Below are 56,508 nucleotides of genomic sequence, written 5' to 3'. Positions count from 1 at the left end.
GTTACCCCTTTCTCTTTAACATATACTTAGTTACCCCCTTTCCCTTTAACATATACTTAGTTACCCCTTTCTCTTTAACATATACTTAGTTACCCCCTTTCTCTTTAACATATACTTAATCACCCCCTTTCCCTTTAACATATACTTAGTTATCCCCCTTTCTCTTTAACATATACTTAGTTACCCCCTTGCCCTTCTTTAACATATACTTAGTTACCCCCCTTTCTCTTTAACATATACTTAGTTACCCCCTTTCTCTTTAACATATACTTAGTCACCACCCTTTCCCTTTAACATATACTTAGTTACCCCCTTTCTCTTTAACATATACTTAGTTACCCCCTTTCCCTTTAACATATACTTAGTTACCCCTTTCCCTTTAACATATACTTAGTTACCCCTTTCCCTTTAACATATACTTAATCACCCCCTTTCTCTTTAACATATACTTAGTTAACCCCCTTTCCCTTTAACATATACTAATCACCCCCTTTCTCTTCAACATATACTTAGTTACCCCTTTCCCATTAACATATACTTAGTTACCCCCTTTCTCTTTAACAGATACTTAATCACCCCCTTTCCCTTTAACATATACTTAATCACCCCCTTTCTCTTTAACATATACTTAGTTACCCCCTTTCCCTTTAACATATACTTAGTTACCCCCTTTCTCTTTAACATATACTTAGTTACTCCCTTTTCCCTTTAACATATACTTAGTCACCCCCTTTCCCTTTAACATATACTTAATCACCCCCTTTCTCTTTAACATATACTTAGTTACCCCCTTTACCTTTAACATATACTTAGTTACCCCCTTTACCTTTAACATATACTTAGTTACCCCCTTTCTCTTTAACATATACTTAGTTACCCCCTTTCTCTTTAACATATACTTAGTTACCTCCTTTCTCTTTAACATATACTTAGTTACCCCCTTTCCCTTTAACATATACTTAGTTACCCCCTTCTCTTTAACATATACTTAGTTACCCCCTTTCCCTTTAACATATACTTAGTTACCCCCTTTCCCTTTAACATATACTTAATCACCCCCTTTCCCTTTAACATACACTTAATTTCCCCCTTTCCCTTTAACATATACTTAATTACCCCCTTTCTCTTTAACATATACTTAGTTACCCCCTTTCTCTTTAACATATACTTAGTTACCCCCTTTCCCTTTAACATATACTTAATTACCCCCGTTCTCTTTAACATATACTTAGTTACTCCCTTTCCCTTTAACATATACTTAGTCACCCCCTTTCCCTTTAACATATTCTTAATCACCCCCTTTCTCTTTAACATATACTTAGTTACCCCCTTTCCCTTTAACATATACTTAGTTACCCCCTTTCCCTTTAACATATACTTAGTTACCCCCTTTCCCTTTAACATATACTTAATCACCCCCTTTCCCTTTAACATATACTTAGTTACCCCCTTTCCCTTTAACATATACTTAGTTACCCCCTTTCCCTTTAACATATACTTAGTTACCCCCTTTCCCTTTAACATATACTTAGTTACCCCCTTTCCCTTTAACATATACTTAATCACCCCCTTTCTCTTTAACATATACTTAGTTACCCCCTTTCTCTTTAACATATACTTAGTTACCCCCTTTCCCTTTAACATATACTTAGTTACCCCCTTTCTCTTTAACATATACTTAGTTACCCCCTTTCTCTTTAACATATACTTAATCACCCCCTTTCCCTTTAACATATACTTAGTTACCCCCTTTCTCTTTAACATATACTTAGTTACCCCCTTTCCCTTTAACATATACTTAGTTACCCCCTTTCCCTTTAACATATACTTAGTTACCCCCTTTCCCTTTAACATATACTTAATCACCCCCTTTCTCTTTAACATATACTTAGTTACCCCCTTTCCCTTTAACATATACTTAATCACCCCCTTTCTCTTCAACATATACTTAGTTAACCCCTTTCCCATTAACATATACTTAGTTACCCCCTTTCTCTTTAACATATACTTAATCACCCCCTTTCCCTTTAACATATACTTAATCACCCCCTTTCTCTTTAACATATACTTAGTTACCCCCTTTCCCTTTAACATATACTTAGTTACCCCCTTTCTCTTTAACATATACTTAGTTACTCCCTTTCCCTTTAACATATACTTAGTCACCCCCTTTCCCTTTAACATATACTTAATCACCCCCTTTCTCTTTAACATATACTTAGTTACCCCCTTTACCTTTAACATATACTTAGTTACCCCCTTTACCTTTAACATATACTTAGTCACCCCCTTTCCCTTTAACATATACTTAATCACCCCCTTTCTCTTTAACATATACTTAGTTACCCCCTTTACCTTTAACATATACTTAGTTACCCCCTTTACCTTTAACATATACTTAGTTACCCCCTTTCTCTTTAACATATACTTAGTTACCCCCTTTCTCTTTAACATATACTTAGTTACCTCCTTTCTCTTTAACATATACTTAGTTACCCCCTTTCCCTTTAACATATCCTTAGTTACCCCCTTTCCCTTTAACATATACTTAGTTACCCCCTTCTCTTTAACATATACTTAATCACCCCCTTTCCCTTTAACATACACTTAATTTCCCCCTTTCCCTTTAACATATACTTAATTACCCCCTTTCTCTTTAACATATACTTAGTTACCCCCTTTCTCTTTAACATATACTTAGTTACCCCCTTTCCCTTTAACATATACTTAATTACCCCCGTTCTCTTTAACATATACTTAATCACCCCCTTTCCCTTTAACATATACTTAGTTACCCCCTTTCCCTTTAACATATACTTAGTTAACCCCTTTCCCTTTAACATATACTTAGTTACCCCCTTTCCCTTTAACATATACTTAATTACCCCCGTTCTCTTTAACATATACTTAGTCACCCCCTTTCCCTTTAACATATACTTAGTTACCCCCTTTCCCTTTAACATATACTTAGTTACCCCTTTCCCTTTAACATATACTTAGTTACCCCCTTTCCCTTTAACATATACTTAGTTACCCCCTTTCTCTTTAACATATACTTAGTTACCCCCTTTCCCTTTAACATATACTTAGTTACCCCCTTTCTCTTTAACATATACTTAGTTACCCCCTTTCCCTTTAACATATACTTAATCACCCCTTTTCCTTTAACATATACTTAGTTACCCCCTTTACCTTTAACATATACTTAGTTACCCCCTTTCCCTTTAACATATACTTAGTTACCCCCTTTCCCTTTAACATATACTTAGTTACCCCCTTTCCCTTTAACATATACTTAGCTACCCCCTTTCCCTTTAACATATACTTAGTTACTCCCTTTCCCTTTAACATATACTTAGTTACCCCCTTTCCCTTTAACATATACTTAGTTACCCCCTTTCCCTTTAACATATACTTAATCACCCCCTTTCCCTTTAACATATACTTAGTTACCCACTTTCCCTTTAACATATACTTAGTTACCCCCTTTCCCTTTAACATATACTTAGTTAACCCCTTTCCCTTTAACACATACTTAGTTACCCCCTTTCCCTTTAACATATACTTAGTCACCCCCTTTCCCTTTAACATATACTTAGTTACCCCCTTTCCCTTTAACATATACTTAGTTACCCCTTTCCCTTTAACATATACTTAGTTACCCCCTTTCCCTTTAACATATACTTAGTTACCCCCTTTCTCTTTAACATATACTTAGTTACCCCCTTTCCCTTTAACATATACTTAGTTACCCCCTTTCTCTTTAACATATACTTAGTTACCCCCTTTCCCTTTAACATATACTTAATCACCCCTTTTCCTTTAACATCTACTTAGTTACCCCCTTTACCTTTAACATCTACTTAGTTACCCCCTTTCCCTTTAACATATACTTAGTTACCCCCTTTCCCTTTAACATATACTTAGTTACCCCCTTTCCCTTTAACATATACTTAGTTACCCCCTTTCCCTTTAACATATACTTAATTACCCCCTTTCCCTTTAACATATACTTAGTTACCCCCTTTCTCTTTAACATATACTTAGCTACCCCCTTTCCCTTTAACATATACTTAGTTACCCCCTTTCCCTTTAACATATACTTAGTTACCCCCTTTCCCTTTAACATATACTTAGTTACCCCCTTTCCCTTTAACATATACTTAGTTACCCCCTTTCTCTTTAACATATACTTAGTTACCCCCTTTCCCTTTAAGATATACTTAATCACCCCTTTTCCTTTAACATATACTTAGTTACCCCCTTTACCTTTAACATCTACTTAGTTACCCCCTTTCCCTTTAACATATACTTAGTTACTTGAACATGTACTTTGTTACTCTTTGGATATGAATTACACACAACATAGAAGATATACTATATTACTTTAATATTTAATGAGTAGGTGTGTCCAAACTTTTGACTGGTCCTGTATTTTCTGCATCAAAAACACAGGTGACCGACCGCCTGAAACATTCTAACCCAAAGTGAAGACATTTCAGGCTGAGGAGTGAGTTTCAATCACTCAATCCCCTTCTGTTATACACTGAATAGAGAATAGAGTGCCATCTGGTCAAAAGTAGTGCACTAATCTAGGGAATAGGGTGCCATCTGGTCAAAAGTAGTGCACTAATCTAGGGAATAGGGTGCCATCTGGTCAAAAGTAGTGCACTAATCTAGGGAATAGGGTGCCATCTGGTCAAAAGTAATGCACAATCTAGGGAATAGGGTGCCATTCTGGTCAAAAGTAATGCACCATCTAGGGAATAGGGTGCCATTCTGGTCAAAAGTAGTGCACTATCTAGGGAATAGGATGCCAGTTGGGACCGTAACCACAGTCTCTGACCTGCATCAGCATGTCTCTGATCTGGTGCTCGATGTCGACTGGCTGGTCTCCCACCGCTACCTTAGTCATCCCTGGTAGATCTATAAGAGTCAGGTTTAACACTGAGGAGGGAGGGATGGGAGGAGGGAGGGATGGGGAGGGAGGGGGAGAGAGGGGGAGGGAGGGGGAGAGAGGGAGGGAAGGAGGAGGGAGGGAGGGGGCAGAGGGAGGGGGAGGGAGAGAGAGGGAGATATTCAATTATTCAATTCAAATGGAAAATGTATTTGCTCATTGTACATCAATCTACAGAGAGGGAAGTTTACACTGTAACAGGGGTGTTCACAAAGGGCTGTTGATGGGCCTTGGGATGAGAGATATGTACCTAACCTGACCACGACTGTAGCAGAACATAGGATGTCATTGGAGATGTTGGTGGATAGAAAACCATGGGAAACTGGTAGGGAGTATCTGATAGACTCCTAGATATATCAGTGAACAATGGAAGCAATAGGAGATCAGGAACAGCAGAGTCAATGCAATAGCTATTCTCACGTCAGTCGCTGTAGGGACAGTAACATGGAACTAGACAATAGTAGCAGCATGGAACTAGACTATAGTAACAGTATGGAACTAGACTATAGTAACAACATGGAACTAGACTATAGTAACAGCATGGAACTAGACTATAGTAACAGTATGGAACTAGACTATAGTAACAACATGGAACTAGACTATAGTAACAGCATGGAACTAGACTATAGTAACAGTATGGAACTAGACTATAGTAACAGTATGGAACTAGACTATAGTAACAGCATGGAACTAGACTATAGTAACAACATGGAACTAGACTATAGTAACAACATGGAACTAGACTATAGTAACAGCATGGAACTAGACTATAGTAACAGCATGGAACTAGACTATAGTAACAGTATGGAACTAGACTATAGTAACAGTATGGAACTAGACTATAGTAACAGCATGGAACTAGACTATAGTAACAACATGGAACTAGACTATAGTAACAGTATGGAACTAGACTATAGTAACAGTATGGAACTAGACTATAGTAACAGCATGGAACTAGACTATAGTAACAGTATGGAACTAGACTATAGTAACAGCATGGAACTAGACTATAGTAACAGCATGGAACTAGACTATAGTAACAACATGGAACTAGACTATAGTAACAACATGGAACTAGACTATAGTAACAACATGGAACTAGACTATAGTAACAACATGGAACTAGACTATAGTAACAGTATGGAACTAGACTATAGTAACAGCATGGAACTAGACTATAGTAACAGTATGGAACTAGACTATAGTAACAGTATGGAACTAGACTATAGTAACAACATGGAACTAGACTATAGTAACAGTATGGAACTAGACTATAGTAACAGCATGGAACTAGACTATAGTAACAGCATGGAACTAGACTATAGTAACAACATGGAACTAGACTATAGTAACAGTATGGAACTAGACTATAGTAACAGTATGGAACTAGACTATAGTAACAACATGGAACTAGACTATAGTAACAACATGGAACTAGACTATAGTAACAGTATGGAACTAGACTATAGTAACAGTATGGAACTAGACTATAGTAACATGGAACTAGACTATAGTAACAACATGGAACTAGACTATAGTAACAGCATGGAACTAGACTATAGTAACAGCATGGAACTAGACTATAGTAACAGTATGGAACTAGACTATAGTAACAGTATGGAACTAGACTATAGTAACAGTATGGAACTAGACTATAGTAACAACATGGAACTAGACTATAGTAACAACATGGAACTAGACTATAGTAACAGTATGGAACTAGACTATAGTAACAGTATGGAACTAGACTATAGTAACAACATGGAACTAGACTATAGTAACAACATGGAACTAGACTATAGTAACAGCATGGAACTAGACTATAGTAACAGCATGGAACTAGACTATAGTAACAGCATGGAACTAGACTATAGTAACAGTATGGAACTAGACTATAGTAACAACATGGAACTAGACTATAGTAACAACATGGAACTAGACTATAGTAACAGCATGGAACTAGAAGGCATAGAGTCAGGCGAAGAGAGAGTGGGAATCGTCATGTCATCAAATTTAGTTTTTTTCTTTGCATATATAATTATGCATAGTTTAAGGCATTATTTATACTTGTTATGTTTTGTGTTTCTTTTGCTTTTCAAGTCTTGTGCAATCACTCTCTTAGGAACTAGTTGTCCATTAGTTTTTCACTCTGTTTATCAGAACCTAACAAAGCATAACTGCATTCAGGACTGTGTGCTTTGCATTTTCGTGTGTGCCTATGTTTGCATGCATCTGTGCTTGAACATATGTCTGTGAGTCTCTCTCTCTCGCTCTGTGTGTGTGTGTGTGTGTGTGTGTGTGTGTGTGTGTGTGTGTGTGTGTGTGTGTGTGTGTGTGTGTGTGTGTGTGTGTGTGTGTGTGTGTGTGTGTGTGTACCATTAGGGGAATATACTCGGAGGTTGATGGGAACAGCAGAGATTCCCTTATTGGACCCAGTGATGCGATCAGTCTCGGCCTCAATCTCCAAACGCACCTCATCAAAGTCCACAAACTTACGACCTTTACAATGAAGGAACTCAGCATACTCTGTAATTAAGGACAGAAGGATGGATGGAGAGAGAGGGAGAGACAGATGGATAGAGAGAGGGAGAGACAGAGGGACATAGAGACGAGGTTAGAGGGAGAGAGAAAACATCTGTAACTCACCACAAAAACGAAGCATGTCATGACTTGTTTGTGAGAGACTTCAGAAAGTATTCACACAACTTGACTTTTTCCACATTTTGTTGTGTTACAGCTGGAATTTAAAATGGATTAAATTCAGATTGTGTTACTGGCCTACACACAGTACACCATAATGTCAAATTTGAGTTATGTTTTTTGAATTTTTGACAAATTCATTAAAAATTTAAAGCTGAAATGTCTTGAGTCAATAAGTAATCAACCCCTGTGTTATGGCAAGTCTAAATAAGTTCAGGAGTAAAAATGTCATTAACATTTCACATAATACGTTGCATGGACTTACTCTGTGTGCAATAACAGTGTTTATCATGATTTTTGAATGGCTACCTCATCTCTGTACCCCACACATACAATTATCTGTAAGGTCCCTCAGTCGAGCAGTGAATTTCAAGCACAGATTTAACCACAAAGACCAGGGAGGTTTTCCAATGCCTCACAAAGAACGGCACCAATTGGTATATGGGTAAAAAAAAGCAAACATTGAATATCCCTTTGAGAAAGGTGAAGTTATTAATTACACTTTGGATAGTGTATCAATACACCCAGTCACCTCAAAGTCACATGCGTCCTTCCTAACTCAGTTGCTGGAGAGGAAGGAAACTGCTCAGGGTTTTTCACCATGAGGCCAATGGTGACTTTAAAACAGCTACAGAGTTTAATGGCTGTGATAGGAGAAAACTGAGGATGGATAGACAACATTGTAGTTACTCCACAATACTAACCTAAATGACAGAGTACAAAATACAAATATTCAAAATCATGCATCCTGTTTGCAATAAGGCACTAAAGTAAAACTGAAAAAATGTGGCAAAGAAATTCACTTTATGTCCTGAAATACAAAGTGTTATGTTTGGAGCAAATCTAACACAACACATCACTGAGTACCACTCATCATATGTTCAAGCATGGTGGTGGGTGCATCATGTTATGGGTATGCTTGTCATCGTCAAGGACTAGGGAGTTTTTTAGGATAAAAAGAAACGAAATAGAGCTGAGCACAGGCAAAATCCTAGAGGAAAACCTGGTTCAAACTGCTTTCCAACAGACACTGGGAGACAAATTCACCTTTCAGCAGGACAATAACCTAAAACACAAGGCCAAATATACAATGTACTTGCTTACCAAGACATCATTAAATGTTCCTGTCTGGCCTATTTACAGTTTTGACTTAAATCAACTTGAAACATCTATGGTAAGACTTGAAAGTGGTTGTCTAGCAATGATCAACAACCAACTTGACAGACCTTGATTATTACGGAAGCTATTTTGGTCAAGATGGGGGATTTTTAGACAGGGTCCATTCTAGAGTTCTAAGGGGATTTTTAGACAGGGTCCATTCTAGAGTTCTAAGGTGATTTTTAGACAGTGTCCATTCTAGAGTTCTAAGGTGATTTTTAGACAGGGTCCATTCTAGAGTTCTAAGGTGATTTTTAGACAGTGTCCATTCTAGAGTTCTAAGGTGATTTTTAGACAGTGTCCATTCTAGAGTTCTAAGGTGATTTTTAGACAGTGTCCATTCTAGAGTTCTAGGTGATTTTTAGACAGTGTCCATTCTAGAGTTCTAAGGTGATTTTTAGACAGCGTCCATTCTAGAGTTCTAAGGTGATTTTTGACAGTGTCCATTCTAGAGTTCTAAGGTGCATCCCTGTGTGTGTGTGTGTGTGTGTGTGTGTGTGTGTGTGTGTGTGTGTGTGTGTGTGTGTGTGTGTGTGTGTGTGTGTGTGTGCGTGAGTGTGCGTGCATCCCTGTGTGTGTGTGTGTGTGTGTGTGTGTGTGTGTGTGTGTGTGTGTGTGTGTGTGTGTGTGTGTGTGTGTGTGTGTGTGTGTGTGTGTGTGTGTGTGTGTGCATCCACCTGCTTGGTTGTTGACCAGTTGAAGGACGAGAGGTCTTCGGGTCACGATACCAGAGCCCCGGGGCAGAAAGTCCCTTGAAGAAAGACATATATAATTTAAAACACACACACACACAGTGAGACCACTCAGTGATTTCCATAACCTGTTCATTAGACTCTTAGAAAAAATAACCAAAAAGGGTTTTCCTACGGGGACAGCCGAAGAACCCTTTTGTTCTAAGAGTGTACACTGTTTTTAATGTAACATTGTGCTTTGGCACTATCATCAATACGTCATGCCAACAAAAGCTAATTGAAATTTAATTGAGAGAGAGGGAAAGAGAGAGAGATGGAAAAACAGTGAGAGAAAAGAGAGAGAGAGTGGGAGAGAGAGAGATACAGGGAGAGAACGAGAGGGGGAGATTGAGGGAGAGAGAGGAAGGGAAAGAGAGAGACTGAGAGAGATAGGTCATTTGACTCTCGATACGATGGAAATCAAATAATTTCCAGGTCAACGTCTTTGCATCAACCCAGGGCCCTGAAAGCATCTGTGTGTGTGCGTATGCGTGTGCGTGTGTGTGTGTTAAATCCAGGACAGTAAGGGGGAGGGGAATACGGACAGTCAAGTTTCTCCCAACCAACCACTATTGCACACACACACATAAAGTACATTAGGGCTGACCCCAATTAGTTGACTGGTCGATTGTTTGGTCGTCAGGCTGTTGGTTGACCAAGAGTGTTTGAGTCGAGCAGTAACAAATACATATATATTTGCGCCCATCTCAGGGCACTAATCCATTGCGGAAGGCTAGACTAAAAGCCTATGTATACTTGATCCGAAAATATGGTCAGAGGCTCCATATGGAGGGTGTGACGCAATTGCAGAGCCTCCAGAGGCAAGCAGAGGCCAAACGGCGCTCCCTACCGCTTCGCCATGCGCCTCCCAAATGTTGTGCCAATGCAGAGGGCTCTGTACAGCTCTACATTGACATGATTGGTTAGCTCACAGAGCATTGCACCTGTACGTAGCCCATCTGTAAATAGCCCATCCAAGTACCTCATCCCCATACTGTATTTATTTATTTATTTTGCTACTTTGCACCCCAGTATCTCTACTTGCACATTCATCTTCTGCACATCTATCACTCCAGTGTTTAATTTTTATATCGTAATTACCTCGCTATTTTATTGCCTTATCTTACCTCATTTGCACACACTGTATATATACTTTTTAGTCTTCTACTGTATTATTGACTGTATGTTTGTTTATTCCATGTGTAGGAGGCCGTAGGAGGGCAACAACCCAGCAGCAGGACCGCTACCTCCGCCTTTGTGCAAGGAGGAGCACTGCCAGAGCCCTGCAAAATGACCTCCAGCAGGCCACAAATGTGCATGTGTCTGCTCAAACGGTCAGAAACAGACTCCATGAGGGTGGTATGAGGGCCCGACGTCCACAGGTGGGGGTTGTGCTTACAGCCCGACACCGTGCAGGACGTTTGGCATTTGCAAGAGAACACCAAGATTGGCAAATTCGCCACTGGCGCCCTGTGCTCTTCACAGATGAAAGCAGGTTCACACGCACATGTGACAGACGTGACAGAGTCTGGAGACGCCGTGGAGAACGTTCTGCTGCCTGCAACATCCTCCAGCATGACCGGTTTGGCGGTGGGTCAGTCATGGTGTGGGGTGGCATTTCTTTGGGGGGCCGCACAGCCCTCCATGTGCTCGCCAGAGGTAGCCTGACTGCCATTAGGTACCGAGATGAGATCTTCAGACCCCTTGTGAGACCATATGCTGGTGCGGTTGGCCCTGGGTTCTTTCTAATGCAAGACAATGCTAGACCTCATGTGGCTGGAGTGTGTCAGCAGTTCCTGCAAGAGGAAGGCATTGATGCTATGGACTGGCCCGCCCGTTCCCCAGACCTGAATCCAATTGAGCACATCTGGGACAACATGTCTCGCTCCATCCACCATCCGTTGCACCACAGACTGTCCAGGAGTTGGCGGATGCTTTAGTCCAGGTCTGGGAGGAGATCCCTCAGGAGACCATCCGCCACCTCATCAGGAGCATGCCCAGGCGTTGTAGGGAGGTCATACAGGCACGTGGAGGCCACACACACTACTGAGCCTCATTTGGACTTGTTTTAAGGACATTACATCAAAGTTGGATCAGCCTGTAGTGTGGTTTTCCACTTTAATTTTGAGTGTGACTCCAAATCCAGACCTCCATGGGTTGATAAATTTGATTTCCATTGATAATTTTTGTGTGATTTTGTAGTCAGCACATTCAAATATGTAAAGAAAAAAGTTTTTAATAAGAATGTTTCATTCATTCAGATCTAGGATGTGTTATTTTAGTGTTCCCTTTATTTTTTTGAGCAGTGTATATATCACCAGGAGTAAATTTACTGTTAATTGCTATCATTTCTAATCTACAATGTTTGCTACTTTGGTTACGGTCATTTCTGTTAATGTATTCAATATAAAACATTTTATCAGGAGATGTTCTACCTGCAGGCTGCAATGTTTTTATTTGTTGGCTTTATGTAGTCTTTCTTTACATAGTTGGCAATGGCAATAGAAGTTACTTTTTAGGTTTGTATCATGTTCATTTAGATTTGGATAGAATGTTGATGAACCACATGACAAGGATGTAGAGACATGAAGACCTTATTACAAATGAAACTGTTCCATGAAAACCATAACTGGCGCGCAGATCGGTAGAAATGGTCAGATAAATTGGTATTCCACATGAGAAAGGTGTTCAGGGGAGTAAAGTCAGAATCTGGGAAAGGTGTCAACGTCAGGAGAGTAAAGTCAGAATCTGGGAAAGGTGGCAACGTCAGGAGAGTAAAGTCAGAATCTGGGAAAGGTGGCAACGTCAGGAGAGTAAAGTCAGAATCTGGGAAAGGTGGCAACGTCAGGAGAGTAAAGTCAGAATCTGGGAAAGGTGGAAACGTCAGGAGAGTAAAGTCAGAATCTGGGAAAGGTGGAAACGTCAGGAGAGTAAAGTCAGAATCTGGGAAAGCCAGCAGGAGCTGGAGGAGAATAGATGACTTTCAGGCAACCAAGATTTTTTTTAGTAGGGGACAGCCCTAACAACCATACATACACACATACACACACACATACATACTGTATACACATACTGTACATATACACACACACACATAGATATAGATATATACATACATACATACATACATACATACATACATACATACATACATACATACATACATACATACATACATACATACATACACACCACAGTCCACCAGAGATGACATCACAGCTTATGACATCACTAATGACCTCTCCACCCAGCCACCCCATCAATGCCCCTACTGTCTATCTCTCTGAGAAACACACACACACAGGAGCACAGCCACACATACAGACTAACACACAGGATGGATGGGGCATGAGAGGGACAGAAAATGTGTTATCTTTCATACAAAGTGATACACTATGGACCCTATTCCCTTTATAGTGCACTAAGTAATATCCTATGGACCCTATTCCCCCTATAGAGCACTAAGTAATACCCCATGGACCCTATTCCCTTTATAGCACTATGGAGCCTATTCCCTTTATAAGTAGTGCACTATGGACCCTATTCCCTTTATACGTAGTGCACTAAGTTATACACTATGGAGCCTATTCCCTTTATAGAGCACTAAGTAATACACTATGGAGCCTATTCCCTTTATAGAGCACTAAGTAATACACTATGGACCCTATTCCCTTTATTGTGCACTAAGTAATACCCTATGGACCCTATTCCCTTTATAGAGCACTAAGTAATACACTATGGACCCTATTCCCTTTATAGAGCACTAAGTAATACACTATGGACCCTGTTCCCTTTATATAGCACTAAGTAATACACTATGGACCCTATTTCCTTTATAAGTAGTGCACTAAGTAATACACTAATACACTATGGACCCTATTCCCTTGATAAGTAGTGCGCTAAGTAATACACTACGGACCCTATTCCCTTTATATAGCACTAAGTAATACACTATGGACCCTATTCCATTTATAGAGCACTAAGTAATACACTATGGACCCTATTCCATTTATATAGCACTAAGTAATACACTAGGGACCCTATTCCCTTTACAGTGCACTAAGTAATACACTATGGAGCCTATTCCCTTTATAGAGCACTAAGTAATACACTAGGGACCCTATTCCCTTTACAGTGCACTAAGTAATACACTATGGAGCCTAGTCCCTTTATAGAGCACTAAGTAATACACTATGGACCCTATTCCCTTTATAGAGCACTAAGTAATACACTATGGACCCTATTCCCTTTATAGAGCACTAAGTAATACACTATGAACACTATTCCCTTTATAAGTAGAGCACTAAGTAATACAGTATGGACCCTATTCCATTTATATAGCACTAAGTAATACCCCATGGACCCTATTCCCTTTATAGTGCACTAAGTAATACACTATGGACCCTATTCCCTCTATAGAGCACTAAGTAATACACTATGGACCCTATTCCCTTTATAGAGCACTGAGTAATACACTATGGACCCTATTCCCTTTATAGAGCACTAAGTAATACACTATGGACCCTATTCCCTCTATAGAGCACTAAGTAATACACTATGGACCCTATTCCCTTTATAAGTAGTGCACTAAGTAATACACTATGGACCCTATTCCCTTTATAGAGCACTAAAAAATACACTATGGACCCTATTCCCTTTATAAGTAGTGCACTAAGTAATACACTAATACACTATGGACCCTATTCCCTTTATAAGTAGTGTACTAAGTAATACACTAATACACTATGGACCCTATTCCCTTTATAGAGCACTAAGTAATACACTATGGAGCCTATTCCCTTTATAGAGCACTAAGTAATACACTATGGACCCTATTCCCTTTATAAGTATTGCACTAAGTAATACACTAATACACTATGGACCCTATTCCCTTTATAAGTAGTGTACTAAGTAATACACTAATACACTATGGACCCTATTCCCTTTATAGAGCACTAAGTAATACACTATGGAGCCTATTCCCTTTATAAGTAGTGCACTAAGTAATACACTATGGACCCTATTCCCTTTATAGAGCACTAAGTAATACACTACGGACCCTATTCCCTTTATAAGTAGTGCACTAAGTAATACACTAATACACTATGGAGCCTATTCCCTTTATAAGTAGTGCACTAAGTAATACACTAATACACTATGGACCCTATTCCCTTTATAAGTAGTGCACTATGGATCCTATTTCCTTTATAGAGCACTAAGTAATACACTATGGACCCTATTCCCTTTATAGAGCACTAAGTAATACACTATGGACCCTATTCCTTTTATAGAGCACTAAGTAATACACTACGGAGCCTATTCCCTTTATAAGTAGTGCACTAAGTAATACACTAATACACCATGGACCCTATTCCCTTTATAGAGCACTAAGTAATAAACTATGGACCCTATTCCCTTTATAGAGCACTAAGTAATACACTATGGACCCTATTCCCTTTATTGTGCACTAAGTAATACACTATGGACCCTATTCCCTTTATAGTGCACTAAGTAATACACTATGGAGCCTATTCCCTTTATAAGTAGTGCACTAAGTAATACACTATGGACCCTATTCCCTTTATAGAGCACTAAGTAATACACTACGGACCCTATTCCCTTTATAAGTAGTGCACTAAGTAATACACTAATACACTATGGAGCCTATTCCCTTTATAAGTAGTGCACTAAGTAATACACTAATACACTATGGACCCTATTCCCTTTATAAGTAGTGCACTATGGATCCTATTTCCTTTATAGAGCACTAAGTAATACACTATGGACCCTATTCCCTTTATAGAGCACTAAGTAATACACTATGGACCCTATTCCTTTTATAGAGCACTAAGTAATACACTATGGAGCCTATTCCCTTTATAAGTAGTGCACTAAGTAATACACTAATACACCATGGACCCTATTCCCTTTATAGAGCACTAAGTAATAAACTATGGACCCTATTCCCTTTATAGAGCACTAAGTAATACACTATGGACCCTATTCCCTTTATAGTGCACTAAGTAATACACTATGGACCCTATTCCCTTTATAGTGCACTAAGTAATACACTATGGACCCTATTCCCTTTATAGAGCACTAAGTAATATCCTATGGACCCTATTCCCTTTACAATGCACTAAGTAATACACTACGGACCCTATTCCCTCTATAGAGCACTAAGTAATACACTATGGACCCTATTCCCTTTACAGTGCACTAAGTAATACACTATGGAGCCTATTCCCTTTATAAGTAGTGCACTAAGTAATACACTATGGACCCTATTCCCTTTATAGAGCACTAAGTAATACACTATGGACCCTATTCCCTTTATAAGTAGTGCACTAAGTAATACACTAATACACTATGGACCCTATTCCCTTTACAGTGCACTAAGTAATACACTAAGGACCCTATTCCCTTTATAGAGCACTAAGTAATACACTATGGACCCTATTCCTTTTATAGAGCACTAAGTAATACACTATGGAGCCTATTCCCTTTATAAGTAGTGCACTAAGTAATACACTAATACACCATGGACCCTATTCCCTTTATAGTGCACTAAGTAATACACTATGGACCCTATTCTCTTTATAGAGCACTAAGTAATACACTATGGACCCTATTCCCTTTATAGAGCACTAAGTAATACACTATGGACCCTATTCCCTTTATAGAGCACTAAGTAATACACTATGGACCCTATTCCTTTTATAGAGCACTAAGTAATACACTATGGACCCTATTCCTTTTATAGAGCACTAAGTAATATCCTATGGACCCTATTCCCTTTATACGTAGTGCACTAAGTTATACACTATGGACCCTATTCCTTTTATAGAGCACTAAGTAATACACTATGGACCCTATTCCCTTTATAAGTAGTGCACTAAGTAATACACTATGGACCCTATTCCTTTTATAGAGCACTAAGTAATACACTATGGACCCTATTCCCTTTATAGAGCACTAAGTAATACACTATGGACCCTATTCCCTTTATAAGTAGTGCACTAAGTAATACACTAATACACTATGGACCCTATTCCCTTTACAGTGCACTAAGTAATACACTATGGACCCTATTCCCTTTATAGAGCACTAAGTAATACACTATGGACCCTATTCCTTTTATAGAGCACTAAGTAATACACTATGGAGCCTATTCCCTTTATAAGTAGTGCACTAAGTAATACACTAATACACCATGGACCCTATTCCCTTTATAGTGCACTAAGTAATACACTATGGACCCTATTCTCTTTATAGAGCACTAAGTAATACACTATGGACCCTATTCCCTTTATAGAGCACTAAGTAATACACTATGGACCCTATTCCCTTTATAGAGCACTAAGTAATACACTATGGACCCTATTCCTTTTATAGAGCACTAAGTAATACACTGTGGAGCCTATTCCCTTTATAGAGCACTAAGTAATACACTATGGACCCTATTCCCTTTATAGAGCACTAAGTAATACACTATGGACCCTATTCCCTTTATAAGTAGTGCACTATGGACCCTATTTCCTTCATAAGTAGTGCACTATGGACCCTATTTACTTTATAAGTAGTGCACTATGGACCCTATTTCCTTCATAAGTAGTGCACTATGGACCCTATTCCCTTCATAAGTAGTGCACTATGGACCCTATTCCCTTCATAAGTAGTGCACTATGGACCCTATTCCCTTCATAAGTAGTGCACTATGGACCCTATTCCCTTCATAAGTAATACACTATGGACCCTATTCCCTTCATAAGTAGTGCACTAAGTAATACACTATGTGGTGAATAAGGTTCCGCTCTATGAAGCTAACACACAGACCCAATTATATACAGACCAATCTATTGAACATATACACTATGTGTAACCCTAACACACAGACCCAATTATATACAGACCAATCTATTGAACATATACACTATGTGAAACCCTAACACACAGACCCAATTATATACAGACCAATCTATTGAACATATACACTATGTGTAACACTAACACACAGACCCAATTATATACAGACCAATCTATTGAACATATACACTATGTGAAACCCTAACACACAGACCCAATTATATACAGACCAATCTATTGAACATATACACTATGTGTAACCCTAACACACAGACCCAATTATACAGACCAATCTATTGAATATTATGTCATGTTAGGCTATAAACTACAACACCAGTCTACACACACACACACTGACACACACACTGGCACACAAACAGAAACATACACACAAGAACACACGCACGTGTGTACGCGCGCACACACACACACACACACACACACACACACACACACACACACACACACACACACACACACACACACACACACACACACACACACACACACACACACACACACACAGGATCCATGTTAAAGTTCGATAGGATAAAGGCATTATAACAGACAGACATACTGTGGGTCTATGAGCTTATTACTGTGTGTGTGTGTGTGTGTGTGTGTGTGTGTGTGTGTGTGTGTGTGTGTGTGTGTGTGTGTGTGTGTGATGGGATTTTTATGAATAATGACTAAATTATGTGTACATTTGACTTAAAATTATAACTAAACAGAATACCACTATGTTACTGTTTGGATGTATGAATCTTATTATAATCATAATGCTGAATATAATGTGTGAAATTATAATCAAGAATTGGAACAAGGACTGTCTGTTCCTTGTTAGAAACGAATGGAGTCATCATCAGACTGGAATGCTGTGCTCTTTACAGGAAATTCTGTCTCTACCCAGGGAGGGGGGAGACCTTGGGTTGGTTATAGATTGTTTAATTAACAGGTGGCGGACAACGATAGAAGGCTGTGAAACTGTATTGCCATTGTATCCGAGAGGAGGAAGGACATTTTAAAACCTATGTCGTCATTATTATTATATAACCTGATGTAAATTGTATTATGGTCAGTACTCTCGAGAATAAACGCGATTGATTGATTGATTTTGAGACTGGTTTCTGTCCATTTAATGCTGATAAGTATCTTACAAATTCTTATGTATGGGCAGAGTGTTTTAATTGAATTGGTTGCTAACATATAGGAATTTAATTCATTTAACAGTGTGTGTGTGTGTGTGGGGGGGGGGGGGGGGGGGGGGGGTGAGAGAGAGAGAGACTCTCTATCAGTCTCTTCCCCCCCTTTCTCAAACCTCCACTATCTCTCCCCCCACCCTACCCCACGCCCTTTATCCCTGTATTTTGACAGCTAGTTGCGCAAAGTGCGTAAACTTTATTCGTGAATAAACCCGCTCATCAGAACTGGAAAAAAGACGTGACAACTCGTAGACCCGATGTTGCTTCGTTGGCTACTTTTACGCCATGCAAGGTACGGTATAAATAGCATATAACTTGCACTACAAACTTTATGTAAAAAGCCCCAAAGCTCCGCCAGCATGCATCCAACCCTTCACTTTATATAGGTTGACTATCCACCGAAGTCGTACATATATGTGTATTGTATTTCTATACTCAACCCATAACCCGTTACCCAGCTCTGGTCCAGAGCGTTAGTGCGCGTTCTCTCTTTCACTCATAAATGTATGAACGCGTAGTAACGTCAAGGACCAGAGCTAACCATTACTACTCACCTTCCAACGAAATTCTCCAGAACGGAGCTTTTCCCGGCGCTCTGCCCTCCGACCACGGCGATTTGTGGCAGGTCCAGGTTGCAGCTCTGGCCGATGCAGCTGAAGGCGTCCTGGAGCTTGTTGATGAGGGGAATAAGGTCTTCCATACCCCGGTTCCCCATGGTTGCTCTTCTCTCCGGCGGGCTCAACTCAGGATTCTCGGAGAGACAGGGAGAGAGAGACAGGGAGAGAGAGAGAGAGAGAGAGAGAGAGAGAGATGGGTCGGATCTTTGCGCTCTCTCACTTGCGAACCTGGATTTTCCTTTCACGGAAAAAGCGTAAAAGTCAAGTCGACTGTGATTGTTGTCAGATTTGGGTTAGGCTCAGTAACTAGATTCTAAACAACAGGGCTACAGTGACGCGCTATTTAAATGAATAGAAAAGACGGAAAAGAAAACTACAGTGATAAAACTTCAGTCAGTCATCATCCGGTCAGGCGACACGCAGACTCTGCTCCCAGACCGTGGCTCCGCCTGTCATCCACTTACACCTCTTCTCATTGGTCATCACAATGTCTGTCAACGTATAGGAGGATCCTACTGTATGATTGGTTTTCGTGCGTTGTGAAAATGGACGTTAGACACGCCTCCGTGGACCCGGCAATGTCCTGCTATCCCCTTCTCCCCGCCCCTTCTCAAAAGTTTAAAGCGTCTTTCTCTCCTTTGCATCCTCTCATTGTCTCCTTTTATTTGACTTTCAACTACACTGATCTGAAAGAGCTGAATAGGTGAAACACCAGTTCGTGTCAAAGCTTCATTTCTCTTGAGATAATTAGACGTAAACAGGAGTGTTGTGTTTAGATGCAAACCAGTCACATGTTATTGGTCACATACACATGGTTGGCAGATGTTATTGCGAGTGCAGCGAAATGCTTGTTCAATCACAAACAAATGTGAATAACTAGATCTATTGATACAGTAGCTTACTATTGATATGCAGCATTGATATTTTTTATATATTATAACTTTATTTAACTAGGCAAGTCAGTTAAGAACAAATTCTTATTTTCAATGACGGCCTAGGAACAGCGGGTTAACTGCCTTCTTCAGGGGCAGAATGACAGATTTTTACCTTGTCAACTCGGGGATTCAAACTTGCAACCTTTCGTTTACTAGTCCAATGCTCTAACCACTAGACTACCTGCCGCCCCAAATATAAATATATACAGCATTGTTATAAAGCATTGCTATAAAGCATCGTTATACAGCATTGTTATAAAGAACTATTATACAGCATTGTTATAAAGCATTGATATAAAGCATCATTATACAGCATTGTTATAAAGCATCGTTATACAGCATCGATATAAAGCATCGTTATACAGCATCGTTATAAAGCATCGTTATAAAGCATCGTTATACAGCATCGTTATACAGCATCGTTATGAAGCATTGCTATACAGCATCGTTATAAAGCATTGTTATAAAGCATTGTAATAAAGCATTGTTATAAAGCATCGTTATACAGCATTGTTATAAAGCATCGTTATACAGCATCGTTATACAGCATCGTTATACAGCATCGTTATAAAGCATCGTTATAAAGCATCGTTATAAAGCATTGTTATAAAGCATTGTAATAAAGCATTGTTATAAAGCATTGTTATAAAGCATCGTAATAAAGCATTGTTATAAAGCATTGTTATACAGCATTGTTATAAAGCATTGTTATAAAGCATTGTTATACAGCATTGTTATACAGCATTGTTATAAAGCATTGTTATAAAGCATTGTTATAAAGAACTATTATACAGCATTGTTATGAAGCATTGTTATACAGCATTGTTATACAGCATTGTTATAAAGAACTATTATACAGCATTGTTATAAAGCATTGATATAAAGCATCGTTATACAGCATTGTTATAAAGCATCGTTATACAGCATCGATATAAAGCATCGTTATACAGCATCGTTATAAAGCATCGTTATAAAGCATTGTTATAAAGCATTGTAATAAAGCATTGTTATAAAGCATTGTTATAAAGCATTGTTATAAAGCATTGCTATACAGCATCGTTTTACAGCATTGATATAAAGTCAATCACTGATGTAAGGAGAATAATGTCTCCTATTCAAAGGTAAAGGCCTTTTCCGGTACAACCCTCTAAACAGAACAGAGAAGGGAGTACAGGTACAGGAATATAATCAGGAATCTCCCCACGACCACAATGGGATTATTTAACACACACAGTAATATTTACTAACCATAGATTTGATCAACCACAATCACTTTCTTTACAAAAATACAATGTCTTTTATAGCAGCCTACACAACCTGGTCTCAGAGCATTTCGTATTATTCTGTATGTAAATCTGGGTTAGGGGAAGGGTTAGCTAACATGCTAAGTAGTTACAAAGTAGCTAAAAAAAAGTAGTAAGTAGTTGAACAGTTGCTAATTAGTTTTAAAATGCTAAAGTTGGTCGTGCTGAAATTCTAACTCGCAACCTTGGAGTTGCTAAATGTTCGCCTTATACGCCCACCTATCCACCCTGACCAATTACCCTCCTTTCTTTTTTCTCTTAAATAACGATCTGTATTATGTAACTATACCAAACGTAACATGGAAAGTCTTGGATTTACTTACAGAATAATATGAAATGCTCTGAGACCAGGTTGGCCTACAGCACAGAACAGAAAATACAGTCACAAGAATCTAATCATTAAAGCTGCAATATGTAACTTTTTGGTGGGCGACCTGACCAAATTCATCTAGAAATGTGAGTTATAGATCTGTCGTTCTCATCGAAAGCAAGTCTAAGACGCGGTAGATCTGTTCTATGTGCACTATTTCTATGCTTCCCATTCTTAAGTTTTGTTTTTGCGTCTTTTACTTTCGGTTTTGTGCAAAAGCTTTAAACAGCTAAATATACTATATTTTTGGTTATGGAAAATATATTTCACAGCGGTTCAGATGGTACAATGATTCTCTGCACTATATTGCTTATTTTGTCACATAAACTGAAATTAGGTGAACTATTTAAGCAATAAGGCCAGAGGAGGTGTGGTATATGACCAATATAGCATGGCCAAGGGCTGTTCTTTTGACCGACGCATTGCGGAGTGCCTGGACACAGCCCTTAGCCGTGGTATATTGGCCAAATATCACAAACCCCGAGGTGCCTTATTGCTATTATAAGCTGGTTACCAATGTAATTAGAGCAGTAAAAATAAATGTTTTGTCATACTCGTGATATACAGTCTGATATACCACGGCTGTCAGCCAATCAGCACTCAGGGCTGGAACCACCCAGTGTATAATAGAATTTTAGCAACCAGGCAATTTCTGCATAGTGTCTATTTGCATTTCTGAACTCACAATGTCCATATCTGAAGTCATGATCACTGTCAACAACATTTATCTGTTACAATGTCCATATCTGAAGTCATGATCACTGTCAACAACATTTATCTGTTACAATGTCCATATCTGAAGTCATGATCACTGTCAACAACATTTATCTGTTACAATGTCCATATCTGAAGTTATGATCACTGTCAACAACATTTATCTGTTACAATATCCATATCTGAAGTCATGATCACTGTCAACAACATTTATCTGTTACAATGTCCATATCTGAAGTAATGATCACTGTCAACAACACCCTATCATGTCACATGATTGGGTTAGAACAGGAGTGTGACTGTTTCCATGGATACCCAGGTGTTCCTCCAGGACACAGGAGACTACTCTACCTGGCTCAGGGACACTGAAGAGCCCTCATTCCAAACCCTAAACCCTGGGTAGAGGGGCTCAGTGAATGTGGTCCTGAATGTGTACAAGGGAGTCATTGTGTCAGAGTAGACCTCGTAGAAGGACAGAATGCCAGCTGGCCAGTAAAAGACACTCCTACTCTGGGGGGTGGAGGGGAGGAGGACAGGCCTTTCTGGGGTTTAGGAGGGTTGATGAGGGGCAGAGCAGGTATACGAGTCACTTCAATATTGTGGCGAGCAGTGTAACGATGCCCAGAGCAGTCCAGACACCAAGTATGTGGACACCTGCTCATCCAACATCTCATTCCAAAATCATGAGCATTAATATGACTCCTGAGGTGCTGATCTGTTGCACCCTCTATAACCACCGGGATTATTATTATTTGACCCTGCTGGTCATCTATGAATATTTGAACATTTTGGCAATGTACTGTTATAATCTCCACCCGGCACAGCCAGAAGGGGACCGGCCACCCCTCAGAACCTAGTTCCTCTCTAGGTTTCTTCCTAGGTTCCTGCCTTTCTAGGGAGTTTTTCCTAGCCACTGTGCTTCTACATCTGCATTGCTTGCTGTTTGGGGTTTTAGGCTGGGTTTCTGTACAATGGGCAACCTGGGCAGCTCTAGCAGGTCAGAGATTTGACAAACTGTCTTGTTGTAAAGGTGGCATCCTATGACGGTGCCACGTTGAAAGTCACTGAGCTCTTCAGTAAGGCCATTCCACTGCCAATATTTGTCTATGGTGATTGCATGGATGTGTGCTCGATATTATACACAGACAGCAATGGGTGTGGCTGAAATAGCCGAATCCACTCATTTTGAAGGGGTGTTCACATACTTTTGTATACATAGTGTCTATATAATAGTGTTTATGAAAGGAAGATTCTTCCTTGTCTGGTGACAGAAGTTAGCATTTCTCTGTGTTGTGGTGTCAGTTTGACTTTGTATTGTCTCTGAGAGAACAAGAAAGAACTGAGCAACACATTTGAAAAAGTAGGAAAGCACAACTGGCTGGGATTGTGCCAGGAGACAGCGAGCGAGAGAGAGAGAGTGGCAGTGGAAGAAAAGAGAGAGAGAGAGAGAGAGAGAGAGAGAGAGAGAGAGAGAGAGAGAGAGAGAGAGAGAGAGAGAGAGAACTGCAGCAGGCAAGACCCAACCTGTAGTAATCAGGAATATTTTTTTCTACATCTGTCAGGTCTCTCCAAAAGGAGATGTGGGTGTGGAGTCAGGCGCAGAAAAAAGCAAGTTTCCGAAAAGGGCGTTTAATTAACAAGGTCCAAAGAACAGGAAAAACAGGACTACAACAGTAGCCTAAAACACCTGTACAACAGAACCTAAAAAACGCAACCCAAACTGAGTGACATCAAACGAAACAATCCCGCACAAAACCCGGAAGAAATGGCGAGATTTAAATAACCCTCCTAATTACCCAAATAGAAACCAGGTGACACACAAGACAGACATAACCAAAGAAAAGGGAAAAGGATCGGTGGCAGCTAGTAGATTTGCGACGACGAACGCCGAGCGCCGCCCAAACAGGGAGAGGAGCCACCTTCGGTGGAAGTCGTGACAGTACCCCCCCCTGACGCGCGGCTCCCGCAGTGCGCCGACGCCGGCCTCGAGGACGACCCGGAGGGCGAGGGGCAGGGCAATCAGGATGGAGGCGGTGGAACTCACCCAGCAGAGATGGGTCCAAGATGTCCCCCACCGGCACCCAGCACCTCTCCTCCGGACCGTACCCCTCCCAATCCACGAGGTACTGCAGGCCCCACACCCGACGTCTAGAGTCCAGGATGGAACGTACAGTGTACGCCGGACCCCCCTCGATGTTCAGGGGGACGGAGGGACCTCCCGCACCTCAACGTCCTGTAGTGGACCAGCTACCACCGGCCTGAGGAGAGACACATGAAACGAGGGGTTAATGCGATAGTAAGGGGGAGCTGTAACCTATAACACACCTTGTTTATTCTCCTCAGGACTTTAAATGGCCCCACAAACCGCGAGCCCAGCTTCCGGCAGGGCAAACGGAGGGGCAGGTTTCGGGTCGAGAGCCAGACCCTGTCCCCCGGTGCAAACATGGGGGCCTCACTACGGTGGCGGTCAGCGCTCACCTTCTGTCGCCCACCAGCCCGTTTCAGGGATTCCTGAACGGCTCTCCAGGTCTTCTTTGAGCGCTGCACCCAATCCTCCACCGCAGGAGCATCGGTCTGACTCTGATGCCACGGGACCAGGACCGGCTGATAGCCCAACACGCACTGAAACGGCGACAGGTCCGTGGAGGAGTGGCGAAGTGAATTCTGGGCCATCTCGGCCCATGGGACAAACCTCGCCCACTCTCCAGGCCAGTCCTGGCAATACGACCGCAGAAACCTGCCCACATCCTGGTTCACTCTCTCCACCTGCCCATTACTCTTGGGGTGAAAACCAGAGGTCAGGCTGATCCAGACGCTCCATGAACGCCCTCCAAACCCGGGAAGTGAACTGGGGACCCCGATCAGAAACTATGTCCTCAGGCACCCCGTAGTGCCAGAAGACGTGTGTAAACAGGGCCTCCGCAGTCTGTAGGGCCGTAGGGAGACCGGACAAAGGGAAGAGACGGCAGGACTTAGAGAACCGATCCACAACGACCAGGATCGTAGTGTTCCCCTGTGACGGAGGAAGATCGGTAAGGAAGTCCACAGACAGGTGTGACCAAGGCCGCTGTGGAACGGGGAGGGGCTGTAACTTCCCTCTAGGCAGGTGTCTAGGAGCCTTACACTGGGCGCACACCGAACAGGAGGAAACATAAACCCTCACATCCTTAGCCAAGGTGGGCCACCAGTACTTCCCCCTAAGAGCCCGCACCGTCCTATCAATCCCTGGATGACCAGAGGAGGGTAACGTGTGCGCCCACCTGATCAATCTATCACGAACACCAAGCGGAACGTACCTCCGACCAGCTGGACACTGTGGTGGATGAGGCTCTAACCGGGATGCCCGCTCGATGTCCGCGTCCACCTCCCATACCACCGGTGCCACCAGACAAGAGGCCAGAAGTATGGGGGTGGGATCGATGGACCGCTCCTCGGTATCATAGAGACGGGACAGTGCGTCGGCCTTAGCGTTACGGGAACCTGGTCTGTAAGAGATGGTGAAACGAAATCTGGTTAAAAACATCGCCCACCTTGCCTGACAAGGATTCAGTCTCCTCGCCGCCCGGATGTACTCCAGTTTACGGTGGTCGGTCCAGATGAGAAAAGAGTGTTTCGCCACCTCAAGCCAATGTCTCTACACCTTCAGAGCTTTGACCACAGCCAGCAACTCCCGGTCCCCCACATCATAGTTTCGCTCCGCCGGACTGAGCTTCCTCGAAAAGAAAGCGCAGGGGCGAAGCTTCGGGGGCGTGCTGGAGCACTATGATAGCACGGCTCCAACACCAGCCTCGGACTCGTCCACCTCCACCATGAATGCCAATGAGGGGTCCGGATGCACCAATACGGGAGCATCGGTAAACAACGCCTTCAGACGTCCAAAAACTCCGCCGACCACCGTAAACGCACCGGCCCCCCCTTCAGCAGTGAAGTAATAGGAGCAGCCACCTGTCCAAAGCCCCGAATAAACATCCGGTAGTAATTGGCAAACCCTTAAAACCGCTGCACCTCCTTTACCGTGGTCGGAGTCGGCCAATTACGCACGGCCTCAATGCGGTCACACTCCATCACCACCCCAGATGTGGAAATGCGATACCCCAGGAAAGAGACGGCTTGTTTGGAGAACACACATTTCTCAGCCTTGACGTACAGGTCATGCTCCAACAGTCGCCCAAGTACCTTGCGCACCAGAGACAAATGCGCGGCACGTGTGGCGGAATAGATCAGTATGTCATCGATGTAAACCACCACACCCTGCCCGTGCAGGTCCCTGAGAATCTCGTCAACAAAGGATTGGGAGACGACTGGAGCATTTTTTCAACCCATACGGCATGACGAGGTACTCATAATGGCCAGATGTGGTACTAAACACGGTCTTCCACTCATCTCCCTCCCAGAATCGCACCAAGTTAAACGCGCTCCTGAGATCCAGTTTTGTGAAAAAGCGTGCTCCGTGGAATGACTCCACCGCCGTGGCGATGAGAGGTAGTGGGTAACTGAACCCCACTGTGATGGAATTTAGACCTCTATAATCAATGCACGGACGCAGACCTCCCTCCTTTTTCTTCACAAAAAATAAACTCGAGGAGGCGGTTGACGTGGAGGACCGAATGTACCCCTGTCCCAGAGATTCAGTGACATATGTCTCCATAGCCACTGTCTCCTCCTGTGACAATGGGTACACGTGACTCCTGGGAAGTGCTGCGTTTACCTGGAGGTTTATCGCACAATCCCCTCACCGATGAGGTGGTAATTGGGTTGCCCTCTTTTTACAGAAGGCGATAGCCAAATCGGTATATTCCGGGGGAATGCGCACGGTGGAGACTTGGTCTGGACTCTCCACAGTCGTCGTACCGATGGAAACTCCCACACACCTACCTGAGCATTCCTCAGACCACCTCTTAAGAGCCCCCTGTTTCCACTAAATTTTGGGATTGTGATAAGCCAACCAGCGATTCCCCAGCACCACTGGAAACGCAGGAGAATCAATGAGGAAGAGACTAATCCGCTCCTCATGACCCCCCTGCGTCACCATGTCCAGTGGAACCGTGGCCTCCCTGATCAGGCCTGACCCTAACGGCCGACTATCTAGGGCGTGCAGGGGGAAGGGTTGGTCCATCTGAACCAAGGGAATCCCTAACTTACGAGCGAAACCGCGGTCCATAAAACTCCCCGCTGCGCCTGAATCGACTAGCGCCTTATGCTGGGAATGGGGGGAAAACTCAGGAAAGGAAATCAACACATACATATGACCAACAGGGGGCTCTGGTTGAGCCGGGTGCTGACTCACCTGAGGTGTTCGAGCCGTGCTCTGCCTGCCCTCTCGACTCCCAGACAAGCTCCTCCAGCACCGGTCACCAGTGTGTCCTCTCCGACCACAACTGGTGCAGGAGGAGGCTCCTCCTCCGGTTTCCCTAGCAGCAGCACCCCCTAACTCCATGGGTGTTGGAGCAGGAGCGCTGGAAGGTGGAATGAACAGGACCTGATCTGGACGCCCGCGAGCAGCCAGCAAGTTGTCCAGCCTGATGGAAATGTCGATTAGCTGGTCCAGAGTGAGGGTGGTGTGTCGACAGGCTAGCTCCCGGCGGACGTCCTCCCGCAGGCTACACCTGCAATGGTCCATCAGGGCCCTGTCATTCCACCCCGCGCCGGCGGCCAGGGTCCGGAACTTCAGCACGAAATCCTGTGCGCTCCTCGTCTTCTGCCTTAGATGAAACAGCCGTTCACCCTCCGCTCTGCCCTCCGGTAGGTGATCGAACACAGCCCGGAAGCGGCGGGTGAACAGTGGATAATGGTCCTTCGCCGAGTCTGGGCCCTCCAAGACCGCGTTGGCCCACTCCAGGGCTTTACCCGAAAGGCAGGAGACGAGGAGGCTGACACTCTCCTCTCCCGAGGGAGTCGGCGAACGGTCGCCAGGTAAAGCTCCAGCTGGAGCAGGAAGCCCTTGCACCCGGCAGCCGTCCCATCGTACTCCCTTGGGAGCACGAGCCGAATCCCGCTGGGGCCGGACGCCGCCGGAGAAGGTGGTGGTGCAGGCTGGAGAGTGGCTGAAGACGGGGTAGGGAGGCCGCTCCTCTCCCATCTGTCCATTGTCGCCATCACCTGATCCATTTATTGCACAATCCCCTCCTCGATGAGGTGGTAATTGTGTCGCCCTCTTTTTACAGAAGGCTGTCCCCAAACGGTGTAGTACAGCTGAATGCTGGAGAACACGCTCCTCCATGGAGGGGGCGGGCGCGTCCACTCCTGCTGACTCTATGAAGCGGGTGCGGGATTCTGTCAGGTCTCTCCAAAAGGAGATGTGGGTGTGGAGTCAGGCGCAGGAGAAAGCAAGTTTCCGAAAAGGGCGTTTAATTAACAAGGTCCAAAGAACAGGAAAAACAGGACTACAACAGTAGCCTAAAACACCTGTACAACAGAACCTAAAAAACGCAACCCAAAACTGAGTGACATGAAACTAAACAAACCCACGCAAAACCCGGAAGAAATGGCGAGATTTAAATACCCAAATAGAAACCAGGTGACACACAAGGCAGACATAACCAAAGAAAAGGAAAAAAGGATCGGTGGCAGCTAATAGACCGGTGACAACGACCACCGAGCGCCGCCCGAACAGGCAGAGGAGCCACATTCGGTGGAAGTCGTGACAACATCACACACCATAAGTCAGGGCTATTATACTGGTGGCCGCTGGCCAGATCCGGCATGGCATAGTAATTTATACCGGCCCTTTGATCAATTCTGAACATGAATAAAAGACCTGCAAAAAAATCCTACTTTCAGAATCCTACTTTCAGAATTCTACTTTCAGAATTCTACTTTCAGAATCCTACTTTCAGAATTCTACTTTCAGAATCCTACTTTCAGAATTCTACTTTCAGAATCCTACTTTCAGAATCCTACTTTCAGTGCCAAAATGACAAACACTATGCTTGTCTATAGTGTGTTTTCTAGCTGTTTTCAGCTACTATGCTTGTCTATAGTGTGTTTTCTAGCTGTTTTCAGCTACTATGCTTGTCTATAGTGTGTTTTCTAGCTGTTTTCAGCTACTATGCTTGTCTATAGTGTGTTTTCTAGCTGTTTTCAGCTACTATGCTTGTCTATAGTGTGTGTTCTAGCTGTTTTCAGCTACTATGCTTGTCTATAGTGTGTTTTCTAGCTGTTTTCAGCTACTATGCTTGTCTATAGTGTGTTTTCTAGCTGTTTTCAGCTACTATGCTTGTCTATAGTGTGTTTTCTAGCTGTTTTCAGCTACTATGCTTGTCTATAGTGTGTTTTCTAGCTGTTTTCAGCTACTATGCTTGTCTATAGTGTGTTTTCTAGCTGTTTTCAGCTACTATGCTTGTCTATAGTGTGTTTTCTAGCTGTTTTCAGCTACTATGCTTGTCTATAGTGTGTTTTCTAGCTGTTTTCAGCTACGATGCTTGTCTATAGTGTGTTTTCCAGCTGTTTTTAGCTCCTATGTGGCATGTTGATTCTTTCTTCTTCATATGAATTAGTGTTTGAACGGTGGTGTCCCAAGCTACACAACACTATGACCCCATTGCTGAAAGAAACGACTCTAAGGAACACGTCCTACCTTGTGTTTCCCTCCCTATGACTCACAAGGACTCGTTAGAAGGGAGAGACAAACAACGCCTAATGACTGAGGGAAATGACTTCTAAGCATCCTTCAGACTGGAATTTGGCATTACCTGATTTGACAAAGCTTTGTGTTATTTATTGAGATGCTTAGTTTTTCAGATGATTTTAAAAATGACTTAATTACTTTTAATAAGAAGCTATTGATCGTTTTTTTAACTAAAACATAAATAATGGTGGGAGAGCCTTGTGTTTTTTCCTTTCCAATGATGATAACATGTTTTGGTTGCATCTCGACTCACGTTGGTTGAGCGCCCTCCACTTCTTTCCTGATGACTTTTAACAATATGTAATATTAAGACAAGTGCTATACTGGTAGTTGTGTGTTGCTTTTTTATTCCGTTCCTCCGAAGTATAATCGCAGGTGGAGAATGTCCGCCCCCCCTGCAATTAACGTTTATTATTATTATATATATTTTTTTTTTTAAACATCTGGCCGCCTTAAATAGCCCTCTGCCATAGGTCTCTATTACCAGTCACATCTCTGTTCCTACATCTCATACTGGAATCAGAGGTAGAGCGCCCTCTACAGATCAGATGACAGAAACGCACTGACAGAGGCACTACAGATCTCTATTTAATTTCCTTAATTCCGCTCTCCTTGCCTCCTTCTCACAACAAATTGGTATTGACACAACTATAGCCTACCAGGCTGAAATGTAATATTTCTGGTTCTGTCAAGTGGGCAGATTGTTATTGTCAAAACATATTGGTATAAGCTTATTGCGTCAGAAGCTTGATTATGTTATGGAGGAGACGTGTTAGAAAACATACTAGAATGTGGCGCGTGTTTGCATGTTAAAGGTAAGTATTTGGTGCCAATGTCTCCTCCTCTTCCTCTCTGGTTAAAGGCATGTCTCTGTCATGTTCCAAAATACGAAACATGCAAACAGCTGCAAAATCGTAATTTTTCAAAATAATAAGTGCCGAAAAATCTACACACACGGAACAAAGTTCCTCGTTAGTTGTCGCATCCCCCAGTCTGTTGACAGACGTTAAGATATGATGCCAGTTGTGTGAGGTGCCTGTTCACGAGAGATTACCAACTGTGTTGTAACCCGGTAGTTTACCAAATACAAATAGACGGCATTATTGCATCAGATTTGAATTAGCTTCCCACTACCCATATCTCTACAAATGTCTGCCATGTTACCTGGTTTTGTCAAAATGTACCTTTCATAGCTGGTTTAGGAAAACGTATGCAGCAGGTTAGGAGAATTAATGTAGCAGGTTAGGGTAATTAATGCAGCAGGTTAGGGTAATTAATGTAGCAGGTTAGGAGAATTAATGTAGCAGGTTAGGATAATTAATGTAGCAGGTTAGGGTAATTAATGCAGCAGGTTAGGGTAATTAATGTAGCAGGTTAGGAGAATTAATGTAGCAGGTTAGGAGAATTAATGTAGCAGGTTAGGGTAATTAATGTAGCAGGTTAGGGTAATTAATGTAGCAGGTTAGAAGTAATGCAGCAGGTTAGGAGAATTAACGAAGCAGGTTAGGGTAATTAACATAGCAGGTTAGAAGTAACGTAGCAGTTTAGGAGAATTAACGAAGCAGGTTAGGAGAATTAACGAAGCAGGTTAGGGTAATTAACGTAGCAGGTTAGAAGTAATGTAGCAGTTTAGGAGAATTAACGAAGCAGGTTAAGAGAATTAACGTAACAGGTTAGGAGAAAAGGGTTAGTGTTAGCTAAAGTGCCCCCCCTTCAAATAAAGCTGTATCTAGACATGACCATGTTACCTAGCTCAGGTAGCCTCGGGACAGCTAGCTTCTGTATCTTGACATGACCATGTTACCTAGCTCAGGTAGCCTCGAGACAGCTAGCTTCTGTATCTAGACATGACCATGTTACCTAGCTCAGGTAGCCTCGAGACAATTAGCTTCTGTATCTAGACATGACCATGTTACCTAGCTCAGGTAGCCTCGAGACAGCTAGCTTCTGTATCTAGACATGACCATGTTACCTAGCTCAGGTAGCCTCGAGACAGCTAGCTTCTGTATCTAGACATGACCATGTTACCTAGCTCAGGTAGCCTCGGGACAGCTAGCTTCTGTCAGGTGCATTCCTGTCATGTTTATTTAAGAGACAAACTAGTAAAAGGTACTTCAATTACGTGAATTGGAGTCATGAATATAAGAAAAGATTCCCAAGATAACTAGTATATTCATAAATAATAAGGGTTAATAAAGCTGGATACAAACATGGTCTCTTTTTTGCTTTCTTGAGCAAGGCAGCTCCAAAATGCAGGTGTTCCAGCCTAACTCAGTGCTTTCTGTGGTGGTGAGGCGAGACAGCGGAAAATATAGAGCGTGGGGTAATGTTCTCTAATTACGCTGTGATTGGCTCCGTTTTCTGTCACTCATGGGGACACTACATCACTGCAGAATCCACAGGGAGAGATAGAAAGTTCGAGCCCTCTTGGGTGTTGCCATAGATTTACATTAGAAGTGCCCATCCAAGAAGGCTCAAGGTCATTGGCCACAGATAAAATCTCTACCGTAGCTTTGATTGGACTGATCGTATCAACATCATACTTTCAAAGTCTTAGCTAGCAAGCTAGACTAGCAGTCATCTTCATCATGAATCAAGTTGAACATCTACTGGAAAATCCTTTTCAATGCTTGTCATACGAAGAGAAATTACTGATCAAAAGTATAGGTGCTCATCGGCCATGGGACATAAACATTACACAACAAGTTGGAAATCTCCAATTCAACAATGAGTAGTTTGGAAGGAATCAGTGGCTGACTGCAAGTGTTGCAAAGCAATCACTAGCCGGCTATTCAGTGGAGAGTGTGTGTGGTCCAAGTATGGATTTATAAGGGTCTTTTCTCCAAGCTTAAAAGGATAAACATTCACATGCAACACAATGGGCCAGAAAAGGCTCAATACATTGGCCGTGCTGTCAATCCAGCATGACTTCTGCCACGTTCGAAACAACTGGAAACTCGGAACTGGGAAATCACAGACTTCAGTGAGTTCAAGAAAACTGAGAACTCTGGAAAAATACGTTTTGAACGGTCATCCAACTCAGAATTCCAAGTCAGGAACTCGGGCCTCTTTCTAGAGCTCCGACCGGAAGACCGTTGATACGACCTTGTTTTTCTCTGAGTTCCCAGTTGTCTTGAAAGCACCATAAATCCAGAGAACGCCAGACTTTGATGACAAAGTTTGATGACAAAATTTTCCGACAAGAAGGACTGCCGCACCACCTTCCTGTTCAAGTGCTGTGCTGACTTGAACAGGAAGGTGAGTACAAAAATGTATTGTATGCTGCTGCATAAATGATGTAGGATGCCAGGGAGATGTGTATACTGTCGCTAAGAAAGTAATACTAAGTGTACGTTGTGTAGTAAGCTGTTAGTAGCCCATGTGCCTCACCCTAATAATTTGGTCCCTTTCCCCCTCATAACATAGCCTTCTGTTCTGACTTGGTGGTGCACATGTAGCCTAAAGCCTTAGAGAAATGCCATCATATAATATTTCATTATCTGCTTATATGCCCCCCTTTTATTTGTCCTACGGTTCTGACTTGGTGTACAGGGAGAACACTGTAAGAGCAGCCCATGTTCTGAATTCTGTCGCTGTACATTTCAAAAGAGCTGAACAAATAGTTATGACTACGTCTGTCCTAGCTCGCTCATTAATGTCTTAATCCAAATTACGGATTGCCTCTTATCCACTCATCGTTTGCTTATGCAATAGTTTGTACATCTCAATTGTCAGTAGAAACCACATTTGTTTAAGCAAGTCAGCCATATCAGCTTTTTCTTTAAAGGCAGTAAATGAGGCTGAAAGAATTGTTTCGCTGCCAGACAAGGCTCCGCTGATAGCCAGGTGAAGCAGTGGTGAGGATTCACTCCATGGTGCTGAAAAGAAAGCTCTGCAGTTGGGGCATCTTTATGTAGAGGCCCTAACAGTTTGTGGGCACCGTTTGTCTCCATTATAACACATGTAATGTATTATGTTGTGTTGTGCTGTGTACTGTAGTGTTATGTAATGTAGTGTTGTGTAGTGGCTTTGCTGGCATGCATCATAAAACATTTTTTTAGTTTGCCCCACCAAGATTTAGATGCTAAACCCCCGACTGATATCACCTCTGGTTTGCTCTGCTCTCCTTACGCTGAACTAAGGGAGAGTTAGGTGTCATGCTAGTGGTACATGTCCTGCTCCTCCTAGTTGCAATACACCCACGTCTCCTCCCATGTCTGGCTGGACACGTTGTATGTTTTATTGTTTTGATTGTCAAACTGATGAACAAGAGGGAGAAGAGCAACAGAGTCCTTCTGCCACTGGGGGGCGATCTCCCTCCATCCCTTGATCAGGCTCTGTGGGGCGGTTTCCCGGACACAGATTCAGCCCAGTCCCGGACTGTCCCAGTCCCGGACAACTCGATGGACAATCTCCATTGACAACGGGTTTTTTTTTAGTCAAGGATGAATTTAGGCGTAATGTCTGTCTGGGAAACTGCCTCTGAACGTCCAGTGATAGAACATGACTCCCAGGGTTGGGGAGTAACGGATTACATGTAATCCATAACAGATTACAAAAAAATATGTAACTGTAACCCCTTAAATTACAAGCAAAAATATTGTAATCAGATTATAGATTATAGATGAATACTTGTAGGATTATTTTTAAATCCATAATAAAGGTTTGCCCCAAATAAATATTTGACATCTTTCTGTTTTCTCAATGACATTGAAATCACCATTGAAAAGAAGGCGCAAATGTCTAGCAAGTCTGACCACAAGTTTGTGACCCCTATGATGACACACCAAATGCGTTTGACGGATCGCGGGAAAAGCGCAGGAATAGGCAGGCTACAGTCCACGCTATGTCTTCCAGTGGTGCGACTGCTGTCGACATCCAAAGATGATCCCATTTGAATAAACGCTTGGAGGTCAGGACGACAGCAGTGGTGTAGCCGACCGGAAGGATAACACGTATTATTGCTACCTTCTAGGCTACATAGCGCATTGATGTGAATCACACTGCTGCGCTCTCATTTAGCTATTTGCCCTTTAAGGATTGGAGTTGTTGCGGATGGCTGTTCACAAATGCATGCCTATTTTAACCCAATAAAGGTTGAATTTAGGAAGTTTAAGCTCCCTATCAAGCATTGTTTTTGCGACCAGGGGTGTATTCATTAAGGTAACCGTTTACCGTTAAAGAACCAAGCGGAAGAACATTTTGTTTATATTGGCCTCCGTTTGCTTCCGTTTTAAGAAACGTTTTGCAACAGAGTCGGCATAATGAACATTCCCCAGTGGACAGCCAGCAGTATAAAACGTGTTCTTGCAACAGCTGCATAGTGCGGATCCCAGCCTGTGGAATAACAGTTTGAGGGAGTTGGGCCATTCTAAACTCCCCCGGGGTGTTGTGCTCCTTACGGTCAAAATCAAGTTTCATTTAAGAAGACCAAGAGTGGGGCTCAAAGGCCTAGCAGACACATGCTCAAACTCGCGCACTTTTGATAGACTTAAACAGCTGCAAATTATCGCGATATGAAAGTGTCATCAACTAAAACGTAAACAATAGGCTTCTAGCAAATGCAGCATATGGCATTACATTTTTCACATGCAAAAAAAAGCACTTTTCGGTAGTGCTCAAAGCATGCCATTCCCGAGAGCAGCATTTATTTTTCAGCTGGAAGCAATGAACCCAATCAGTCCTCCATGACAACACAATCATAAACATCAGAGTAGGCTAATTAGTCCTTATTAAACTAATTGTAATGACTGGAAATCTGACAGACTGTTTTTTGTAACTTAAAGATACAGCCTGATGTTATTCTAATCTGTAGTAGAAGCCAATGGGTTAGAAGCCTACATAACCAAACCATAAAGTCTAATGCAACATCCATTTTATGGCCAGCTATGTAAACTCACATTCATTTGTCCTGCAATAGATGTCTACGATTGGTAATATTATTATTTTTGTCTTTTCTACTGTATCTTATTGGGCCCACTAGAGGGACAGCTGCAAAGTCAAAATTGGCTGTTTTAAAAATGGATAAAAACTAAAATGAGCTTTCGGTCTTAATTGAAGGTTAGGGTTAGGCTTCAGGGTTAGCAGTGTGGTTAGGGTTAGGGTTAGGGTTAGGCATCAGGGTTAGCAGTGTGGTTAGGGTTAGGGTTAGGGTTAGGCTTCAGGGTTAGCAGTGTGGTTAGGGTTAGGGTTAGGGTTAGGCATCAGGGTTAGCAGTGTGGTTAGGGTTAGGGTTAGGGTTAGGGTTAGGGTTAGGCATCAGGGTTAGCAGTGTGGTTACGATTAAAATCAGATTTTATGACTTTGTGGATGTGCCAGCTATTGACCACTATGCAGAGCTGCCTCCAGACTCGACAAATTCCAGATTCCAGACCCCGGTCCCAGACACTTAACGGTTGCAGTTTCACCTGCTGCAGAGATCTTGTGACAAGAATATTATTTACTAGATCCAGATGTTGGATACAGAAGAAGTAAATATCACACATTCCAAAATTAACAAGAGTGGGGAGGGTGTATTTTAAGGAGGAAATTGGTGTGTTTGCATGCCAGAGGTGGGACCAAGTCACTATTATTCGAGTCACAAGCAAGTCTCAAGTCACAAGGTCCGGGTCTCAAGTCGAGTCCCAAGTAGAATGGGTCAAGTCCATGTTGTGCGTCGTAAGAGCAAGTCGAGTCACAAGTTTTTTTAAATCAAGACTTAAGTCAAGTTTATTTTTAAATACAGGAAATGACTTATTCAACTACAAATCTATGTCTATTTATTGAGGCTACTAGACAGCCCTTTTTTTGTCTAGAACACATTTTGATGATGTAATAATTAATTTCAACAAATTCCAAATGCAAGCTTCTTAAGTAAATTATACATTTAAAATAATTTTGACATAGAAAAACACCAATAGTCCTATGCTAGTAATAGCTGCTTGAGGCCCCATTGCTGGGGAAGCTTGCAACGTAAACGGTTCATATTCTTCATCACCAAACCATTTTTTGGAGCTACATATTCATTTATGGCAGACACCTCTCCCGACAATTTGACGTTTGCGCTGCACCCATTTCTATAGCTGTACAGCAAATGAGCCATCTGTTCGCTGGCTCAGTGGTTTTCAAACTTGCGACCCCGCACGTGCGAACACGCGCACAATCACTGCGCAAATGTAGCCTGTCATTACAGCCGTAAATGGTGACGCATTTTCGAACTACAAGATACAGAAATAAACTGCGTTTTACACCTGCGTTTTGAGCTGACATTTTGAAAGTTACTTATCTTGAAAACTTGATTGCTGACAGTCCCTAAATGTTTTGCTTGTCAGCAATGAACTAATGAAACAAATTCCAAAATATCGTTATTGGGTGGAAATTTCCTTTAATTCGCCAGAATATGTCACACCTTCCTCCATGTTACCAGTTATATCATTATAACCCACCCAAACTAGGCCTATCTGAAATATGACGATGATCAGTGACATCCCCAGGTAGCCTATTGTGGCAAAGAGTTGTCCGTAGCAGTTGGCTAATCAGTACTTTATATGTACGTTATACATACTTTATACATATAGGTAGGCTGCTCTGTTTTTGCCAGGTAAAACCGGAGAAAATGAAACAAGCGCTTTCTGGTCACTAATCTGGACATGTGCGCCCGCCAATGCTGATGACTGGTCACTGGTCAACAGTCAAGACGTTCTATGTTATGGGTTTGAAGCACAGATTATGTTTTTTTTTAACAAGAATGTGGTGCAATGCCATAGGCTTATGTTAGAGACCAGATCGAATAAGCAAAGATATAATATACAAACAGTAGGCCACATGTAGCCTATTAAAATATGGAGAAAAACAATCCCTTTCAGTTTCACACTTGCAACCCCCCACAACCTTCTCACTGCGCAAGCTCACCCGACCTGTTTCGATTGACAGTTTACTGGTCCAATCAGAGGGTCGAGTGTGCATTTCACTAGCCAATCAACTTTATTGCAAGTGCGATAATGTCTCTGGCTGCGTGGAGCGTAATCCACGGAGAAGTCATCAGTCTCAAGTCGACGTCGAGTCCAGAGTGTTGAGGCTGCAAGTCCATGTCAAGTCTCCAGTTACTTTATGTTTTATCAAGTCGAGTCTCAAGTCATCAACTTTATGACTAAAGAGTCAGACTGGAATCCAAGGCATGTGACTCGAGTCCTCTGCTGCATGCTGTGTGTATGTGTGTCTGAGTTAGAACGCTGGTGTGTCCAGTTTCCCTGAGCTCAGCCATTCTATACTCTCCTACTGACTGCTCCTCAGCTGTCCCCCTCACATACTGCATCCTGAACTGCCCCCCCAACACACACACACAGGACAGTTTATTAGGTACACCACCACATTCACCAAAATGGATGGCTCCTACAGACAGTGACCCTGGCTTGCTATATAAAGCAGATACACAGGCATTGAGGCATTCAGTTACGGTTCGATTGAACGTCAGTGTGTGTGTGTGTGTGTGTGTGTGTGTGTGTGTGTGTGTGTGTGTGTGTGTGTGTGTGTGTGTGTGTGTGTGTGTTTTACAGGGTTCATGTCTTGTGTAGATAGCAAGTGTGTCTCCTGAATTGGAGGGGTTGCCAAAAGCAGTTGGATGGTTGCCGGGAAGGGGTTGCCTAGGCGTGTTGGGTGTTGCTAGGGTGGGTTGTGTTTCTGCTGTGTAGCCTGTTTGCATGTTGGCGGTGCGCAGGACGCGTGTGGCCTTCTCAGACTACAGCCCAAAACAAACAACCAGACACACACACTCTCACTCTGTCTCTCGCTCTGTCTCTCTCTCGACAGGAGAAATACAGGCCAACAAGTAACAAATCATCCAGGGTCTCTCCCTCTCCTCTCCCTCTCCACAGTCCCTCCATGTGAAAGGGAGAGTGTTGTTCAGGCAGAACAGGAGGAGAGAAAGTGTGAGCTGATCACTGATTAGATGTAATGTGGAGGGGGGATGGGGGTCAGAGAGGTCTAGAATGGTGTGTGTTTAAAGGGTGGTTATATATAGACAGTCTTCTAAGGTCGTTGGAGCCTGTCTTAAACCTCTGAGGAATTCAGAGCACGTCTTCAGACACACATTCTCACACACACACACACACACACACACACACACACACACACACACACACACACACACACACACACACACACACACACACACACACACACACACACACACACACACACACACACAAACAGCTGAATCGACAAGCATTTCTCTACTTGTACGTCTCTTTCCCAATAAGTCCTAAATTCACCCTCCTCTCTTCTCTCCTATCATTAAAACACACTATAAGTTCACCCTCCTCTCTTCATCTCTCCTATCATTAAAACACACTATGAGTTCACCCTCCTCTCTTCATCTCTCCTATCATTAAAACCCACTATGAGTTCATCCTCCTCTCTTCAATCATTAAAACCCACTATGAGTTCACCCTCCTCTCTTCATCTCTCCTATCATTAAAACCCACTATGAGTTCATCCTCCTCTCTCCTATCATTAAAACCCACTATGAGTTCATCCACCTCTCATTAAAACACACTATGAGTTCACCCTCCTCTCTTCATCTCTCCTATCATTAAAACACACTATGAGTTCACCCTCCTCTCCTTCATCTCTCCTATCATTAAAACCCACTATGAGTTCACCCTCCTCTCCCCATCTCTCCTATCATTAAAACACACTAAGTTCACCCTCCTCTCCTCTATCATTAAAGCACACTAAAGGTTCACCCTCCTCTCTTCTTCTCTCCTATCATTAAAACCCACTATGAGTTCATCCTCCTCTCTTCATCTCTCCTATCATTAAAACCCACTATGAGTTCACCCTCCTCTCTTCATCTCTCCTATCATTAAAACACACTAAGTTCACCCTCCTCTCCTCTATCATTAAAGCACACTAAAGGTTCACCCTCCTCTCTTCTTCTCTCCTATCATTAAAACCCACTATGAGTTCATCCTCCTCTCTTCATCTCTCCTATCATTAAAACCCACTATGAGTTCACCCTCCTCTCTTCATCTCTCCTATCATTAAAACACACTAAGTTCACCCTCCTCTCCTCTATCATTAAAGCACACTAAAGGTTCACCCTCCTCTCTTCTTCTCTCCTATCATTAAAACCCACTATGAGTTCATCCTCCTCTCTTCTTCTCTCCTATCATTAAAGCACACTAAAGGTTCATCCACCTCTCTTCTTCTCTCCTATCATTAAAGCACACTAAAGGTTCATCCTCCTCTATCCTTCTTCTCTCCCGGTCTTAATAAACCTCCCGAGTGGTGCAGCGGTCTAAGGCACTGCATCGCAGTGCTAGGGGCGTCACTACAGACCCGGGTTCCATCCCGGGCTGTATCACAACCGGCCGTGATCGGGAGTCCCATAGGGCGGCGCACAATTGGCCCAGCATTGTCCGGATTAGGAGAAAGTTAGGCTGGGGTAGGCCGTCATTGTAAATAAGAATTGGTTCTTAACTGACTTGCCTAGTTGAATAAAGGTTGAATAAAAAAATGTGTTGAACTTCCATTCATGGTTATGTTATATGTTGTGTCTCATGTATATATAACTAGAGTATACACTACATGACCAAAAGTATGTAGACACCTGCTCATCTTACATCTCATTCCACAATCATGGGCATTACTATGGAGTTGGTCCCCCCTTTGCTGCTATAACAGCCTCCACTCTTCTGGGAAGGCTTTCCACTAGATGTTGGAACATTGCTGTAGGGACTTGCTTCCATTCAGCCACAAGAGCATTAGTGAGGTCGGGCACTGATGTTGGGCGATTAGGCCTGGCTTGTGTTCGATCTGGTTGAGGTCAGAGCTCTGTGCAGGCCAGTCAAGGTCTTCCACACTGATCTTGACAAACCATTTCTGTATGGACCTTACTTTGTGCATGGGGGCATTGTCATGCTGAAACATGCAAGGGCCTTCCCCAAACTGTTGCCACAAAGTGGGATGCACAGATTCATCTAGAATGTCATTGTATGCTTTAGCATTAAGATTTCCCTTCACTGGAACTTAGGGGACTAGCCTGAACCATGAAAAACAGCCCCAGACCATTATTCCTCCTCCACCAAACTTTACAGTTGGCACTATGCAATGCGGCAAGTAGCATTCTCCTGGCATCCGCCAAACCCTGATTGGTCCGTCGAACTGCCAGATAGTTCACTCCAGAGAAGTCATTTCCACTGCTCCAGAATCCAATGGCGCTGAGCTTTACACCACTCCAGCCAACGTGCGGCTTCTCGGCCGTTTCATGAAGCTCCCAACGAACAGTTATTGTGCTGACGTTGCTTCCAGAAGCAGTGAATGTTGTAACCGAGGACAGTCGATTTTTTACCCGCTACGCGCTTCAGCACTCAGGGGTCCCGTTCTGTGAGCTTGTGTGGTCTAATACTTCATGGCTGAGCTGTTGCTCCAAGAAGTGTCTACTTCACAATAACAGCACTTACAGCTGACCGGGGCAGCTCTAACAGGGTAGACCTGACGGGGGCAGCTCCAACAGGGTAGACCTGACGGGGGCAGCTCCAACAGGGTAGACCTGACGGGGGCAGCTCCAGCAGGGTAGACCTGACGGGGGCAGCTCCAACAGGGTAGACCTGACGGGGGCAGCTCCAACAGGGTAGACCTGACGGGGGCAGCTCCAACAGGGTAGACCTGACGGGGGCAGCTGTAACAGGGTAGACCTGACGGGGGCAGCTCTAGCAGAGTAGACCTGACGGGGGCAGCTCCAACAGGGTAGACCTGACGGGGGCAGCTGTAACAGGGTAGACCTGACGGGGGCAGCTCTAGCAGAGTAGACCTGACGGGGGCAGCTCTAGCAGGGTAGACATTTTACGAACTCGAGTGAGTGTACACTCACAACCCAGCTGAGAGTGTGTGTGTGTGAGAGAGAGAGGGGGACATTCCAAACATTGCTGTTCTTCCTGAGAAAAGAGGGGAAATGTGACACCCCCCCACTGACACAGAGGGCACCCCTCCATCTTTCCTTTTCAACCCTCCATCCTTCTCTACCTCCCCCTCCCTCCAATTCTCCCTTCCTCCATCCTTCTCCTCCTCCACCACTCAGTCCAACCTGTGTGTGTGTGTGTGTCTTTCAGAGGGGATAGACCAAATGCACATTTCCATTGGACATATGTGAACATTGGACAATGAATTAATCTACAACAGACATGCACGCACACACACACTCGCACCAGTGTGGTTGTTGAAGTGGTCTTGGCCGAAGGTGTCGGAAAATAAATAAAATGGATCATAAAAGTCTGCCCCCACTCTCTCTCCCTTTACTGTGATAATATATACACACACACACGCCCACACACACACACACATGCACACACACACACGCGCCCACACACACACACCCACACACACATGCTCACACATACACGCGCCCACACACACACACACACGCCCACACACACGCCCACACGCCCACACACACACAAATGAGGATACTTCAAAACAGTACCTCATAAACACTGTAGAGAAATCCAATGTGACTCAGACACATCTCGACACAGTAAAATAAAGACTTGTTCCAGGAAGATAGTTTATTCCCCAGAACAGAGAGCCAGAGTGCTATTGTACTTTAACACGGTCACACACACATGTTCACACACACACGGTCACACACACACCTTCACACACGCCTACACACACAGCTTCACACACACACACACACACACACACACACACACACACACACACACACACACACACACACACACACACACACACACACACACACACACACACACACACACACCTTCACACACACACCTTCACACACACACCTTCACACACACACACACCTTCACACACACACACCTTCACACACACACCTTCACACACACACACACACACCTTCACACACACACACACACACCTTCACACCTTCACACACACCTTCACACACACACACACACACACCTTCACACACACACACACACCTTCACACACACACACACACTTTCACACACACACCTTCACACATCTTCACACACACACACACACACACACACACACCTTCACACACACGGTCACACACACACCTTCACACAAGCTACTGCAGAACCACACACGCTAGCGCACACACACATCCACAGGCTAGTACATACACGTTCACACACTCACTAGCGCGCACATGCTAGTGCGCACACACAAACACGCTAAGACACACAAGAGCACGCTAAGACACACACAAAGACACACACAAACACATGAACACGCTAAGACACACACACTGTGCAGGAACCCACTATACACTTCTGTCAGAAGACAACCTCTAAACTGTACATAAAGCTTTTCACAAAGCAAACTTTCATTACAACAATGATCATATTTACATCTATTTCCAACACATGCGCACACACACACACACACCAGGGTCTTAAGACATTCTATGACGACAGATGGCTTTAGAACTGTTCAGACACAGGCCAACTATCCTTGCTGCTAGGCAACTGTAAGAGCTTCAGCCAATCGGTTAGCAGGGCTTGGGACCACGTCCAATCACATCTCAGTCATATCAAAGATTCCGCCCCTTTACGACCTCCCTCCTCTGATTTGGATCAGGGCCCTGTCAGTCCAGTCAGCGACCCATCCCTCTCTCTCTATGTCCCTGATTCGCTGAGTTTGTTTCCCAATCCTGTTCCCTGATTGGTTGTGTCCTGGGCGGAGGGGGCGGGCCTCAGTCTGTGTCCATGTGACAGGGGTTACTTCCTGTCTCCAGGGCGGTCCGGTAGAGCTTCAGAAAGTGGCGGTAGTGCAGGGAGCAGCCAAGCCACGCCTCTCCGAACCGCACTGCCCCCGTGAACAGGAACTCCCCCTCTTCCCTCGGCTGCAGCCGGCACCGCAGGGGCGTGTTCAGACGTCCGGACCACCCCTTTCCTCTGGCTCCGTCCAAAGAGAACACTCCGCTCTTCTGATGGAACAGGCGGCTTAGCGTCACGGCAACGGAGGAGTGGACTGATGACGAGGGCGTGTCAACGCCACTGATACTGCCGCGACCCGCTGGAGAGAAAGAGAGAGGGAGAGAGATATGGGGAGGAGAGAGATATGGGGAGGAGAGAGATATGGGGAGGAGAGGGAGGAGAGAGATATGGGGAGGAGAGGGAGGAGAGAGATATGGGGAGGAGAGGGGGGAGAGAGATATGGGGAGGAGAGAGATATGGGGAGGAGAGAGATATGGGGAGGAGAGAGAGGGGAAGAGAGAGTGATGAGAAGGGTTGTTCATGTCCTTTACAGCTGGTGCTGTTTGTGGCTGTGTTCTAAATCAAATCAAATAACATTTGTCACATGCTGGTAAACAACAGGTGTAGACTAACAGTGAAATGCTTGGTAAACAACAGGTGTAGACTAACAGTGAAATGCTTGGTAAACAACAGGTGTAGACTAACAGTGAAATGCTTGGTAAACAACAGGTGTAGACTAACAGTGAAATGCTTGGTAAACAACAGGTGTAGACTAACAGTGAAATGCTTGGTAAACAACAGGTGTAGAATAACAGTGAAATGCTTGGTAAACAACAGGTGGAGACTAGCAGTGAAATGCTTGGTAAACAACAGGTGGAGACTAGCAGTGAAATGCTTGGTAAACAACAGGTGGAGACTAACAGTGAAATGCTTGGTAAACAACAGGTGGAGACTAACAGTGAAATGCTTGGTAAACAACAGGTGGAGACTAACAGTGAAATGCTTGGTAAACAACAGGTGGAGACTAACAGTGAAATGCTTGGTAAACAACAGGTGGAGACTAACAGTGAAATGCTTGGTAAACAACAGGTGTAGACTAACAGTGAAATGCTTGGTAAACAACAGGTGGAGACTAACAGTGAAATGCTTGGTAAACAACAGGTGGAGACTAGCAGTGAAATGCTTACTGACGGGCCCTTCCCAACAATGCAGAGAGAAACATTTTAAAGTAATTGAAAAATAACACGAGTAACTTGGCTATAAACACGTGGTACCAGTACTGAGTCTATGATAACTTGGCTATAAACACGTGGTACCAGTACTGAGTCTATGATAACTTGGCTATACACACGTGGTACCAGTACTGAGTCTATGATAACTTGGCTATATAGACGTGGTACCAGTACTGAGTCTATGATAACTTTGTTATATAGACGTGGTACCAGTACTGAGTCTATGTGCAGGGGTACGAAGTAATGGAGGTAGATATGTACATGTAGGTAGAGATAAAGTGACTAGGCAACAGGATAGGTAATAAACAGTAGCAGCAGTGTATGTGATGGGTCTAAAGAGTTGGTGTAATGGGGTTCAATGCGGATAGTGCAGATAGTTATTGGTTAACTATTTAGCGGTCTTGTTCAGTCTTATGTCTTGGGGGTAGAAGCAGGGTCCTGCTGGTTCCAGACTTGGTGTATCGGTACCGCTTGCCGTGCCGTAGCAGAGAGAACAGTCTATGACTTGGATGCCTGGAGTCTTTGACCATTTTTTAGGGCCTTCCTCTGACACCGCCTGGTATAAAGGTCCTGGATTGCAGTGAATTCGGCCCCAGTGATGTACTGCACCACCCTCACTACCCTCGCCGGATGCCAAGCAGTTGCCATACCAGGCGGAGACGCAGCCAGTCAGATGCTCTCAATGGTGCAGCTGTAGAACATTTTGAGGATCTGAGGGCCCATGCCTCCTGAGGGGGAAGGCGTGGTGGTGGTGGTGGTGGTGGTGGATATCATAAGGTGAATGCACCAATTTGTAAGTCGCTCTGGATAAGAGCGTCTGCTAAATGACTTAAATGTAAATGTAAATGTGGTGGTGGTGGTGTGTGTGTGTGTGTGTGTGTGTGTGTGTGTGTGTGTGTGTGTGTGTGTGTGTACCATGTTAATCCCTCAGTGATGTGGACACAGAGGAAGGTGAACCTCTCTTCACCTGCTCCCCTACAGTCGATGTGGATGGGGGGCGTTGACATCCTCCCTTATTGGCTGTCTCATCGTAGTTGGTGATCAGGCCTACCACTGTCGTGTCGCCAGGAAACTTAATGATTGTCCTGTGCCATTGTTCTGTGAGTGTGTGTGTTGTGGTGTTGTGCGTACCTGTGTGTGCTTACCAAAGTCGCTGGTGCATACCGCCATCAGGATCTGGTCATCTGTGCAGGGTGTACAGGAGGCTGAGAGAGAGACATGAGACACATGACATATACACCACCACACAACACCACACAGCACCACCATACAGCACCATACAGCACCATACACCACCGCACACCACCACACCACCATACAGCACCACACACCACCATACAGCACCACACAACACCACACCACCATACAGCACCACACAACACACCACCATACACCACCGCACACCACCACACACCACCACACACCACCATACAGCACCACACAACACACCACCATACACCACCACACACTACCGCACACCACCATACACCACCATACACCACCACACACGACCACACACCACCATACACCACCACACACCACCGCACACCACCACACACCACCACACACCACCGCACACCACCACACACCACCGCACACCACCACACACCACCGCACACCACCATACAACACCACACACCACCATACACCACCACACACCACCGCACACCACCACACACCACCACACACCACCATACACCACCATACAGCACCACACAACACACCACCATACACCACCGCACACCACCACACACCACCATACAGCACCACACAACACACCACCATACACCACCGCACACCACCATACAGCACCACACAACACCACACACCACCATACACCACCACACACCACCATACAGCACCACACAACACACCACCATACACCACCACACACCACCGCACACACGACCACACACCACCGCACACCACCATACAGCACCACACAACACACCACCATACACCACTGCACACCACCATACACCACCATACAGTATACACTACCGGTCAAAAGTTTTAGAACACCTACTCATTCAAGGGTTTTTCTTGATTTTTACTATTTTCTGCATTGTAGAATAATAGTGAAGACATCAAAACTATGAAATAACACATATGGAATCATGTAGTAACCAAAGAAGTGTTAAAGAAATTAAAATATATGTTAAATTTGAGATTCTTCAAATAGCCTTGATGACAGCTTTGCACACTCTTGAGGAGGGAGAGAGGGAGTAATGAGAGGGAGGAATGAGGGATGAGGAGGGAGATCAGGGAGGGGTGAGGAGGGAGAGACGAAGGGATGGAGAGAGGGAGGGGTGAGGAGGGAGGGGTGAGGAGGGAGAGGTGAGGAGGGAGGAATGAGGAGGGAGAGAGGGTGGGATGAGATGGATATCTATGGGGGAGGGTACAAGATGACAAGATGATGATTTTCACGTGTGTGTGTGTGTGTGTGTGTGTGTGTGTGTGTGTGTGTGTGTGTGTGTGTGTGTGTGTGTGTGTGTGTGTGTGTGTGTGTGTGTGTGTGTGTGTGAGTGAGAGAGAGTGAAACAACAGGTGGGAGAGAGGGTAGTCAGGGTGGTAACCTTTGACCCTGTCTGCCAGTAAAACAACTATTAAACACACACAGTCTTTCTCTTTGTCTGTCTGGTTTTATGGCACACACATACCTGTACTAGACAGATACAAACCTCTCTCTCTCCATACCTGTACTAGGCAGATAAAAATCTCTCTCTCTCTCTCTCTCTCTCTCTGTGTACTAGGCAGATACAAACCTCCCTCCCTCCCTCCCTCCATACCTGTACTAGGCAGATACAAAACATATCTCTCTCTCTTTCTCCCTCCCTCCCTCCATACATGTACTAGGCAGATACAAAACATATCTCTCTCTCTTTCTCCCTCCCTCCCTCCATACCTGTACTAGGCAGATACAAACCTCTCTCTCTCTCCCACTCTCCCTCCCTCCCTCCATTCTCCATCTGACCAATCATATCCTCTCCCCGTCTTGCAGCAGACACCGCTGACTGACAGCTGGATGATGATTGGCTGACCCCTGGGCTTGACCCCAGTGTGACCTGTTGATTAGCCTGCTTGTTTTTATATGTCAGAGAGGGAGAGAGAGAGGAGGGAGGGAGACGGGAGAGAGGAGAGGGGGGGTCTCTGGTCTGGTCTGTCTGTCTCTTGAGTGACAGCAGGGCTGTGGGTGTGTGGGTCTGGGCTAGACTGCTTTATTAGGCTAGACAGACAGTCACCCTGTTTAACTCCTGTCATCTCCTGCCCCCCCCCCCATTTCTACCTCCTCCTCCCCTTCTTCAGCTAACACAAGGTCTATTTAATGTGTCTTGGGGTCAGTTGAACCAGTGGTTCATTCTTCAGCTAACACAAGGTCTATTTAATGTGTCTAGGGGTCAGTTGAACCAGTGGTTCATTCTTCAGCTAACACAAGGTCTATTTAATGTGTCTAGGGGTCAGTTGAACCAGTGGTTCATTCTTCAGCTAACACAAGGTCTATTTAATGTGTCTAGGGGTCAGTTGAACCAGTGGTTCATTCTTCAGCTAACACAGGGTCTATTTAATGTGTCTAGGGGTCAGTTGAACCAGTGGTTCATTCTTCAGCTAACACAGGGTCTATTTAATGTGTCTAGGGGTCAGTTGAACCAGTGGTTCATTCTTCCTCCTCTCTCTGGACTCTGTCACTGACTCTGTCCATCTGTCATGTTACTTTGTACTGCCCTTGATCTGGGGAACGGGTTCTATCGCCTGGGTTCCTCCATGGAATGTGTGTGTTAGTCTCTTACCAGTGCCAGTGTTCAGGTGTGTGTGTGTGTGTGTGTGTGTGTTGGTCTCTTACCAGTGCCAGTGTTCAGGTGTGTGTGTGTGTGTGTGTGTGTGGGTCTCTTACCAGTGCCAGTGTTCAGGTGTGTGTGTGTGTGTGTGTTGGTCTCTTACCAGTGCCAGTGTTGAGGTGTGGGTAGAGGTGAGCTCCAGGTCCGTGGCTGGCCACCAGTTCATACTGAAACGCTGTGATCCTCCTGCTGATGTCCTGCTGTCCCACTGCCTCTATGAACAGCGCCCCCTCTGTCAGGGAGAAACACTGCACCCTGCCGTGCGCCTGGAAATATATCAAACATGATTAAATATATACATGTACTGGTGTAATGTACTAGTGTAATGTACTGGTGTAATGTACTAGTGTAATGTACTAGTGTAATGTGCTGGTGTAATGTACTAGTGTAATGTACTGGTGTAATGTACTGGTGTAATGTACTGGTGTAATGTACTAGTGTAATGTACTAGTGTAATGTGCTGGTGTAATGTGCTGGTGTAATGTACTGGTGTAATGTACTGGTGTAATGTACTGGTGTAATGTACTAGTGTAATGTACTGGTGTAATGTACTGGTGTAATGTACTAGTGTAATGTACTAGTGTAATGTACTAGTGTAATGTACTGGTGTAATGTACTGGTGTAATGTACTGGTGTAATGTACTGGTGTAATGTACTAGTGTAATGTACTAGTGTAATGTACTAGTGTAATGTACTGGTGTAATGTACTGGTGTAATGTACTGGTGTAATGTACTGGTGTAATGTACTAGTGTAATGTACTAGTGTAATGTACTAGTGTAATGTACTGGTGTAATGTACTCTTGAACGTGCCGTCCTTGGCCAGCTCTCCTGCTATCTCTCTCAGAATGACCTTCTTGATCCAAATCAGTCAGGTTTCAAGACTAGTCATTCAACTGAGACTGCTCTTCTCTGTGTCACGGAGGCGCTCCGCACTGCTAAAGCTAACTCTCTCTCCTCTGCTCTCATCCTTCTAGACCTATCGGCTGCCTTTGATACTGTGAACCATCAGATCCTCCTCTCCACCCTCTCCGAGTTGGGCATCTCCGGCGCGGCCCACGCTTGGATTGCGTCCTACCTGACAGGTCGCTCCTACCAGGTGGCGTGGCGAGAATCTGTCTCCGCACCACGTGCTCTCACCACTGTTGTCCCCCAGGGCTCTGTTCTAGGCCCTCTCCTATTCTCGCTATACACCAAGTCACTTGGCTCTGTCATATCCTCACATGGTCTCTCCTATCATTGCTATGCAGACGACACACAATTAATCTTCTCCTTTCCCCCTTCTGATAACCAGGTGGCGAATCGCATCTCTGCATGTCTGGCAGACATATCAGTGTGGATGACGGATCACCACCTCAAGCTGAACCTCGGCAAGACGGAGCTGCTCTTCCTCCCGGGGAAGGACTGCCCGTTCCATGATCTCGCCATCACGGTTGACAACTCCATTGTGTGCTCCTCCCAGAGTGCTAAGAACCTTGGCGTGATCCTGGACAACACCCTGTCGTTCTCAACTAACATCAAGGCGGTGACCCGTTCCTGTAGGTTCATGCTCTACAACATTCGCAGAGTACGACCCTGCCTCACACAGGAAGCGGCGCAGGTCCTAATCCAGGCACTTGTCATCTCCCGTCTGGATTACTGCAACTCGCTGTTGGCCGGGCTCCCTGCCTGTGCCATTAAACCCCTACAACTCATCCAGAACGCCGCAGCCCGTCTGGTGTTCAACCTTCCCAAGTTCTCTCACGTCACCCCGCTCCTCCGCTCTCTCCACTGGCTTCCAGTTGAAGCTCGCATCCGCTACAAGACCATGGTGCTTGCCTACGGAGCTGTGAGGGGAACGGCACCTCCATACCTTCAGGCTCTGATCAGGCCCTACACCCAAACAAGGGCACTGCGTTCATCCACCTCTGGCCTGCTCGCCTCCCTACCTCTGAGGAAGTACAGTTCCCGCTCAGCCCAGTCAAAACTGTTCGCTGCTCTGGCACCCCAATGGTGGAACAAACTCCCTCACGACGCCAGGTCAGCGGAGTCAATCACCACCTTCCGGAGACACCTGAAACCCCACCTCTTTAAGGAATACCTAGGATAGGATAAAGTAATCCTTCTAACCCCTCCCCCCCCCCTTAAAAGAGTTAGATGCACTATTGTAAAGTGGTTGTTCCACTGGATATCATAAGGTGAATGCACCAATTTGTAAGTCGCTCTGGATAAGAGCGTCTGCTAAATGACTTAAATGTAAATGTAATGTACCGGTGTAATGTACCGGTGTAATGTACTGGTGTAATGTACTAGTGTAATGTACTAGTGTAATGTGCTATTGTAATGTGCTAGTGTAATGTGCTGGTGTAATGTGCTGGTGTAATGTGCTGGTGTAATGTGCTGGTGTAATGTGCTGGTGTAATGTGCTGGTGTAATGTGCTGGTGTAATGACGCTGAGCTAATCATATTCACAGAAGTAATTTATGAATATAGCAACAGTTATATGTACAGTGGTTAAACTTAAGCATGTTTTGCCTATGTAACATGTTCTGTGATGTTCTAAGCCAGGTTACTGTAAAATATCTGTCACAACTTCTGATGTAAAAAAAAGGGATTTATGAATAAATGTGACTGACCGTCCGACTGACTGATCGATTGACCGACCGACCGACTGACTGATCGACTGACCGACCGACCGATTGACTGACTGGCTGACTGGCTGACTAGACTGACAGATGACTCACTGACCGTCCGACTGACCGTCCGACTGATTGACCGACCGACTGACTGACTGGCCGACCGACTGATTGACCGACTGGCTGACTAGACTGACAGATGACTCACTGACCGTCTGACTGACCGACCGACTGATTGACTGACTGGCTGACTGGCTGACTAGACTGACAGATGACTCACTGACCGTCCGACTGACCGTCCGACTGATTGACTGACTGATTGACTGACTGACCATCTACCTGTTCTGTCTCGGACATCAGCAGGCGGAGCTGTCCAGCTCTCTCCAGGTAGAGGTGTGATCCGCGGGAGTCTGTCTGGGGCTTGATGCAGGCGTGCAGGCCGGGGGAAGCCCCAGACGTGGGCTCCGTGTTGGGCCGCAGGTTGACGATGAGGGCCCCAGTAGGATAGAGCCACTCTAGACTGCCCTGGGAGCAACGCAGGTATACCTGCTCCACATCACGGGAGTGAGACTCGTGGGTCAGACCACTGGGAGAGGAGAGAGGGAGGAGGTGAGAGGGAGAGAGGGAGGAGGAGAGAGGGAGAGAGAGGCGGAGATATGGGGTATAGTAGAAGAGGAGAGAGAGAGAGAGAGGGAGGATGAGAGAGGGAGAGAGGGAGGAGGAGAGAGGGAGAGAGGGAGGATGAGAGAGGGAGATATGGAGGATGAGAGAGGGAGGAGGAGAGAGGGAGGATGAGAGAGGGAGAGAGAGGCGGAGATATGGGGTAAAGTAGAGGGAGAGAGGGGAGGATGAGAGAGGGAGAGAGGGAGGAGGAGAGAGGGGAGGATGAGAGAGGGAGAGAGGGAGGATGAGAGAGGGAGAGAGGGAGGATGAGAGAGGGAGGGGGAGAGAGGGAGGATGGGAGAGGGAGAGAGAGGCAGAGATATGGGGTATAGTAGAAGAGGGAGGAGGAGAGAGGGAGAGAGAGGCAGATATATGGGGTATAGTAGAAGAGGGAGGAGGAGAGAGGGGGACAGTAGGGTAGAGAATAAGTTAAGGTATTGCGGAAGGAAGAGAGAGGTTATGGTGATACGGAGGAGGGAGGAGGAGGGGATAGGTTATGAGGAGGAGGGAGTAGGAGGGGAGGTTATGGTGATGAGGGGAGAGGTTATGATGATGGGGAGGAGGAGTAGGAGGAGGGGAGAGGTTATGATGATGGGAGAGGAGGTTATTGTGATGAGGAGGAGGGAGTAGGAGGAGGGGAGAGGTTATGGTGATGAGGAGGTGGAGAGGTTATGATGATGGGAGAGGAGTATATGGTGATGGGGAGGAGAGGAGGGGAGGTTATGGTGATGGGAGAGGAGGAGAGGTTATGATGATGGGAGAGGAGTATATGGTGATGGGGAGGAGAGGAGGGGAGGTTATGGTGATGGGAGAGGAGAGGAGGAGAGGTTATGATGATGGGAGGAGGAGAGGGTAGAGGGGGATAGAAGAGGTTATGATGATGGGAGGAGGAGAGGGTAGAGGGGGATAGAAGAGGTTAGGAAACTTGCTATGATATATTTATATTTAGATGTTTGAGGAAACAATGTTGTTGGTCATAAAGATGAACACACACACACACACACACACACACACACACACACACACACACACACACACACACACACACACACACACACACAAACATATTTAATAGTTCCAAACTTCCAACGCATGATACCTTATCAGTTAGTTAAGAGGTCGTTTAAAGAGCAACTTGATTACGGTATGAGTATTTCTCTCGAGATAAACTGTGACCCGATGTGACCAAAACCCGGAGCGCAGGGGAGGGAGGATGCGGTCGGTTATCTTGGATGCGCGCACATTAAGATCAGTAAAGGATTATAAACGTGTTCTAAGTTGATGTCTTCAAAAGAAAACTCCACCGCAGCAACAAGAAAGCGTCGCACAGTCGTTATTTTTATTACGCAGCGTCTTAAAACGACGGATCAAAGGGCAGGCCATATGGACCTGTTCATTTTACTGTAATTACAGAAGTGGCTGCGCACTCGCTTTCTGGAGGGTGCCATGCTATATACAATAGCCTAGAACACAGTTTTATGAGTATATGAAAGGTAAGGTATGAACTTGGCACGAGGTATAAGCGCTGCAACCCTCTCCTTTCCCCTCTGGCGGCTCCACGGTCCAAGCGCTCAACCCAAGCTCTCCTTTTAGCGCACGGAGATTTGGTATGCTGGAACAGCTCAAAATATGTTATCGTGTTTTCTTTGAATATTATGGCGCGCCGCCAATTGGAGCTCACATAGCTATAGGCTACAGGACAGGAGAAGCAAAAACATTCCCTATGCAAATCCATCAGGCCTGAACTACATAACGCATGTATAAACACAATCTCATTGTATAAGGAAGTTAAAGAGTCTTACAGCTTTTCATGGTGACATATCTCTATCTCCCTTGCTTTATATATCTTTATATGCTCTTCCTTTCCATCTCTCTCTCACACTCTTTCCACCTCGCTCTCTCACTCTCTCTCTTACTCTCTCTCTTTCGACCTCTCCCTCTCTCTCTCTCTCTCTCACTCTGAGGCTGGGGGTGTTGATGCCCAAACAGCCCCTGACCTCCGTCTCCCCTCTTATTTCCACGGGTTTAATGAATTATATTTAGTCATTTCTGGAGCTACAACTGAAAGTCTACTTAATGAGCAACAGACAAGTGGTTCACCCCCCCCCCCCCCCCCCCTTCCCCCCGTTATTGCAAAAAATATTAAATGCATTAGACTTAATTTATCCAACCTGTTTGCACCTGCAAATATGCTATGGTCTCGCTGTTGAGGACACTATTGCGCAACATCTGGAAGTGCAGGGAGGAAACGAGGGTTTCCAGAAAATCTACCGTTGTTGGACTGACTGTATACGTCTATTATACTGTTTCGATAGCAACACTGCCATAGCCTTTACCCAACACTCCTTAACCAAAAGAGATTGTTAAGCAACAGGATTGTAGGCTTTATAGCCTTTATAGCCTACATCCTATAAGGCTTAATAAAACCTGTCGAATAACACACATACAATAATAAACTTATAGCCTACCTTCCTCTCCAGCTGCACTGATCGCTGGTGTACTGCGCCGAGGCGACCCTACAGAGAAACACAGCCGCTACCCAGTGCGCTAAACCTGGCCACAGCATGGTTGACCAACCGCTCCTCCGCCCCAGTATGGCCCGACCACGTCCCGCCTTTCAGTAACCACAAAAATCCACCAATAAATCCTGGAAATGCCTATTTATTCACATCGTAGTATCTGGTAAGAAGGGTGCGGGTCCACCAGAATCAACAGTTCTGTTTTGTAGCGTAAAAGTTCCGTTTCATTTCGACAGGATGGAATATCCGTGTAAACCCGTTGGGCGCCTCGGGGAGTAGTAGGCAGTAGGCTAGTGACTAACAGACAGGAGGAAGTCCTGACATTAATAACGAACTTCTGCTGCTGCCTGGGCTCCAGCTCCGCACACGTCACCCCGCCCAGACTCGTGCCCGCAGCTGACTCCTCCGCTTGAATGACACGCTCCAAACCACGCCCCGAGCGGACGAACTTCTCGGTCTCTCTCTCTGTGTGTGTGTGTGTGTGTGTGTGTGTGTGTGTGTGTGTGTGTGTGTGTGTGTGTGTGTGTGTGTGTGTGTGTGTGTGTGTGTGTCTTAACGCGGACATGCACGGATGTTCTTGGCGCCATATCCAGATAGCTCTTATAAATATTAGTACGGCAGCACGCGCAGGTCTGAAGATAGCCTACAACAGCGTCATGTTGCAGAGCAGTAAATATCCACTCACACACACACACACACACACACACACACACACACACACACACACACACACACACACACACACACACACACACACACACACACACACACACACACACACCTTCACATAGCCCCCGCGGGCGAGAAACAGTAACCACTTGCACCGAAATATTAAAGTAATACAGATCAATAAATTAATGTGTAATTGCTTACAATGCGTAACTTAATTAACGGTTTTGAGATAATATAGCTCATACGTGTAAGAAGCGTTTGCTTTATTTATTTGTATACTAAATAGCCTAATAGTAATAGGCATAGGACTAGACTGGAGGGCCCCGAAGTCTATATTCTGGAAAGCAATGAGCGAAGCAGATTCCTGTGCTCTCCATCTGTTCTGACCCGACAGCTAGTCACACTAAACGCCCCCTGGTTCTGGAGCGCTTTTCCCGTGAGAAAACAGTCAGAACGTCAACCATGTAACCGACTTGTCACATTCCCTCCCCCTGACAGCTTCAGCAATGTAACACATTTAGAGAAATACCAACATGTACCACCTGCACACTCTGTCACACACACACACACACACACACACACACACACACACACACACACACACACACACACACACACACACACACACACACACACACACACACACACACACACACACACACACACACACACACACACACACACCATGTTATTATCTCTAACTCTATAGAGAGGTTTTTAACATGTATAATAAATATATTGTTTGTGATCTATTATGGCAACCTTCCGGTTACTAGTCCAACGCTCTAACCACTAGGCTACCTTATAAACACATAGAGCACTATAAACAGTCTTATGACACCCGAACTAAAGTCAGAGATGCTGAAGACTAGAGCTGCTCAAAGGCTGTAATCAGAGTCCTAAATGTAGCAGTTCATCTATCATAGGTATTTTATAAAGCCCTTGTTACATCAGCAGCTGTTGCTTACAGACACCCAGCCTAAACCACCCCAAAGAACAGCAGTACAGGACACCCAGCCTAAACCCCCCAAAGAACAGCAGTACAGACACCCAGCCTAAACCACCCCAAAGAACAGCAGTACAGACACCCAGCCTAAACCACCCCAA

General features: G+C 44.3%; 2 protein-coding genes across 3 annotated transcripts; both read right to left on the bottom strand.

Annotated features, from left to right (window-relative positions):
* Window positions 1–4,785: 4,785 nt before the first annotated feature.
* LOC120037230 (dynamin-1-like) lies at window positions 4,786–19,663 on the bottom strand. The gene is made up of 4 exons (XM_038983406.1): window positions 19,169–19,663; window positions 9,493–9,566; window positions 7,334–7,483; window positions 4,786–4,947 (listed from the first exon to the last, which is right to left on the bottom strand). Exons 1-4 carry the CDS (start codon window positions 19,327–19,329, stop codon window positions 4,802–4,804), a joined length of 531 nt encoding a protein of 176 aa, XP_038839334.1. The 5' UTR covers window positions 19,330–19,663; the 3' UTR covers window positions 4,786–4,801.
* A 23,480-nt stretch (window positions 19,664–43,143) lies between these two features.
* On the bottom strand, window positions 43,144–55,124 carry LOC120037231 (meteorin-like protein). Of its 2 annotated transcripts, XR_005474787.1 has the most exons (6): window positions 54,679–55,124; window positions 51,887–52,133; window positions 49,038–49,200; window positions 46,244–46,303; window positions 43,542–44,185; window positions 43,174–43,198 (listed from the first exon to the last, which is right to left on the bottom strand). XR_005474787.1 is itself a non-coding variant. In XM_038983408.1 (5 exons), the coding sequence occupies exons 1-5, from the start codon at window positions 54,774–54,776 to the stop codon at window positions 43,863–43,865; spliced, it is 891 nt and encodes a 296-aa protein (XP_038839336.1). In that variant the 5' UTR covers window positions 54,777–55,124; the 3' UTR covers window positions 43,144–43,862. The 2 variants fall into 2 exon arrangements, 1 of the variants encoding a protein (XP_038839336.1); XM_038983408.1 differs by having other exon boundaries at window positions 43,144–44,185.
* Window positions 55,125–56,508: the final 1,384 nt, after the last annotated feature.

This window comes from Salvelinus namaycush, unplaced genomic scaffold (genome assembly GCF_016432855.1).
Source record: "Salvelinus namaycush isolate Seneca unplaced genomic scaffold, SaNama_1.0 Scaffold1646, whole genome shotgun sequence".
NCBI classification, from domain to species: Eukaryota; Metazoa; Chordata; class Actinopteri; order Salmoniformes; family Salmonidae; genus Salvelinus; species Salvelinus namaycush.
The sequence above is the reverse complement of the archived record's forward strand: the minus strand, read 5'-3'. Positions and strand labels throughout refer to the sequence as shown.

Excerpts from the sequence above, each read along its gene's own strand:
- LOC120037230 (XM_038983406.1), bottom strand. The coding sequence starts at position 19,329 with ATGGGGAACCGGGGTATGGAAGACCTTATTCCCCTCATCAACAAGCTC. Across the intron at positions 9,567-19,168 it reads CTGGAGAATTTCGTTGGAAG|GGACTTTCTGCCCCGGGGCT; the intron begins GTGAGTAGTAAT and ends TCTTTCTTCAAG. Across the intron at positions 4,948-7,333 it reads CCGAGTATATTCCCCTAATG|TGTTAAACCTGACTCTTATA; the intron begins GTACACACACAC and ends CTCCCTCCTCAG.
- LOC120037231 (XM_038983408.1), bottom strand. The coding sequence starts at position 54,776 with ATGCTGTGGCCAGGTTTAGCGCACTGGGTAGCGGCTGTGTTTCTCTGT. Across the intron at positions 49,201-51,886 it reads TGATGTCCGAGACAGAACAG|GCGCACGGCAGGGTGCAGTG; the intron begins GTAGATGGTCAG and ends ATATATTTCCAG. Across the intron at positions 44,186-46,243 it reads GGTATGCACCAGCGACTTTG|CGGGTCGCGGCAGTATCAGT; the intron begins GTAAGCACACAC and ends CTTTCTCTCCAG.